Below are 71,431 nucleotides of genomic sequence, written 5' to 3'. Positions count from 1 at the left end.
GCAAGTGATTGGTTCTTCCCAGGTCAGGTGTGTGCTCACCCCTGGTCCAATCAGCTGCGGGCTTCCCCACCCCCACCATCACCACCACCCATCTCTAGAAGTCACATTATCTCACATTATCTTGTGTAGCTTCCAGAGAGCTGTGGGTGGCAAAGGTGCTAAATTGCCAGGCTGGATGTTATCACATAGAGAGAGGAACTATTTATAGGCAGAGTGTACTTGGAATGATTTTATGATGTATTTCAGTTATGAAATTGAAGACCCAAATTTCCTGGTCAAAAAAATCGATTCAAGTTAATAAATATTGTGTTGGGCTCTGAAGACAGACATATATGTCTACAAGATATGCCCACAAATAACCATAATATAAGACAGTCTATGAAAGTTTCTTAAAAGATGTCTTACAAAATCATATGGAAGCACAAAAAAGGATTACATCTCCTGGGGGAGCAGAATGATTTCACCAAGTAAGTGCAATTTGAGATATGTCTTCAAGTATTCATTTAGTGTTTACAGAGAGAGGTGGGAGATCAGGAGGACACACATGAAGTAGTGGGAAAAGAATGAGCAAAAAAATGGGAGTGAAGTTAACTTGTGGCTCTGAGAGGTCAAAAAACTACAGTGTGGCTGAAGAGCAGGGTGCAGGGGGAGGAAAAGAAACCACCAGGAATTGACTGCCTCGGCTGTATGCCAGACATTTCCAGATGCTCCCTCATTCAATCCTTTCAGCAAACCTCGAGACGGCACCTATTGTCCCTATTTCACCAAGTGCACAAAGGCAGAAACCATGCCCTCCATTGTACCATGATGAGGATGAGGTGGTGAGGGTGTCAGAGGGCAGATGGAGGGAGGTCTGCTTACTATGTAACAAGTCCACGCTTGGCATGCCTGGCTGGCTCAGTCGGTAGAGCGTGCGACTTTTGATCTGGGGGGTGTGAGTTCGAGCCTCTCGTTGGGTGTGGCGATTACTTAAAAATAAAATCTTAAAAAAAAAAAAAAACAAAAACCAGTCCACACTTGATTCTGAAGCCACTGGGCAGGAAGTCATGCAAGAATTCTGAGCAAAAAACAGAGACCAGACTGTCAGGAGTAACACATTACAGAAAAATGTTCCTAACTCACAAACTTGAAAACCCATCCTTCTCAGACCTCAAAATGTCCCATCTGTCTGCCAGTCCCTGATGCTCCCTTTTTCCATTCCCTAATGTGGCGAGGATGCCATATTAACAGAATAGTCTCTTTGGGGAGTCACCTGATAAAATAAAAAAGGAGATAGTAAAACAAAACAAAATTCTGAGCAAAGAACAGCATGATCAGATCTGAATTATAGAAAAATAATGCCGGTGGTAATGTGAGGATTAAATAGAGTATTTTTCTTTCTCCTTCATTCATTTCATTAAAAATATATATTGAAGGCGTGCCTGGGTGGCTCAGTCGGTTAAGCCTCCGATTCTTGGTTTTGGCTCAGGTCGTGATCTCAGAGGCCATGATATCAGGGTTGTGAGGCTGAGCCCTGTGCTCAGCATGGAGTCTGCTTGAAATTCTCTCTCTCCCTCTCGCCCCTTCCCCTCCCCCACTCATGTGTACTCTCTCTGTCCCTCTCTCTCTAAAATATATATATATGAAACTTACTGTGGGCCAAGATCTTTTACCAGACCTTAGGAAAAACTGTTACACATGCCAGACACAGTCCCAAATCTCATGAAGTTTATAGTCTCTCTTTGTGTGTGTGTGCATATAATACAGAGCTTTATATACACTTTTCTCTATTTTATAATACACACACGTACATATACATGACAAGAGTAAACTTTTACATTTTAACTTCTTTTAGCTCACAAAAATTGTAAGATGATATTCTTCTTTTAAAAAATTATCTATATATTCTAGATATTAATCCCTTATCAGGTACATAATTTGCAAGGATTTTCTCTCATTCTGTGAGTTGCCATTTTGTTCTGTTAATAGGGTCTTTTGATGCACAAAAGTATTAATTTTCATAAAGTCAAATCAGTCTTTTTTCCTTCTTTTGCCTGTGCTCTGGTGTCATATCCAAGAAATCACTGCCAAATCCAATGTCATGGAGATATTCCCCTATTTCTTTGGTAAGAGTTTTATAGTTTTAGGTCTTATATTTAGGTCTTTGATCCATTTGAGTTAATTTTTGTGTATGATGTAAAGTGTCCATCTTCATTCTTTTGCATGTGGATATAATTTTCCCAGCACCATTTGTGGAAAAGACTATCTTTTCCTCACTGCATGGTCTTGGCACCCTTTTAAAAATCATTTGAGGGTGCCTAGGTGGCTCAGTCGGTTAAGTGTCTGCCTTTGGCTCGGGTCATGATCCCAGGGTCCTGGCATCGAGTCCTGCATCAGGCTCCCTGCTCAGTGGGGAGCCTGCTTCTCCTTCACCCTCTGCCACTCGTGCTCATTCTCTCTCTCAAAAATAAATAAATAATCTTTCAAAATCATTTGAAAATCATATAATTGAGGGTTTATTTCTGGGCTATTTTCTTTCATTGATCTATATGTCTGTCCTATGCCAATACCACACTGTTTTGATTACTATGGCTTTGTAGTAGGTTTTGAAATCAGGAAGTATAAGTCCTCCAAATTTTTCAAGGTTGTTTTGGCTATTTGGGATCCCTTGAGATTCCATATGAATTTTAGGAATTCTATTTTTCTGTTAAAAAAAAGCCATTGAGATTTTGATAGCAATTACATTTGAATCTGTAAATTACTTCGGGTAGTATTTATATAGCATTTTGAATACATGAAATGCCACTGAATTGTATACTTTAAAATGGTTAATTGTATGTTATGTGAATTTCAGGTCCATTAAAAAAAAAAAAAAGATTGGGCAATTATACCTGAAAAGCAAGTATGGGGGTGGCAAAAGGCAGCTGGAAAGGCAAGGAGGAACGCTGGGATTGAGGAACTCTAATGCAGAATACTTTAGGGTAGGTGAAGATCTCTGGAGTTGAGCAGTAAAAATGCTGGGAGGCTAGGATGCTCCGAAGGTATCTACAAAGACACTGTTCACAGGGAGATTCAAGACTGCAGTTTCAGGATACATGCGAGGCCGGGAATGGTGGTCATCGTGGGAATGCGGTAGAAATAGATGGGATTACAGGGGAATTTTACTATTACAGTATCTTTTTAAAAAGAAAGAATAATGAAAATTGTCTTGAAGTTGTAATATAGTAACTTTAATTTAGGAAAAAGAAGATAATGAACTAGATGCCTTTTTTTTTAAATTATCATGGGAGTGGCAGGAAGGTGTTACATGATACAGGCATGAGTAGGGAGTGGGCCTGCCAGCTGGATTAATCTCTTATTTATTTTCAGAGTAATGGTCTGGCAATAGTCCTGAGGAGCTGAGAAAAGGCCAACTCTGCTTCCCGACCCTGAAGTATATGAGGTTTAGTAAAGCAAACACACCTCGATTCAAAACTGAGGCAGGGGAAGCTATGTTCTTATAAGATAATCAGGTTTCAGTTAAGGCAAGCAATGGGAGACAGTTCTAGGGAGGTGGAAGGGTTTGTTCGCCATGAAATGGGGGTCCAAAGGAAGCAGCAGAAGGGCATGAGAAAGAAAGGAGCAGCAGGGGAATGGGTGTAGGAAGGCACGGGGCAGTCTGAGGTCCAGTGTACAAGATAAGATGGATGACTGGAGGCATTTACATTTTAGGCACTTATATAGTATGCAAATAGGGTGGTTCAGTGAGGAATAGCAGCCATAAGGGCCCAGAGAGACCTGTGATGTCGAGTTCAGTAACAGTGGAACAGGCCTCCTGGGATCCGAACAAGATGTTCAACTTGAGCTGGGACACTGGATGGGAGAATCTGGGTAGACCATAAAATAACAGTACAAAATCACAGAAGTAGACAGTAGTGGATTACTTTAGGGCCCTTGAGCAAACCAGACTAAAGCTGAAGGTTTAGGCTGGGATTAGAATGTTATCTCCCAAGGGTGGGGCTGGGTTCTGGAGAGATTTATAAGCCAGCAGAGGAGTCAAGACATGATTTATAAGAAACAGAGTTTCATTACAGGCTTTTGCCAGTGGAAGGACAGATGAAAGGAGCATTTAAGGAAGATCAGTGTGAGAAATACCCATGCAGAGTGAATAAGGGCTGGAAAAATTGGACTTGCTACATACTTTTCTATCTAAACATGACAAGTGGTACAGGATTAGACTAGGAAGGAGAGGATAATTTCAAAATAAAAACAAGCAGCACTTGTTTTATATATGGATGAGGTGATGAAAAGGAAGGATTAACGTTTACAATACTTTGAACCTGGCTGATTAAGAGAAAAAAGGAATCGGATCAGTTGATGGGGAAGGAGTAGATAGTGATGAATTTAGTTTGGGACCTAGATTTGTTTGAATCTTATAGCTAAATGAGACTTTTACATCTGGCCATGTGTGACGACTATGACAGAAGAAGAAATCTTGAGTTCGAGATGACACAGGACATCCTAGAAAAGATGTCCTAGGGGCTCCTGGCTGGCTCAGCTGGTATAGCAGGCGACTCTTGATCTCAGGGTCATGAGTTCGAGCCCCACATTGGGTGTAGAAAGGACTTAAATAAATAAAACTTAAAAAAAAAAATGTCCTAAAGGCAGCTGGCCATTTATAGCTGCACGTTAGTGACAGAACAAAACTAGTGATACCAGTTTTTGAGTCATGAATAGTCTTATCAAATGATTCTGTAAGAATGGATGAATTATCCAAGAGAGAGGACACAGAGTGAGGAGAGAAGAGAGAGGACATAGAAGACAGCAGAGATTGAATCAAGAGGTAGAAAAGAGACAGGAATTGGGACTTTGCTATTGGATAGCTCTAGGAACTTGACTGCTGACTTCCTCTGGGTCTTAGGCTGCAGCCTTATCAAGGGTTGGGGCGTAGCAGGGAGGGTCTGCTTCCAAGCTCACTCTGCCGGCCTCTGATCTCTGCTGGCTGTTGGCTGGAGTCATCAGGATGATACTGTGTGGGCCTCTCGGTAAGGGCACTTACAACATGGCAGCTGGCTTCTCTCTGGGCGAGTGAGTGAGGGAAAGAAGGTGCTTCAGATGAAGTCCCAGTCTTCTTAGAACCTAATCTCAGAAGTAACATCTCCCTTTTGCCAAATTCTGTTCATTAGAAAAAAGTCAATATGGGGCACCTGGGTGGCTTCAGTGGGTTAAGCGTCTGCCGTCAGCTCAGGTCATGATCCCGGGGTCCTGGGATAGGGTCCCACATCGGGCTCTCTGTTCAGTGGGGAGCCTGTTTCTCCCTCTCCCTCTGCCCCTCCCTCTGCTCATACTTGCTCTCTCTGTCTCTCTCTCTCTCTCAAATAAATAAAATCTTAAAAAAAAAAAAGAAAGAAACAAGTCAATAAGTACAGCCCACATTTGAGGGGAAAGGATTACACAAGGGTATGAACAAGAGACGGAAGGATTACTGGGGGCCATTTTAGCAGGTAACACTTACATTCACAGATGCTCATACTCATTTATTTTGTAGCCAGTTCTCCTAAATTGGGCAAGTCAATAAATATTGCATCCACTGAGCTGCATACAGACACAGCTGGGGCACAAAGAAGGCAAAAACTTTTTTTTACTCAGAGGGAAAAGTCATAAAAATTTCCAGAGAGGAAAATTATGCTTGCACTCATTCCTAATTAAAGAATAAACAGTAGTTTATCAGGAGACAAGATGGCCAAGTTAAAAGCTTAATGATTAGGGGCGCCTGGGTGGTTCAGTTGGTTGTGTCCAACTCTTGATTTTGGCTCAGGTCATAATCTCAGGGTCCTGGGAATGAAACCCCACATCGGGATCCCCACTCAGGGGGATGTCTGTTTCTCTCCCTCTCCCTCTCCCTTTGCTTCTCTCCCCAACCGCCCCAGCCCCCACCCCTGGAGCTTGTTCGCTCCCTAAAATAATAAATAAATAAACCTTCAAAAAAAACCTTAATGATTATAATTTGGACTGTGGAGTTGTTTTTTTTCCTAAGATTTGTTTATTTGAGAGAGAAAAGGGTGCACGTGAGCAGGAGGAGGGGCAGAGAGAGCGGCAGAAAGAATCTTAAGCAGGCTCCCCACCGAGGCTGGAACCTGCCGCAGGGATCGATCCCACAACTCTGAGATCACAACCTAAGCCAAAATCAAGAGTCAGATGCTCAGGCGCCTGGGTGGCTCGGTTGGTTAAGTGACTGCCTTTGGCTCAGGTCATGATCTTGGAGTCCCTGGACTGATTCCCGCATCGGGCTCCCTGCTCAGCAGAGTCTGCTTCTCCCTCTGACCCTCCCCCCTCTCATGTGCTCTCTCTCTCTCAAATAAATAAATAAAATCTTAAAAAAAAAAAAGAGTTGTTGGCTTAACTGACTGAGCCACCCAAAAAAGAGATGCTCAGATGCTCAACCGACTGAGCCACCCCTAGACTATGGAGTTCTTATGTACTGACTTTAAAGCTGGAAATATGGCAAGCATGAAGAAAGTATTTCATAATTTGAAAAATCCCCATCTTATTAAAATATGAAATATTGATTCATAGAATTTTATCATGATTTCAAATATATCTTCAGAAATCCTAAAAGCTTAACTTAGTCTACCATTTTTAGAAATCAGTGCTCCTAAGTTTCATCTCTTTTCTAAAAATATTTTTAGGAGTACACTAACTAAAAACTTGCATGAAATTGTTCAGAAATTTAAGATTACAATTCAGATGTACCTAAGAAAAACATAAAGGCTCCTATCTCAAGGCTATTGCTCTATTACAACAAAGTTGATACTCTAGTTTTGTTTTTCATTGTTAATTTTATTAATTCCATGAGCTTTGTATGCCTCCATACTTGACCCCACATTCTAGCACCTTCTTGCTTTCTTCACCTACAAATTTAGTATTCTGGATGCTGGTTTAAGAGTATGGCTGAACTTGAAATAAGCTCATTTGGCAATTTCCCAAAGTGACACACATGACAGAACATGCAGTGGGTTTTCCAAGGGCTTTTCTCCTCAGAACTAGGGCTGTCACTATAGAATCAGTTGCCCTGTGTTCTTCCCCACAAGTCTGCATTAATCTCTGGGGCTGTCTGATTACCCAGGCTTTGGCCCAATCTGATTTGTCTCCCCCAGATCCAAGCAACCAGAGGGGCAGATGAAGCATTGATGGGAGGCCCTAAGCAATGCCAGCTCATCGTTTTGGAAGAATACTGATTTTGCTTCTCTGACCATTGTTCTCTAACAAATAAAAGGTTTAGTTCATCATTTCACTGTGGTATTAGCTAGACAGTGTTGGATCCCAGTGCTTGAAAGTCATGTAACTCTGCCGCCCGAGGGTCTGATGCCTGGGAAGTAGGAGGCATGCCACAACACACACCCTCTGCATTAGATCGGCTCCCACTCAAGAGCTGCTGCTGATATTTGATTTAGGAGTCAATATGCTGTTAAGAACCATTGTTTTGTGTACAAAGAACAATGACTGGCTTTTTTTTTTTTTAAGCATTCTCGATGTTGTACTAGTATAGTGTTCCTCATTTTCTATTCATTCACTTTCTTTGAATAGCAAACACTCTTTTCTTGGTAACTAGGTATACAAATATAATACGAAACACCCCCGTTTTAGTTTGACAGTTCATTCCCACTTTTGTGACTACAACTTAAAATTTATTTTAAAAATACTATTCTTCTTCTCAAAGTAGACACATTTTCTTTATTCTTTCTTTCTTTCTTTCTTTCTCTCTCTCCTTCCTTCCTTCCTTCCTTCTTTCTTTCTTTCTTTCTTCTATTGTAGGCTATTGATGTCCCTGGGAAGAGGAGGACTCAGTAAAATGGTCAATCGCAGATAAAAAGCATCCTAACTTTCATATAAGCAAGAATGATAAACAAAACTTCTTTATATGTTAATATACAACCGTCATATTTAAAGTTAAAATAATGTCAAATTCTGTTTTTAAAAAAGTAGTATATAATGAACAGCAATGAGTATGTTTCACCTCTATATTGTTGTTAGGGAAGGAAAGTGTTTAAGAGGTCCCTCGGGTCCAACATCCTCCCAGGGCAGAAACCTCCTCTGTACCTCTGAGCAAACCCAGTGGCAAAATAGCTTTCTGCTCTGTGAGACATCCAATGGCATTATCCGTTATTACCTTGTTGGGAAGTAACTAGAGGTCTATGTGAAAGGTACCGTGCTGAGTGTTCTGTAAGATTTTAAAAAAGAATCAAAATCCTTGCCCTAAAGAAGCTTAATACCTTGTACACCAAGTTCAGACAATAGTACATAAGTAACGTAAGACAAAGAAGTAAAAGGGGCATAGTAAGGCCCAAACCAAACCTTGTGGGAGCTCAGGGCAAGGGATAAGATGCAAATCTAGGCGAGGGAAACCACTGGTCCTAGCTCTGCCATCTGGACTGACACCATAGTTTCTCCCATCCATCCATCTACAGAGCCTGACATATTCTATAGATGTGGTCAAAGAAGCAATATGGGTGAGGGGCTTGAAGCTGGATCTTGGGCATTAGACATCTTTGGATACAAATCTGGACCTTCTCTTTTCAACTGGGTGACCTTGAGCAAGCTGCTTATCCTCACCGTACTTTTCTCTTTTGTACAATGGGCACAGTAAGACCTACCTGATAGGCTTATTGAAAGATTAAATAATTAATACAAAGGGCTTTAGAATAGTGACTGGAACTTGGTGTGTAAAAAAAATGGCAGCTTTTGTTTGTACTTTTTTTCATTTTCCTTCTGTCTTTTCCTGCCAACCTCTAACATTTTTATCATTCCTAGTAATATGTTGTTTTCTAGACTCCTCACCTTTATGGCTACCTTCCTCCAAGCTATGTGGTTTTCACTCTCCTGTATAATGTACTACCTAGAACTTTACAACAACAAAACTGTTTGCAAGTTGTTGTTTATAAACCCCCAAACAGAAAAGCTACAGTTGGGGTTTAAGCAAAATAGTAAACTAAACTGCTACCTCCCTTCTGACCTGTACTTTTATTAATGCAGCCCCAAATTATTGCATTCAGATTTTTTGGTTTTGTTTTTAGCAGTTCCATGCCTTTGTTGGTTCATGGCAAGCTTGTGGAAGATTACCTTCCCTAGGGGCCACTTAGAGAACTATCAGGCCTCTCTTGTCTTGTCCTCATGTAATTGATTTTTTTGAACTAAATGAATATCTTTTCTTTTTATCTTGTGTAGGCCTGGATTCTTGGTTGTAAGTGACAAAAAGTTAAGCTATTAGGTTAGACAAGAAAGATGGAATTTCTCTGTTTGATATAACTGAAGAGCAAGAAAAATGGGACAACTGGAATGCTGACTTTCCCTTCTTTGTGATGTGACTTGGCTTCATTTTTTTCACATAGATTTCTTTTGGGACCATGGGTACTGGCAACTCCTGGCTCATACTGTCATAATTTGAGCCACAGAAGAAATGATTCCCTTGTCAGTCCTCCTTCCTCTAACCAAGGAAAGAATGGTCTGAATCCAACAGGCACCAATGATTATTAAGCTGTCCCTGACCCCCAGATAGCATGAGAAGCTGTTAATTTTTGGACCAGTTCCTGTGGCTTAGGAGGCCAGGGTGAAGAAGATGGCAGTTACCAGAAGATCTCAAGGTATGGCAGGGGAGAAGTACTTCCAAAGGAATAAGGAATACATTTTTTTTTTAAAGAAATGGAGGTAGCTTAGAATTAAGTGACTGAGCCAAGTAGAGCCAAGACTAAATGAAGGTTTTTAAACTGTTATATAATAGATGATTGAATGGCACAAAAAGATTATTTTTGTGAAAGCAAGTCATCTACATTTCTTCTCCCTATTTTGGTAAAGTGGTAAAGAACTAATCTTTTATTGTATTTTTTGCATGGACTCCTGTCCTTCCAGTTAAAATTAGATAAAGCAAATTTAGATTGATATAAATGTTTACAAGAGCATTTGCAAAATTTCAAATTAAATGACAAAGTAATTTAAAAATTCTTGTCAAATACAATGTAGCCCACAGTTACTGTTATTAACAATCATGTAGGTGCTCACGTGACAGTACCCTGGCTAGGTTATTTATTAAAGAAAATAAAGCAAACCATAATTCAAACTGGACAAGAACAGATTTCAGAGCTCATATTTTCTATGTCCATAACCAAAAAGCTTAGGAATATCTGCCAAGCAGCTTTTTTGAGACAGAGAAATACAAGCCTATCTTACTATATATTACCTAAGCAATGAAACACTTGTTATCAGGCAATGCCTTGCTTTGCTGCCTGCCAAAAAAAAAAAAAGTGAATGTTTGGGGCACCTGTGTGGCTCAGTTGGAACAGCCTGTGCCTCTTGATCTTGGGGTTGTGAGTTCAAGCCTCACACTGGGCGCTGAGATTACTTAAACTTTTTAAAAAATGTGAATGTTTAGCTATTCAAAACCTATATATTTTGCCTATATAAAAATTTGAACTGTGGAAATATGGCTAAAAATTATTAATCTGTCATGTTTCTTCTACTGTATATCAGTTTGAAAATGTTATTTTTACAAAGTATTCTTTAAAAATGCTTGAATTTCAGAGTATTACCATTTCCTATGAAACTTAACATTAAAACTTTAAAAGTCTCAAAAACACCCAAAACAAAATCTATATATTTTAGTTTCCTATATGATAAAGAGTACTCTTAAGAATGTACTTTAGCAATAAAAGTGCTTGTTAAGCTGTATTTAAACATTCCAATTAAACTGGTATTTTTACTCTCGATTAAATTGGACTCTTTACATTTGTCACATTATACATGTGATAACAAGATATTTCTATTATAGGCTGGTGGTTTTAGTATACCTATTGTTTTTGAGTGACTTGTCTTTATCAGCAGTCTAATTCATTCCAACTTTTATATCTATTGGCATGAAAGCAAATGAGTTTGAATCAATTGACCAAGATGATCTAAGTGTGAATGGTACTGTATCACTCAGGGCTCTCCGTTTAATAATAATAATACTTTCCCTGGCACTACCTGTGTTTTTATATATGAGTAACCTGACTTGGCAAAAAAAACAAAACCTCAAACCCCAAACACAATTAAATATGCCGTTCTCATTAGGAAGCTATCATTCTGCTAAAGTTACATACTATGTTGGTTAGTCCACTGAAGTATAATTTTTAAGGTTCTATTGTATTCATTGAATACAATAAATACAATAGTGCTAGCTGCATTATTCTTTAATTTTGAATACACAAACACTAATCATGAGGGCACATAGTTTGAATAATAGGTTGTTGAATAGCTTCATGGTATAAATGATGTTGAATTAGGCTCAGGTCCAGTACCTTCCACTTGAAAGAGTGGTCACTAACCAATGACTTCACTTCAGCTACTCCTCACTCAAATTTCACTTCTGTGCCACCCACTCCACTGAAATTACTCAGTTAAAAGTCACAGATAACTTCTTTTCAGGACCTTATCATTCTCAATGGATCACTACAATAGCTTTCCAAATGTTCTCTCTGCCATACGCTCATAGCCCTTCTTCTTCCCATCCTCACATTCTCCTTTTTCTAAAATTCAGAACACTCCCATGATTGAAACTTTTTTGGGACAAAAATCCAAACTTAACATGAGATTGGAGTTTACCAATGATTTGCCATTTGCCAGAATCAGAACCCCCTTCTCATCCTGTTTGAGTGATGGGACATCTTGATCACTTGTTCCATCTTGAAACACCCTCCTTCTTGCATGGCTTGACACTGTACTATGGTGAATCTCCTTCTACTTCTCTGGCTGGTCCTCTTGGTTTTCTCTGCTAGCTTCTCCTCTTTCTGGCATTTCTCAGGTTCCTTTGCTTATATGCCTTTTCCTGTAGGCCTCAACATTTCCTTAATCATCATGTCCAAAGGAGAGGTTCCCAAATTCATAGCCAAAAGGGCTCCAGATCTCCCTATTTCCAGGGGCCTTTGGACCCTCTTTACATGGATATTATATCAACAGCTTCAACTATGCTCAAAGCAGGCTCATATTCCACCCTCCAAACTGGGTCCTTCTGTTTCTACCTGTGTTCATGATTCCAGAATTCTCCCTGTTGATTAGCTTAACATACCCAAATCATTTAACACCTTCTTATCCCTCTTGACATTCAAGATTACCTTCTACTCTTTCTATGCCTTTTCCCTCCCATCCATTCTGAACCCTTAGTATTCTTAACTTTTGGTCTCCTTTACTTTGTCTTCCAAACTTTCTACCTATTTTCAGGCCAACTGATGCCAGAATAATCTTTTAAAAACATCTTTGAGTATATCGTGTCCCTGCTTAAGTGGTTCCAGAATAAAGTCCAAACTCTGATCACTTCTTGATCTCACGCTAACCTACCTTTTCAATCTCACTAGCAACCAGGTCCCTATGTTGGAGCCAGAAAGCCCACTCAGAGTACTCTAAACTAGTCTATTTTTGTGCCTGCTCTCACTTGTTTCCCTTGCCTATAATATCTGCTCTCAAAATCACTTTTTCCCAATGACTGGAACATCTGCTCTCAAAATTTATCACTACCTTTCCCCAGCAGCCTTTCTCTCACTTAGCTGCAATCATTTCCCCCTCCACTAGGTTCCACGCAGCATATTACTTATTTACCTGTAAAAACAATCTAGTTATTTTGTGTAGTTGTCTTATTTCTTCTGCTGGATCGTAAGCAAGATTTCAAGTAGTATTCATCTCTAGCCTCCTCCTTCCACCAGGGGGTCTAGTAAAGTGCTGTGTTTAGAAATGTTCTGAATCAAAGAGAATTTTTATAGAATGAAGGGGAAAGTCAAGATATAGCAAAATGAAATATGGAAAAACGAAATTAGGAAGAGGCCACAGCTCCCAATTTTTACCTAATACTTTCCTCCAAAAGCCCACATTTCAGCATTGCTACCTTTCCACCCAGGAAGGCTCTTTCTCTTCCTTCCTAATTTATGATTTATTAAATCAACCACAGTGCTGCTCACAAAGTAAGCTGAAGGTGTGGAAGAACGAAAGAAAAAAAAAAGGGTCTTAATCTCATAGATCTTAACTTGGGAGGGATGTGTAAACACATATTTCATTTGTGTCATTGACTCGGAGTCGCAAGGAGTTAGCATGAGAGGACTCAAGGTTTCTGATCACTAATATGAAGACATTCTTAAAAGATGAGAATAAAAGTTAATGTAGGTCGTGCTAGGTTCCCCAGTTAAAAAAAAAAAGTTTGTTACTAAGTAGTAAAATTAAAATGCGAAAACGAGATGGGAGGATTAAAATAATGTGCATTTGTAACATCAGTAATCCTCTCTCCAACACTGGTCCTTCATTAATAAGGACTGGGTGTGACTGCACCAACCCTTTAAATGAGGACACAGAGGCCACATTCCTTAAAAAAAAAAAAAATTCCTACTGCCCACCATATTGTAACATACGAGCATTGGGGATCTTTTCACGCGGTCACGAGGCTCTGTAACCTCACCGGCACTGAGCCCACCCATCCCCGGCAAGAGGAACTCGTTTCCATAAAGGAGCGCGGTATCCCGCGAGTGCTGAAACCTCACTCTGGGAGGGCGGTCCCCAGGCATAGCCTGTGGAACCCTCAAAAAGCGTAGCGCTCACGAGGGGGGTAGCTCCGGCGAAGGCCTTCACAGGCCTCCCTTACAGCCTCTCCAGGCAGTGCACGCGGGCCGCCGCCCCTGGCCCAGCACAACTACTGGCGTCGTGGCCGCCAGAGATCCGGGCCCAACTCCCAAAGCGCGGGGGCCAGCGACAAGCGTGAGCGTAGGCGCCTGGGGGGTGGAGGCGCGGGGCGACGCTGCGCTTCGGCCCAGGCGCGTCCCTTTTCCTTCGACCGCCCCCGTCCGCGCGCCAGGAGCTCTGCGGGCGGAGGAGCTACGGCCCGCGGGAGCGCGGGAAACCACTACCAGGCGGTCGGCACATGCACCCGGGGTCGGCCGTCCTGCCCCGCCCCGCCCCTTTTTGCCCCCTCCCCCCCGCCTCCCCGGTCCTCGGTCCTCGGTCTCACGCCTTTCTCTTCCGCTCCCTCCCTTCGCCCCGGGCTGCAGCCCGGCTCCGCCCCGCTCGCGCGGCAGCCCGGCCGGCTGTGACGTCATTAGACCACGCCCCTTACTATAAATACTGGCGTCGCGGGCGCCGCCTTCCCACACTCTCTGGCTTTTCGCACGGCTGCAGTGTTTCCTTTTTTCCCCTCCTTCTCGCCTCTTCTCCTCCTTTCTCGTTCTTCGGCTCTGCAGTGTGACGAGGCCGAATCCTCTCCCCACCCAGCCCTCGCCATTCTTTTACCTAGGCTGTTCTATTTCTCCCTTCGGCCGCCGCCGCCACTGCTGCACAGCTGGTGTCGGTGCCGCGCTTTTTCCCCCACGTCGTCCCCGCAGCCTATGGCCCAGGCCGCCTTGGGTATTTCTGCTCAAGGTAACCACATCCCTCTTTAAAAATTCCGCCGAAAAAGAGAAGACGCTTTACCCGACTCTTTGGGCCGTTATCTCACGTGAGTACCGATCCGAGGGACACGGGGGCGCGGGGCCGGCCTCGGGGAGCTGCCGGGTGCTTGCCGGCTGGGCCCCGCCGCCCGGCCGGCGGCCCCGCAGCGCCCCGCGGCCGGCTGCCTCGAACATGGCGGACGGCGGTGTGTGTGTGTGGCGGCGGTCGGTCCCTCGGCGGCGGCGCGGCGGGCTGGGGTGGCGGGCGCGCTTCGGGGCCCTCAGGCGGCCGCCTGCGGCTCGACGGAGCAGGAGCCGCCGCGGTTAAAGCGAGGGGGCGTGTGCGTGTGGGGGCGCTCGCGGGGGTCTCCGCCGGGGGTCGGCGTTGTCTCCTGGCGGCGTGCGGCCCCCACCCCTCTCCCGTGGTGCATTGCTGTTTCCGGGGAGGGGGCCGGGCCGTAGCCCTAAGGGGCCTTGGTCCCGCAGCCCCGGCCCGGAGCCCGGTCGCGCCATCGCCTCCGGTATCCCCGCAGGCGGCGCGAAGGGCTGCAACGGCCGGGGCCTTATGAATGGAGCGGGGCGGGCCTGGCGGCGGCCTCCTCTGACAGCTGCCGGAGGAGGACGGGTTCTTGGGGGTGCGGGGAGTGCGGCCCCCCTCTGGTGGAGGAAAGTTGACGCCACTCGGGGCCCGGAGGCAGGGAAGCCCCGGTGTCAGGTAGCGAGGGAGAGGCCTTTGGCCCCTTCTGGAAGCCTCGGGGCTGCCGCTCCGCCCCCTGCGGCGCTCCTGATTGGGCCAAGTCGCCTTCACTCAACCCCAGTCACCTCTTGGAGCCTGAGGATTAGTCACCCTGGCTTCGTTTTCCCGTCCGCGCCACGATTCCTGGGGAGTGAGAGGGAGAACGGTAGGCTTGGGTGGCTTATCAAGTACTATTTTGACTGCCAAAAGGAATGATGTTGACGTTTTTAACTCTTGCCCAAAATATTTCATGAGCGTGTATGTTTCTTGGGCTACACTGCTGACTCGGAAACCTGATGTTCATATTTAACTGGGTTTTGTGATGGCATCTTGGATCTTTCTGTTCCGTGGTGTTTCCACCTTTAAGCCCCTAGCTTGGGTGGGAACCTAAGGACTCTTAGGGGAGAGGGAGGTGCTCTGTGATGGGGAAGAGCTGATGGGACGAACCTGGCAGAACTATGGCTAGTGATTGTCGGGCAAGGTCCTAATCTTTTAATTTTTTACAAATGTGAGTGCAGATCCTGGTCATGAAGACAAAGGAGCCCTGAGGAGTTTACATTTAGTAGGAAAGATAGGCTCCTAATGATTAAATGTGATATAGTAGGTGCAGTAATCAAGTAATCAGTCCTACTCTTTTGCCACTCAGGTTTAATTTATACATTTTCAAACATACAGAGAAGGCGAAAGAATTTGTACCCTCTCCTAGATGCATTTAACGTTTTGCTTTATTTGCCATCCTGCTATCCTTTCATCAATCCATCTCATTGTTCCATGTATTTCAAAGTTGGAGACGCCAGAAACACTTCACCCCTCTTAACTTCAGTTCATAGGAACATAGCATAGTTTAATACTGTTTATTCCTTAAAAAAAAAAAACTTTGGATAAAATTCACGTAACCAAGTGCACAGATTTAAGTCTTAACCATTTTATGAGTTTTGACCAAAAAAAAGAGTTGTGTAATCCAGACCTGTCGAGAATTAGAGCATTGCCCTCACCCCAGAAACTTCTCTTTTGTGCCTTCAAATGCCATCCCCCCCCACTCTCCAGAGGCAACCAGGATTCTGATTTTTTTAAACCATAGATTAGTTCTGTCTACTCTAGAACTTCCACGTAAATGGAATTATACTGTTTAGCATTATTTTGTGTAAAAGGCTTTAACTCAGCAGGTTTTTGATATTCATCCGTGGTACATATATCAGTAGGTGGTTGCTTTTATTCCTCAATGGTAGTCCATTATGTGAATACAAATAAACTTTTCGAATAATTTTAGATTATAGAAAAGTTGCAAAGGTAGTACAGAGCTGCGTACTTCTCACCCAGTTCACATTATTATTAGCATCTTACTATGGTATATTTGTCAAAACTAAAAGTGACTTTGCATTACTGTTAACTGCAGACTTTATTTGAATTTCATCAGTTTTTAATGTCCTTTTTCTGTTCCAGGATAATCCAAGGTACCACATTATGTTCAGTTATTATGTCTTCCCCATTTCTCTCTGATCTGTGACAGTTTCTTAACCTTGTTTGTCATGTCCTCGACAGCCTAGAGAAGAATTGGCCAGACATGCAGTAGAATGTCCCCCAATTTGGCTTGTCCGATGTTTTTCTCATAATTAGGCTGGAGTTTGGGGGTTTTGGAAAGCATACCACATGGCAACTTTCAAAGTAATTGGTAAAGGCAATCGATACGTGTCAGTCAGAGAAATACTGATGATTTGGGGCTACTAGGCTTCAGGATAGTTACTGTAAAAGTAATGGGAGGGTGTGGGTGTGTGTGTGTGAGTGACCTGCTGACCAGTCAAGACTAGTTCTCCCTGTGCTTGTTCACCTAGATATGAGACATTCTCTTCAGTTAAAGAACTAGATTGCAATGTTGTTCATGATCCAGCTGATTTACACATTCCATTCTAAATGAGAATTATCTTTTCCTGTACCTTTTTTCCTCCACATTTTCATTTAATTTCCTTTATGGTTTATTTTAACTGTACAAGTATTCTATTTATCCTGTATGTAAGTGGCCCTCTTATCCTGTGTACCCCTTTTATTTTACTAAGGTGTGCCTTTCATATTTTAGGACCTTTATTTCCTACTAGTACCTTTTTGTTAGGTGGAAATGTTTTAGAGATCATGCTGAAGAACATTTTTGAATATCTGAAGTTTAATATCTTTAACATTTTATATCACTGCTCTTGGATTGCATTAAGCAGAATAGCTGTGTGGATACATGGGGGGGGGGATGAAAGTGTCTCACCCAGGATAATTATCCTATTCCTTAGGATAATGGAGAATAAACTCTCTGTCTCCAGCATGAGTCAGCTTTTAGTTTATTTTTAAAATTATCTTGGTGTGGGAAGAATCAATCTTTGTTTTGTTGGAGTATATCATTTGTAATCTAATGTAAGGTTATAATCACCGTTACATGTTGGTATGGGTTCTTGACTCATCTGAGAGTGTGAGCAGATTCTCCTAGTAAATTGAAAGAACCACAAGGATGCTTCTATCCTGGTGGAGATGAGAGATGCTTTATTTATTTTTTAATTTTTATTTTTTTGAGATGCTTTAGAGATGCCTAGAGTAATTCTGAAATTTCTCTGATTCTTAACATTCTAATTTCTAGTTTCATCATCTTTCTGGTTTCCTCATCACCCTTTCTAGCAAATGCTGTCAGGTTATAGTTCTTTAAAGTAGCAACCACCTAATTATTAGAAGTATAGATACAGCAGTTTAGAAGTGAGAGGTCCATCCAAGTAAACTGTAATAGGTAATAACCATTGCTAAAACTTAACATTTTGTAACATGCTAAGCACTTTTCACATTCGTATGTTGTTCTAGTGATTGTAGACTTAAGTCTAGATAGGTTAAGGTATAAGGAAGAGAGGTGTAAACCTTAAGTTACTTGCCTAATACACAAAGCAGCTATCATGTGTTACTTCACATACATGATGTATCAGCTAAGTAATCTTCTTTTTGTTTTGTAGTAAGATTTTACACTTTTTAAGTAAAGAACTTGGAATTTGGAGAGTAAGAGAAATGTCCTGGGTAGTTCCAGATTACAGATCATGCCAGAACATTATACATCAGGTTGATAAGGGTACTTGGAAATTTTCAGTTTTAGGCCACTTAGAAATTTGGGTTTTTGGAGGATAAATAAAAGTGAAAATGAAATTAGATGAAGGCTGGAAGTTGAATGGGTAGATAAAGCAAGTTGGTAAGAGGATCATGACATCAGGCTCTGAGAATTTTGTACTATAGCAGCTTGGAAATTTTTACTACAGAAAAAAGTGCTTTGGTAAACCCTTTGAAAACATCATTTGTGTAATGTGACTAATGAAACACTCTTTTAAAACTGAAATTTATTCCTACAATTAATCTTTAAGTCAATTTAATCTGCTTGAAGCACAACCTAACTTTTTTTTTTTTAGTTTGGGACTATTTACTACTACTGTTTCATTCTTTAGGGCGAACTTTCTGACCAAGTATACAACTACCCAGAGGGCCTAGGAGAAGTGCTGTATAGAGAGCAGTTCGACTTCAACGCTGAGCCACCTTGGGAACCTAGCTGATGATAGGGGGGTTCCATCTCCTAACTTGTCCATGTAAGTATTTTCACATCTAAGCTGGGGGTCATGTAAGATTGAAGTAAAGGAGCGTTCTTGTTGCTCAGTTTTTTTCAAAACTTGAAAGTGTACTTATCTCTTAAAGCTCTTTTTAAAACCTCTAAAATAAAGGCTTGGCAGTTATGGGTATACTGGATTGTTTTGTATGTATTGTTTACCAATGATTAGATCACTTAATTTGTTTTGAGTACATAAAAAGTATTACTGTACTTAAGTACATACCACAAGCTTAAGTTTTAGGAAATCTTACTAGTCCAGGTTTTAATATAAGTTGGAGAGATTTTTGTATTTTTGTTTTTAATTTAAGGTGTAGGCAGTGGTTTATTCCATCATTCAACTGTTTGACTTGGTGAATTTTTAAATATTTGGGCTTAATCAGAAAAAAGAGACATATTAGAGCAAAAGGTTCTGTTCTTCATTCCATTCACTGGCGCCCATATGTACCCCACAGTATGGGATAGAAGAGGTGAATCTTGTTTTTCTAGCTTGAGCATCTTGCCAGGTATAATGTGATGACTAGAGTTTATAATTGTTTTATGATATGACTTTCTGTGATACTCAGCTGGTGGGGAAAAATTGGTTGTTTTTAGAGGACTTACTGAGATGATATATGTATGTCTCCCAGCATGTCACTTTCTGAACAGATTTTCTTGGATAAATTTTGACTGAACTTAAAACTCTTGTGCAAAATATAATTCTACAATAAACTGTTCTTTGAATTTGTGCTGCTAAATTTGTATAGTTGTTTTTTTTATATATAGGTTTCTTGCTATTGAAATTTAGGTTTTGAGATTTGGATGTTTCTAAGTTGTCCAGAGACGTGGAGGAAATAATTGAAATTTTCAGGAAAGTTTAGGGTATCAATTTGGTGTTTCTATAGTCTGATGTTAGATTCTATCAAATAAAAATGTATGTTCTATCTAATTAAAGTAAGTTAAAGCAGACCTTTTCACGTTTGCAAGACTAAAGAGAGGTAAAAAAAACAATTTAAATAATAGGATTTCTTGAAAGTTCTACTGACAGAAACCTGACTGGAGGATTTCTCATACTGGCTTTCTCCTAGCTATGTGAGTTTAAGCAAACTGCTTATTTTTTAAATCATAGCTATAACTAGAACAGTTCCTTTAGCCCTAAACTGATAACGATGATTTTTCATTTTTGAGTGTATTAAGCACCCCTCGTTAATGTAGTGTGGGTTTTGGGATTATAGCATCATCTGTAACAGAAATGCAGAATCTCAGCCCCACTCAAACGTGACTCAAGCTGCATTTTAACCAGGTAGCTTGTATACATAGTTAAAGAGAAGCACTGTTGCTGCCATCTCAGTACCAAGTCCGTTATCTCTTGATTTTTGTTAGTCCTCTGTTCTATTTCCAATATATCTGATATTTCCCCCTCATTGGCTTGGACATTTAACTTTTCTGGGGTGGGGTCTCGTTGACATCACAGTCACGAATAGATTCTAAAGTGGAAATTCAAGAACAAGCTTCATGATTTAAGGAAGATCATATTAAAAAGACACGTTTTTAATTGAAATCTCTTTAATGTAAATATAACTGCATTATATTTAATATTTCTAGTGATGTTTCCTCTTAAACTTGCATCAGTGAATTGATAGATTGATAAATGATTCTGCCAAATCTGGGAAAGTAGTTTTTATTTAAAATTAACGTAGTACTGGGAAAGTTCATAGTTTATTCCTCTTTTGGGGTTGGATGAGCACAGGTGAAATATCCTAAAGATACTTGTCCTGGCAGCCAGAGTAACTGATTTATTATGTCCAGGTACAATGTATATTATTCTGTTGAACAAAACTTCAGTACTAGAAGCTAGGTCCACAATCCTTTATGCATATAATTCTAAAGTCTAAAATTTACTTAAAATTTTATAGCCTTCTTGAAGAAACCTAAACTGATTTGGAAACAAAACCTTGAGCTGATGCTATTTTTATCTTATCCCATTTAGTGCCAGTATTCCTAAATTTTGTTGCAGTGTTAGCTTGGCCTCCTGGAGAATGTTATATAAAGTATGTGCACTATAGTACCATTCTAAAATCTGAGAGATTTTAAATTCAGAAAAGATCTGACTCCAAAGGTTCTTGACTAGAATTAGTAGAAATGGCAAGTGAAAGTTCTACATTCCAGAAATGTCCTTAGATATCAGTAGGAGTTGGTTATACTGAACATTAAAATCCTGTGGAGCAACAATACTGTTTGGAAAACCGGAAATCCTTAAAAGGGCTTATTAACACACTGGTCTTTGTGGAAAATACTTGGCATTGCAAAGCATATAGCTGTGTGAAGTCTTATTTGAACAGTGTAGTACTCCACTAGTTCTGTACAAGTGGTCTGAGCTCTAGGATTTCCCTTCAGATAAAATCAGGTAACTATCTGAATTTTGAGATAGTTTATTAAGTATTTGGAAACGTGGCCGGTTGCTTACATAAGAATTTTTCTTTGAAAACTTTTCTTTGGAATATGTGTATGGTGTAATTTATGAGTACTATATTTAACACTTGTTTTAACACTAGTAGTATCTGAGATTAATGAAGGTCCTGTAATTGTGGAAAAGCTTTTGAATGCCTTTAAAAGAGTTCCTTATGGCTTTATGCTGGTGTGGTCCCCCCCCCCCCCAGTGGGCTGATTCTCAAGTTATTTTAGCTATCACTGTTTTCTAATAAATTAATTAGCCTAATGGAAAAATTTTAAATAGTCCTTTCCAAAAAACTAAATTCTCTTCTTTTTTAAGATTTTATTTATTTGACAGAGAGCTAGCGAGAACAGGAACACAAGCGGGGGGGGGAGTGGGAGAGGGAGAAGCAGGCTTCCCGCGGAGCAGGGACCCCGATGTGGGGCTCGATCCCAAGATCCTGGGATCATGGCCTGAGCCGAAGGCAGATGCTTAATCATTGAGCCACCTAGGTGCCCCCTAAATTCTCTTCTAACCAACTAGTTTTATTAGCAGACCTGGTGATGAAGTCAGATTGGGTTAATAATTACCATATACTTTTTAATGTATCTAAATCTAGAAATAGGTTTCAATTAATGGAGTGGTTTAAATGGGCTCTTAAAATTTGTCTAAAATATTTTATGTGGTTGTCATTAGTTGACCATGTTCATGTAGGAACTTCATAAGAATCATCATTTTAAATACTCCTGTTTTGTCACACCTGCCCTAACTAAATTGGAATTATTTTAACTAGGGAAAAAATGTTCTGTATGAATTTACTAGTATTGTTTTCTTATGTTTTGCTGTTGTCAGTGGTCAGGTTTTTGATTTACTATGGAGAAAAATTAGTTTGGATAATTTACAGAGTTTGTGCATACAAATTCAACAGAACATTAATGGTTGTTGGTGCTCTTTGACAAAAACAAAACAAAACAATAAAACTGCTATCCTTGAAATACACGTTTTTAAAGTATGTGTATCCCCTGGCATATGTAAAATAGTATTTGATGGTTCCTCACTGCTGGTGTAAATTAGCAGGAAAGTATTCTGTACAAGCACAAGGTGAAGATTTGTTAATGAATAAAACAGTGTTTGGGGAGCATGGCTTTTTTTCTTCGGGCAAATTTAGAATCTTTTCTGGGAGGGCCAAAAAGATTGGAAAGCAATATAGACCAATTTTTAGAGGGGATGAAATGGTTCTTGCATTTATTATAAAAGACAGTTGAGCCAGGAGGATTAATAAGGGCTACCAAGTTTTGTGTTCCGTTACACTCCCCTTGCGTAGTCTTATTTTCAGTTTTTGAGACCCCCTCTCCCCCTGAAATTTTGAGACACTTAATTCCAATTAGGAGTGAATGAGGTATTTGTACCTTGTAAACTATAAAATCTAGGTAAATAGAAGGCTGTTCTACGCTGGCCATTGTTCAGAGAAGCCTAAGGAGGCTGTTGCAAGTGAAGTGCTCTCACATTGGTAAGGCTTAGGAAACTGGTATTTTTTTTGTCCTTCACCTCCATTCCAGGGTCATCCTTGCACACCTAAGCAATTTGTCACAAGCTAACTGAAGCAGAGATTTAGCCATCCTTTTCTCTATTCCAGTGAATAATTTGAAGAACGTTATGGCATGAATAGAAAATATTTGTACAGCGTACTGAGTTACAAGGATTAGACTGATGTTCAGCCTGCCTGGGCCATACTCAGCCACCATGAGGTCTTAAATGCCTGTAACTAATTGACTTGGAGAAGGACCCAAGATAATAAATTATTTTCAAATGCTCCTCTCTGAACTTTTTGCCTTTTCTTCATTATCTTATGTAAACACACGTTTTGAACCTCTCTTCTAAATGGAGTTTGTTATTTTTTGTTGCCCCTACAGTCTAACTTTGTAAACTTGTGAATTGATCTTTATTACCTTGAACAAAGTTATTTGGAGGTGGGGCGGTTTTTAATCTGTGTGTGTGGACCTGATCCTTAAAAATTTAAAATTTTTTAGGAAAATAGCATCCTCTAAGCACTGCTGTGTTCAGTACAGTAGCCACTAGCCAGGCGGCTATTTAAATTTTTAAAGTTAAAACTAAATAAAATTTAAAATTCACTTCTCAGTTGCATGAGTCACATTGTGAGTGCTGGGGAGCTATATGTGGCTAATGGCTATTGTTTTGGGCAGTGATAAAATTTCAGTTATCACAGAAAATTCTTGGACAGCATTGCTGTAAGGTATTGTTACAATGAATATGAGTAGCCGTAGTAATCTTATAACATTGATTAGTAAGAATCATAAGAAATTCCATGTTCTCTTCTTTCTCCTTATATTTAATTAAAAAACTTCTTGTAGGGGCTTTTCAGTTTTACATTTTGGCCGAATTCTTTTTTTTTTTTGGCTAGAACTCCCTACTATGATTTATGTGCCTATGCAGACAATATTAGGTTTATGTTGAATGTATGACTTTTCATCTATTTCTTGCTTTTTGCTGTAAGGCTCCTCTTGTGCCCAGTTTATTAGGAGCTCCTAAATAAGTATTGTATCATCTTATCTAAGTTCAATATGGTCAACGTGTTCTATTTGGCATGACCAAAAGTAGGAAGGGTTTTTTTTTGTTTTTTTTTTAGAGCGGGGACACAAGCAGGGGGAGTGGAAGAGGGAGAAGCAGGCTTCCCGCTGAGCGAGCAGGGAGCCTGATGAGGGGCTGGATCCCAGGACCCTGGGATCATGATCTGAGCCAAAGGCAGATGCTTTAACGACTGAGCCACCCAGGCACCCCAGGAAGGGGTCTTAGTATGTTCAACATGGGCACTGTAACAAAAACGATCCCCAGATAATTCTCAAAATGAGGTATTTGTTATCCTAAATTCATGAAGAGCTCTCACAAGTAAAAAAAAACAAAAAACAAAAAAAAGAAAAAGCCAAAAAAAAGGGAAAAAAGGAAAAATGAGCAAAAGAGTTGAAGACCATTTTTCACTAAAAACCTAGCAGTTAGCCCTGGACCAGTGCTACCTAAACTGCCAGTCAGCAAGCTAGGCTCTTGTACCACAATGTAAAGTAGTGTACTGCTTGGTTCTTAACTTCTGGATCAGCTAGTTTGCAGGCCATAGTTTGAATGGCACTGCCTCTTAGGTGCATAAATAATAGAAGTTACATCATAAATAATATTATAAGTAATGTGGGAAGTAACCCATGGATCCAGGTCAGATAAATAAATGGTATATCTACACCGAATACTACACAGCAATGAAAATTAATGGACCCTGGTCATACCTATGTGCATGGGTGAATGAAGCCTATAAAGTTGAACAAAAGATGTCAGTCATGGTAGAAAAATAACGGGGATGCTATTTATAGTTTAGAACCAGTAAAGCCAATGTTTTAGGGACATAAAGAATAATAAAACTATTACTAAATAACAAGGAAATGATGACTAGAAAAGCATGAACATGCTTATTCTAGGGGACATGCAACCACTGCCACCTAGGAAAGATGTATAGGGTTTCTAAGGTATTCTATTTCTTAACCTTGTATTTGCTGCAATTATTGTATTGCACGTGTGTTTAATCTTTCTAATTGGAGAGGTGACAGTGAGATCTGCCCTATAAGGTAATAAATAGTAATTGGTTTGAATAGTAATTTGTTTAAAGAGTTATTCCCTATACTACACCAGGAAAGCTCAGAAAGCTAAAGCTTAAGATTAATACAGCTATAGATTTCCTGTTCATGTTGTATTACAGTAGTTATCTTTAATGTTACTGCATCTTAATTTCCAAAAGGGATTTAAGTATTTTTACTTGTGTGAGGTACATACACTTCTTCCAGAAAAAACTAGCCTTCACATCAAATAGTCAAGACAGATTTTAAAGGGAGCCTAATCTTTTTTTTTTTAAAGATTTTATTTATTTATTTGAGAGAGAGAGAATGAGAGAGAGCACGAGAGGGAAGAGGGTCAGAGGGAGAAGCAGACTTCCTGCTGAGCAGGGAGCCTGATGTGGGACTAGATCCCGGGACTCCAGGATCATGACCTGAGCCGAAGGCAGTCGCTTAACCAACTGAGCCACCCAGGCGCCCCGGGAGCCTAATCTTGTCAGTTTCACATGTAAAAGTATATTGGTATTAAAATCCTATGTTTTGTTTTCTCATTAAGATGTATTTTTAGAATCTTGAGACATTTCATGGGGCAGCCTATTGGGCTCATTTTCTTTAGGGTTTTTTCCCCACCCAGTTGTATCTCCTATTCTTGCTCTTGTCTTTTAAAATAATTCTTCAGCAGTAAACCTTTAATGTTCTTCCTCTACGGTTAATCAGGGTTTTCTTTTTCTTTTTTTTAACGTCATCACCTGAAAAGTAACTTTAAGGGTGTTTATTGCCATTAGTGGCTTTCCACTTACTGTTGATGAAGCCAGCTCTGTCCTGATTATCCTAAGTACTCAGTGTAGGTTGTTGTTGTTATCCATCACTTATTTTTAGTCCGGTATGGCAAAAATCCATATGGTCTTAACGGTCATCGCACAATTTATTGGACTTCCTACCATTTCCAGTATGTAGCTTCCTGTCACTGTTTCTGGTGGTTCAAACCATCAGACCTCACATCTATAATGGCAAAGTCATCTTTGAGAATCCTCTTCTAATGTTCTTTTGCCCAGTTATTCCTAAAGGTGTTCCATGTGGTAAGTAACATTTCTGTCAGAGGTAGAATGCAGAGGTGATTTCGACAGCATTGTGTCTATTGTTAAAGCTATGAGCTGAGTTTTAAGTCCTCAAATCATATGTTAAAAAACAAAACAAAAAAAAGTGCTCTTAGGCTTCTTTACAGTAGTGGTTGTAATTTCAAAATATCTGAAGTTCTCATTCTTTAATGAGTAAACGTCCTTTTAGAAAAGTGGTTGATATATTAAGGTTGGGTTTCCTGCTTACATGTATCTGAAACAGTACTCTCAACCTTTCAGCTCTCCCTGTTCTACTTCCAGGGAGGTCTTCACTTCAGAAATCCAAGACTCATATTCATCCAGCTTGGTGTCAAGTGGGCTGTTGCTGCCAGAATTATCTTGTGATTATTTGAGAGATGTATCAGTTTCTTCTGAAGTACAATCAACTATAGAAGCCTTTGTAGCAGGTGTGTAACAAGGCAAGTGCCCAGCTGCTGCAGCAACTACTCTTGGAGCTACCCTGTCAGTGAACATGAGGACTCAGCGGCCTCATGGAAGGCTCCAGGGAGCAGGGTGCAGTTCTTTGGAGCCTTATGTTTCTTTGGCAGCTCTTCATTTAAAAAAAAAAAAAAAAAAAATGTGTTCTCAGCACCAATATGAAGGTGTAAATAAGGAATGTTAAACACTTTTCTTCCAGCTACAATATCTAAGAGGAAATCACTTACAAAAGTAGTATTGTTATTACAGCAATTGTATTAGTGTGAAGTAAGCTGAGCTTGCTTACACCATACATTGGTAAGGTGTTTGGTTGTGAACATGGCGTAAAGGCTTGTAAGTAGAGAATACTTCCTACTATCTGTTGATAAAAAACTTCAGAGCTTTTTTGAAAAGTGAATTTGCTCCATTTGGAAATCTAAGATTTACACAGTAGATTTTTCTGAAGTTTATTGTAAAAATTCAATGTCTAGCAACACCAGAGTATACTACATAGTGGATCATAATGTGTTAGAGCCAGTAAATCAGTCCCATTTCTGATTTATAAGCCATAAAAAATGGTGCAGTGTCTGTTGGAAATTAATACCAAGAATTGGAACATTGGGATAAAGTTTGGCATTGCCTGGGTTTGAGTGGCTTAATGGAGAGGTGTCTGGAAATTCCCTGTGGTATTTAAAATTGAGGTGGATTAACTTGGTAGATCTGGTATACAATATAAACTCTGCTTACCCACAACACATACACACTTATTTTCATTCTGGTTCCATAGGACATGCTGTATATTTCCTAGATTTTTGGTTTAACATCACCAAGTAACTTTAAATGCTTCTTGGAAAACTAGCAAAATAATACTTTAGTGCTTTGAGGCAGAAAATGTAGAACATAAATCTTTTTGAGATAGTGGAGCTTTAAAATATTTTTGCTAACATGTTAAAATTAGGCAAAGGCTCCTGGAGGTATGATTATTAACTACTTTTTAGGACTCTTTCAGCGAGATTGGGGTATAATATTGGGGGTAGGAGAGAAACAATCAGCCTACCCATAACCACCTACTTCAGCCTTTTCAGTTGTTGGAAATCTTGGGCTTCCAAGTGATATTCCATTTGAACAAAGGGTTTGTTGGCTCAGAAAGTGTTAGGAAATTTCTCTCCTGAAGATCTTTGTTTTGCAGATTCTTTAGAGGTATTAGTTTTTCCTGGGCATAACTTTTAGTTTTTAGCAGTAACTGACAGTTGAGCTTTGCACTTATATGTGGGTTACTTTGTATCCTGTTTTGGGGCACCTTTTAAGAATGTGAATGATGGGACCATCTTTTTCAACACTTTGGAGTTCATTGCTGTCTCAAGCTAATCCTAAGCTTAACTCCCCATTCTTAAGAGTTGTGAACTCCTTTGTCCACCTGTTGTGAGCACCTATTCTGAGCTAGGAATTATGGGAACATCAAAACTTCAGGGATCATCCAAAAAGATAAACTGAGATAGAGCTCACTTATGTCCACTATCTTTTATTCGTGTTGGTTTAACAATTGCACTGCTCAGTATAATTAAGGAAATCAAATAATGTTACATGTACTACATCTGTTTTAGTGGTTTGGGTGTGTTATAGTCTCTTCATTGTTTTTGTTACGTACTGCCAGTAGAGCAAATGAATTTTATTTTTCCATCAGAGTCCTTATGTGAGTCAAGTAGGGATTGTGGTGAACCAAACTATGGTTCTTTTTGAAGTGAGAGTTGCATTTTAATGATAAAACCATTTCACAAGCATTCTGCGCTTAAAGCAGGATGCACTTTCCAATATGTTTATTCATGTTATTCATTGTTTGTCAGCTGTTTTAGTTTGGTCCTGGGTTATCCTTTAAAATTATTTCACCTCTACAAAAGTCTGATCTATAGTGACAGAGCTCAGTGGTTAGCCGAAGTGGATTTGGGGATTTACTGCAAAAGGGACATGAGGGAACTTAAGCTCATAGAAGGGGTTATGCAGGTGTATACATTTGTCATAATGGGTGTGCATTGTTTCATGTAAACTGTTGATAAAATGGATTAAAAAAGGAAAAATAATTTCAAAGATTTTATTTGTCAGAGAGAGAGCACACAATGCAGGAGCCTCATGCGGACTCAGTCCCAGGACCCTGGGATCATGACCTGAGCCAAAGGCAGACGCTTAACCAACTGAGCCACCCAGGTGTCCCAGGAAAAAATGTCATATTTGGGGTTTACCTGAGAATTAGACAAAAGATACAGAAGGAACAGCAAAGTTAAAATCTAGAAAATAGTATTACAAAGGCTAAAAGGCTATGAGTAGGCTTAATAGGATGTTTTCATACCATATGTAAATTTAGTTTATTAGAACTATGAGAATTTATAAATCTGAGAAATGGTTACTTGATCGTGGAAATTCGATAAAGCTCTGTCAGACTGAGAGTTACTGTTGGGTTTCTAAAAGGAATTCTCTTTTTTTCTAAGGGTGAGGGTGCTCAGGAGACAAATTTTTTTCCTTTTAAAAAATTTGATCGTCACCATCTCTAGGGCTAACTGTTCTGTGCCTCAGTGTCTTCACCTCTAAAATGGGGGTAATACCGTTATTATGGTTTTAAGGGTTGAGAAAATTAATATGTATAAAGTATTTAAAACAGTGCCTGGTACGTTGCCCTAAAAAATGCTGTTAAGAATGTGGGCATTCAGCAGGTAAGTAAGACTGGATCTGATGTTTTTAAGTATTGAGGATCCTGATGCTAGAGGAAAACTTCCCTTTTCTGTAAGGACTGCAGCTATAGGAAATTGAGGTACATATTGTTGTGACTTTAGACTTTTTGGCAGCAGTTGCCTTGGAGGTCCATGATTGATAACCTAAGGTTCCCAGTTAAATACATAGAGACTTAGCAGTCTCATGAACTGAAATGTTAGGCTTAAGATCTTAAGTATTTTTCATTATTAATAGAATAAATGAAAGGGGTTGACCACAAAGATTTGTGATGCTAAACTTAACTGAAAGTTTCAACTGTACTTTCTTACACCTACCTTTGAATTGATTTTTTTTAAATAACCTTTATCTTTTCTTTTTCCCTTAGTGCACAGTTGAATATCCGCCTAAATTGTTAAAGGTTGTTTAAAATAAATATGTATCCCCAGGCCTAGAATGTCTGCTTTCTGGGCACAGGCTTACATCAGTCCTTATATAACAACCTTTAGAGAATGTCCAGGCTGCAGTTTTCACTTTACTGCCTAAGTATTAAGTCTCACTTAGATAGGCCTAAGTTAACTCCTTTCATAAAATATCCTCAACTTTTCTGTTTCTGCTGTTGCTTGAAAGATTTGGTGAGCTAAACTGAATGTAGTTGACTTCTTGGAAATGAAGTTGTGTTTTAACGTTAAGAAAAAGTGAGTATTGGTTGTATATCATGGAATTTAATATTATGACTTAATGGAATTTGTTTTGATGCATTCAGAAAGCTGACCCTTTGAGAACCATTGAAATGGAGTATACCTTTAAGATGAGGGCCATCACCGAAGGTGAACACGAGCACATAGAGTAGCATTGGAGGGAGGGAAAGGGAGAATCAAGAACACAGGAAAGGCTGTGCAAGTTTTAAAATAGATGGTCAAGAGCTGGTCTGTGCGCATTAATGTGGCAACCAGAAATCAGTACCAGACAATGAGTATCCTGTCTGGAGGACTTGTTTTGCTAATGGACTTTTTATTTATGTTAAAAAGAAATCCTTGCGTAAAGTAACCTTTAAGGACCAATGAATTCGGCAAAGAAGATAAATAGTATATGCTACCCAGAGGAGAATGGGTGTTCTGGGGGAGGGGAAAGATTTCTTCTATAGGAGAGAGATTGGATTAGCCTGCCTTTTTAGAGTTCTTAGTAAATGGCTTAGGATGTACCAAGTGCCTAGCTTGTACCTAGTTTTATTTTTATTTTTTATTATTATTTTTTTAAAGATTTTATTTATTTGAGAGAGAGAAAGAGCATGAGCGGGGGGAGGGTCAGAGGGAGAAGCAGACTCCCCACGGAGCAGGGAGCCCGATGTGGGACTCCATCCCAGGACTCCAGGATCATGACCTGAGCCGAAGGCAGTTGGCTCAACCAACTGAGCCACCCAGGCGTCCTAGCTTGTACCTAGTTTTAAATTATGCTGGCATTTTTGTGTTTCTGGCAGTTGACAACTTAATTTTAGCTCTATTCTGAAGCAACACTTAAGTATTTGTTTTTTAAGATTTTATTTATTTATTTTACAGCCACAGCGGGAGAGGGAACACAAGCGGGGGAGTGGGAGAGGGAGAAGCAGGCGTGATGCGGGGATCAATCCTGGGACCCTGGCATCATGACTTGAACCAAAGGCAGATGCTTAAAGACTGAGCCACCCAGGTGCCCCTTAAACAAGTATTTTTTATTCATATGCTATACTTTTTTTTTTTCCAGCAGCCTTTTGAGGAAGTAGTTAATATAATTAACTGAAGTTTAGAGAAATTGAGCTAGGATCACATAGCTATTAAATGATAGAGCCACAACCACATGAGTCTTTCTGATTTCTAGTCCAATAAGGGTTTCAGCTTACTTCATAAGAAACTTTAACATTGCTAACCTGATGTAGCCGGTACCATTTTCAGATTGAGGTGAGACCTAGGCAGTCTATCAAAGCTACAGATGGTCCGTTAAAGTCACTCTCCACCCCCACCCATTTCTTTTATTTCACTTTGCGCTTACTGTAGAATTTAGAAGACATATCTGCAGTTACCTGCTAGCACGCCATGGGATATGGCTGGTAGTGTATTGAAGCTTAGACCAGTATTTTAATTTCTTGGCTGCAGATAGGTATTTCACTAGTTTTCTTAGAATGAATTTTTACTGAAAATTGTGTTATGAAAAAAAGCAAGATGAATAATACACACTGGGTCTACAACTCTGTAAATAAGGTGGTCATATTGACTGGTAATAAACTGCACATGTGTGGATTATCTTAAATTGTCATATTGAGCTCAATTTTTAAATGTATAAAATATAGTCACTTTAAAATGGGCACTAAAAGATATTGAATGATCCCAGTGTATCTGCAAGTGTTAAGTGAGCACAGATTCCTCACTAAATTAGGCACTTAGCACACTTTCATTGACAACTCCTACACTAAGGTTAACTAGTGAAATAATACAGACTTTGAAAAAACTTCTATTTTGACAGTTTGTTGCATATTCTAAGGACCCAGACATAAGGCTTGGTGGCCCGTCTCTTGTTTTTCCTGGTTTATGACTTTCGGCTTTGTGGAATACGGCTGAGATGAAAGGATTTCTTGACGATGCAAACTACTCCGTTGGCCTGTTGGATGAAGGAACAAACCTTGGAAATGTTATTGATAACTATGTTTATGAACATACCCTGGTAAGTGTGCCATATCACAATTCTCAGATACAGTGTTTATAAATTTCTGAATTCTAAAACATTGCTCTGTTTCCAAGATGTTAGTCTGATAAAAGTACTTTCTTCAGATGTTACCTTTTCCAGGTTGTCTTCATTTGATGCCCCCACTTCCCTTGAGTAGTGATGAAGTTTTCTTTCTAGCCCACATTAAAACAAATGCTTCCTAACAGCTCTTTCACTGCTGTGCATTTTAGCACTCAGCTCTTGTGTGTTCTGTTTTCTTGATATGTTGCTGTCCTCCTAGTCACTACATGGCTTTTTACTAATTTTTCTCAACTATATGCTTGAGTAGATTGTAATTTTTGTTTCAGTTAATCTTGGTTGTATATTGGCTGAGAAGTTGATAAGTTACACAGAATGCTTACTCTCTATTGCACCAAGTGTCAGCTTCTACAGACTCATATTCACTGCTATGTAAGATTATTTTTGTTTTGTACTTAGTGATAGAATTAACTTTATTGCCTTACTGATAAAATTTGTTTCTTTTTTGGAGCTGATTCCCCATATTCCTCAAATTTGTTGAAAAATTGTTTTCATGTTATTGGTGTTCACTAATAGGATACCAAAAAACTTCTCTTGACCTTTACTGATGTGCTCAAATCTCCCCACAACTCAGCAAAATCCCTTTCTCTCTCTTCTGCCATCAAAATTTGGGGGGGGGGAGTGACACTTGTCATGCTGTTCAGTCTATTGTCTAACCAAGCCATTCTACAGTTAATTCTCTCCTGTCACTAGGGAACCTCCTAGTGGAAGTATGCTGACCTTTCTCTTCTCTAATTTTTGTAACATTCTTTGTAGGTCAGATAATGATCTTTGAAATATTCCTTTCATTCATTCTTGTCCTACAATCTTGAATTATCCCACATTCAGTAACATTCAGTGAGGGTTAGTCTGAAACCGTATTCTCTCCTAGCAGTGTCATCTAATTATATGGCTCAAGAGTGATTACAACTGAACATCTTGTGGGTTGTTTTGTTTTTAAATCCCAGTTCTCTTGCTGGTAGCCATAGTTGCCTTGTTTTTTTTTTGTTTTTTGTGTGTTTCTTCTTTTTTGGGGGGTTAAAAATAAATTTTCTGTCTCTAGAACATTAGGGATGGCATATCTTGAAAGGATGGAGTAACTTGAGTATAACTGTCCCATATCTGCCATGCAAAAACCGTAATTTCCAATCATGTCTATTTCCTGGTCAGTATGTTCCAATAATGTACATTTTCAGGTGTGTATTAAAGAACTGAAAGCAGTAATACTGTCTTCGTGGCTTTTCAAACAATATTTAGATGTGTATTATAAATATTTTTTTTTTTTAAAGATATTTATTTGATAGCAACAGAGGGAACACAAGTGAGGGGGGGCGGGCAGTGTGAGAGGGAGAAGCAGGCTTCCCACTGAACAGGGAGCCCAATGCAGGGCTCCATCCCAGGATCCTGGGATCATGACCTGAGCCGAAGGCAGACGCTTAAGGACTGAGCCACCCAGGAGCCCCTATAAATAAGATTATTGTCTGCCGTCCAACCTTACTGCTTTGCCTGACATGTTATAGTCCTTTTACCCCTAGGGTAGCTATGTTAAAATCATTTTATAGATCTCCCAGATCCCTAATTAAAATCTGTTTTTAGTTTTGAGGGAAGAATATCCTTACTCAGGTTTATCTCACATTTAGTGTGCTAGTGTATTTTTTAAATATAATTTTGTCATCTCTTTGTCATCTCTACTAACTTTGTCTCCTTAAACATCGGTTCCTAATGTTGCTTTGTTGTTTTACCATCCTGTTGTTAGGTGCAATTTATAATGGAGATATGTAGCTTATTTTGTTAACATTCCTGATTCTACTCACTGTAATAGGAAATTAGATCCTGACCTATCAAAGTGAATATACTTTAAACAGCATAGGAAAGCATGGAATGAAACAGGTGGTCTCCTCCTCCTCTACTCCCCCAAATGGAGGCAATTATGAAGTAGAAAGTCCCTATAATTGATAATTTTTTAAAAAGCAAAGTAGAGAATATTTTATATGCCAGCTTAGCGCAGTAAGAAGTCAAGTTTAAAAAGAAAAAGATGTTTGGATTCTCCTGTGTTTGCTGAATCTAGCTTATTACTCTTAAGCCTTAAATGTAGTAGTGTATGTAAATGTATATATCGGCTCATTTGTAGAGGAAAAAAGGAGTTCTTTACTACTTACGGTACTCTTATTTTCAATAGTTCTTTGATTTTTTTTTTCCATGATCATAACAGACGGGGAAAAATGCATTTTTTGTGGGAGATCTTGGAAAGATTGTGAAGAAACACAGTCAGTGGCAGAACATAGTGGCTCAGATAAAGCCATTCTACACAGTAAAGTGCAACTCTGCTCCAGCTGTACTTGAGATTTTGGCAGCTCTTGGAACTGGATTTGCTTGCTCTAGTAAAGTAAGTATTTTTCATTATTTTGTCACTGAACTGCAGCGTTTTAGAACTTTAACTTTTGGTTACAGTAGTTAGAAAAATTGCAAGAAGTCTCAGTTTTGGATGTTTTTAAACTCTTGTGTAAATTTGCCGCCTAATGGAAATTTACAGACTTTTCAGGTGTACCAGTGAAAGGAAAGTTTCAGTGAGAAGAGACTTTAAAAAGCTTTTTTTTTTTTTATCTTTAATCAGGAACTTTTTATTTGTTCCTCATTCTTAGGTTAGAGCTAGCTAGACCATTAACTTCCAATGAGAGCAAAATAATTCTAAACCATGAGATTTCTCTGATGGTAGTTACGTTTTTGAAGGATTTTAACACAGGTAGTGTAAAGTATAAAGTAGTAATTAAATGAAAAGTAATAGAAATGTTGCTTTTTAGATGACACTATTTAAAATGTGTTTTTATAGACTGAAATGGCTTTAGTGCAAGAATTGGGCGTATCTCCAGAAAACATCATTTATATAAGTCCTTGCAAGCAAGTGTCTCAAATAAAGTATGCAGCAAAGATTGGAGTGAACATCATGACTTGTGACAATGAAGTTGAATTGAAGAAAATCGCACGTAATCACCCAAATGCTAAGTAAGTGTAAAACTAAGTATTATGGCTTAGGGTTTGGGTTTGTCTTTGGCTTGGGAAAAGTACATTTATGTAGAGCAGTGGTGTGTATTATAATTATTTTTTTTAACTTATTTAAAATTCCTATATGGAAAATGCTAATAGCATTTTATTGGCTGCCCACTTCTGATCCTTCTTGTAGAGATGGGATGAGATAAGGACAGTTTGGAATATGAATTTATATTCTTTAATTCAAGGAAGAAAATGTGGTTGTTGTAATAATAAAATGAGGGCCACAGCTGTATTTTCATAATCACATCAACCCCTACTAGTTATTTATCATGTTGGGGACAGGATGTTTGTTGGTCAGCTTCTTTTCCTAGTTGGCTGAGGATTTAATCTGCCTTTGGCTGTAGTTCCTAAGTGTTTGTCCTTAGTGACATTGTCTTAGGAACCTCGTCTGTAGATTAGAGGGGTTTCTTTTTTTAAGACCCACTCTTCTCTTTGAATAGGAAGTTTAACATATTTTTTTTTACTTGTACGTGCATGTATCACAAGATTTTTTTTAATTAAAAAGTTTACTTTTTAAAAGCAAAAAGCAAATTTCGTGAACTGGTATGTCAAGAACACTTTGGGATCTACTAAAATTGTATTAGTACAAAATTGCTTTTTAATGGGTTATTACATGTATTCCTGAAAATGTGTATCATATCCATATTTTCCTTGTACATTTATAATTTTCTTACTGACTTTGATGGTATTCTTAGGTGTCCTGACAGGATTGAGTACCCTGAAAACCTTTGTTTGGATAAAGGCCTTTTGGGGGAAATTTTAGTGAACCACTTGTTTCTAGAAAAATCTTTCTGTTACTGTGATCTTCTGAAGATAAGCCGTGATTTGGGATTACTGTGTTAATTGTAAAGTGGATGGTACATTCTTAATAGAGCTCATTCTACCCATAGGAAGAATAATTTGCTTTTATGAGACTTAACCCCTTTTGATCAGCAGTCATTCATCAGGACTTCCTTGGGAAAACAGTCTTACAAAACAGCATTTGCATATTTGTGGGTTTTAGCAGTTTGTAATTACTTGAGTATCTCCTGAGACCGTCTCAATCATTTGTCTTGGTTGTCATGATTTGGAAGAAAATACCAAGTAGATTTGAATCAGTATCTAAAAGGCTACTGTTTAGACACATAAAATAACTCGAAGCTTGCCAATTTTTTTAATAAGATGGAAGAGATTAATAGGAATTTTCAGAATAAGTGGTAGAAGATTAGCTGGAACAATTTAGGAAACTTGAAACATGTAAAAGCCCTGATATTTTTCACTGAAAGACAATGATGGCATTGCTATTCAATTTAGTCTCTCTAGGTGGTTTTATGGACTGATGGACTTCATTTGAAAGTAATGTCGTCTTTCATTGCAGAGCCCAACTGACTCTTGCTGCTACAACAGAGTCTTAACTTCCTGCATTTTCCAAATTCCCATCCTTGTAAGCTTCATGCTTTAGGCCCTAATGGCTAGTTTTTTCTCTATACAGGATTGTTTTTCATTAGGTTCACTTGATTCAACCGTCGCTGGATTTGGGAGCAATGGCAACATAATCAACATACTTCCTACAATCTTCAGGCTTCACATGTGCTGATGATGATGTAAACCAACTCTGCCCCAATCATCTTCCCCTTCTCTTAGGGTCTTACTACATATTGCAACAGAAGATAATATTGGAAGCGAAGAGGGTAACATGAAGTTTGGCACTACCCTGAAGAACTGTAGGCATCTCTTGGAATGTGCTAAGGAACTTGATGTCCAAATTATTGGGGTTAAGTGAGTATTTTGTTTTAAGCTTCCATCTTGTGATAAATCTTTGTCTTTCTGAGGATAGATTATTTAACACTTCATTTGCATGAAGTCTGATAGATTGAATTTTCAGTTTAATATTTATTTTTTTAGTCTAGGAAAAACAAGTATGTTTTATCCTTCATATAATTTTGTACATATACCTCCCCCTTCCCTAATTAAAAGATAAAATAGTAAATAAAAATTCATTTAGGTTAGTAATGTAAAACCGCTCCTTTTAAATTGAAGGGAGAGGTTATACTAGAATTCTAAAGAATACCAAAATAATATTCATCTGAGTTGTCATTTTGTTTTTTTTCACCCCATCTTTAAATTTTTTTCCTTCTCTTTTTAATCCCTTGGGCACACCAGTACGACGCTGTGTTACTTTCTTGATTTTTATGTGTGCAGAAATGGATACCCAAATTCAGTGATTTGACCATAATCTCAGAACTGATCTGAGTCAGATCTGGAGCACAAAGCTCCACAGTTTTTGAGATGCCAGTCCATTACTAATCTTATTACAGTACAAGATCTTGCTTTTTAAATATAAAGATGGATAAAGAACCACCACTGTTAAGTTTAATTCTGTCTTAGGTGAAAAATATTGACATATATTTGAGAGTTCTCATATTTCTATTTTTTAAAGTTAATATACAGTAAAATTGACTTTTGGGTTTATACTTTATGTGAATTTAATAAATTTGTGTAACCACTGCCACGATCAGGATACAGAACCATATTTCAATTAAATTTTAAGTATTCTGTTCTGAATTTCTGATAAGTATCTCTTAAGTAATACTAACAAGTGTTAGTAATACTCAGCTGAATTAATGTTCGTTTTTATTTCACAGTAGACATTTTTATATTTCATCAGATAAAACTATCCATTCAAATTAAAGATTTCATGACCCAATTTTATTGCTGGTGCTTGTTACTTTACTATGTATACATAAAAGCATGCCCTTATCTGATAGTTATAAAGCCTGTCTGATAACTCATTGTTAAAAATTCTTTATAAAGTTACAGTATTACTCAAACATTGTCTTTTCTGAAAGGCTGGTTATTAGAACTTGGATAATTAGAGGCTTGTGCTTCCAATTCTTTAAATATTTGCTAAGGTTACTGTGTCAATATGGTGAATGAGAACTGAAAAGAATTACGGGAAGGGCCTCTGAAATGTACTGATGCTTTAAATTTGTTACTCTTTCTTCCAGATTTCATGTTTCAAGTGCTTGCAAAGAATCTCAAGTATATGTACATGCTCTGTCTGATGCTCGATGTGTGTTTGACATGGCTGTAAGTTTTTTTCCTTAAATTATTTTGATATTTTAAGCCAGGATCTTATTTTTCCTTTTTTCTTCATCTCTTCTCAAAGATTTTATTCATTTGAGAGTGAAAGTGCGTGCACCCAAGTGCGCATGCCCTAGAGCAGGGGGTGGAGCAAGAGGGAGAGGGATGAGCAGACTCCCAAGCAGCAAGAGTTCTATACAGTCAGCATTTTTTTAAGTGGGTAAAGGGATGAAATAGTAATTTACTTGCATATGTCTATAATACAGTGCAGACATCATCAGGAAGACGGTATATACACAACACTGAATAAATCTATTTCTGTTGGTAGAGACCCAGAACCATTGCCATACTAAGGATTAGAACAGATATTAGTTGGGAAGGGGTTTTTGAAATGTCCTTGTAGTCATAGCAGTTTGGATAAGCATTTAAAGTATTTTTTTTCCATCTCTAGGGAGAATTTGGCTTCACAATGAACATGTTAGATATTGGTGGAGGCTTCACAGGAACTGAATTTCAGTTGGAAGAGGTAAACTTTGTTCAGTGGATGGATATACTGGAATAATCTCATTTCTTTGCTACTTAAGTGGTAGATATAGACAAGGGTTTAACAATGGCAGGAAATAAACCCTGTAACAAACATCTGCTTAGAATTTGATTCTAAGAAGATGAAGAGGCAATGAGAAGACCTAGCTAACTTTGAAAAGCTTAATAAAATTCTATGAACTCTATAGCATAACTTAAAAAAGTTTGTATTCAGTTTCTGCTCTAATGGAGTACTTGATAGTACAAATAAATTTATAATTTGGACAGTTTAAGCTGTTTTATCCGATACACATTACTAATCTTCCTGCTCTGCCTTCCATCCCTCATTCTGTAATATCTGGAAACTGATTTGATGTTTTGCTCCTTCATTGCTATTGTTAAGGAGTATAGAAACATGACTTTAAACAGTCACCAGTAGCTATTTGCTATTGGGATTATGAAATTTTTAAAATTAATGCCATTCTGATAATATAAACTTTGATGTCTCAAAAGTCTGCTTAATTGCTTGAAGATAACTGGTAAATAAACTTTCTGGTCTGTAATTGGAACTACTTTGGTTTTAAATTTTCTAGGAAACCTATCAATCTCTTAATGTGACTTATCTAGTTCAATATTGAAATCATAATGTGGCATTTAAAATTCATAGGTTAATCATGTTATCAGCCCTTTGTTGGATGTCTACTTTCCTGAAGGATCTGGCATTAAGATAATCTCAGAACCTGGAAGCTACTATGTGTCTTCTGCATTTACACTTGCAGTTAATATCATTGCAAAGAAAGTTGTTGATAATGATAAATTTTCCTCTGGAGGTAAGTTACAAAGTTTATAATTTTGTTTCTGTTCGATAAATTCATCTTCAAACTAATAGCAATTATCTGATACTAGTCGAGTGTAAAATACTGTAGGACATGGACATTTATGGATTATGAGGTTGTGGGTGATCTTTAGCCAGCTGTAAGCAGCTGGGGAGCATTTTAAAATGCCCTCTGAAGTTGCCATAAGACTTCTGAAATCTAACTCTTGGTTCTGATGTTTAGATATGCATATTTTATTTATTATTATCATTTTTTTGGAGACACCCCAAGCCCATGTGAGGTTAGGGTAGGGCAGAGGGGGAGAGAGAGTTTTAAGCAGACTCCCTACCCAGTACAGAGCCTGAGATAGGGCTCGATCTCATGACCCTGAGATCATGATCTCAGCCAAAATCAGGAGTCAGTTGCTTAACCGACTGAGGCACCCAGGTGTCCCTAGTTATTCTTAGATAAACTTCCCCCAGATGATTGATTGTCCTATCTTGTTAAGAACCAGTGTTTTATTGTAATGTCTCTTGTCCTATTCCTCTTAGTCAGATGAGTCACTGGGAGGATTTACTTTATACTTTTTTAGAGAACAACGGCCAACAGAGTCAATCTGTCTCTAGTCAAACCAACAAAAAGGCACTAGACAATCTGTCTTGCTGACAAAACCACTTTAAAAAACGTAGAAAGTACTGTTCTACATTAAGAAGACTTTATTCCTATAGTTTTTTTTTTCCTTAAGTTAGAAGAATAAGGGTTTTTTTTCTTTTGAGTTTTTAAAATCTCTCAAAGTTGAAGAGCTGCAAGAATAATACAAGGAACTTCCCATTCTGATCACTTGGTTAAGATGGTGTCAGGTGGGTTTCTTCATTATAAAGCGGAAAGATAATTTGTAAATAACGTTTTTCTTTTCATACTTTCACCCCATTAGTTTTAACATCAGTGAATTTCTGACTCCATTATTCAGTCCAAGGATAGCTTTCCCTATTTATAATAGTTTAGACTCCTAGATACTTACTGGATAGATTATATAATCGATTATTTTTATTTACTTTCCAAAATTGGGGTCCTTTTGACATGCCCCCATCATTCCCTGAGTGGTTCTTTATTTCATGGTACATCAAGATGTTGGTTCTTTACCTGCCTCAGTCCTAGAATTGGCTATTTCTCCAAGGAGAGTGGTATTTTAAAAACCAAGAAAGGAGTGAGTATTGGTTGTGCTCACTACTACTGACGCATCATTTCATCTAGGCTTTCTCACTGAACAGAACCAGGAAATGGGTGTGTGCATATATATACATAGTACACATAACTATATATCATCAAAAGTTGCGCATGCAGTATACCACATGGTGCATTCTGTTTTTCCTTACGTATTGTAACTCTTCCCAGCAGTGAGAAACCTAGCTCCCATTATCCTATACCTACACACATTTGCTTAAGTCTGGAATATGCAGATGTTTCCTGAATAGCTAACTCACACCACCGTAAATAACCAAACCACTTAACCTGTAGTTCGGTATCTGTTGAGGGTTGGTTTTTGACATAAGATTTTACTCCCTGTATAAAAATTTAAGTGATAATTTGATAAATTAGTGAAAGCATATACTGACATCCCTATAAAAACATAAATTTCGTATCAGAATTTTTTCTTCCCAGGTTTGTTCCTTTGCCAGACAGTCATTACTGTGATGGCTTTTGCACCATTGAGTAGTTTGGGCTGCCTTCGAACTTCATATAAATGGAATCATCTAGCATGTATTTTAGGACAGCTCAGTATAGGGGCGCCTGGGTGGCTCAGTTGTTGAGTGTCTGCCTTTGGCTCAGGTCATGATCCCAGGGTCTTGGGATCGAGCCCTGCATCGGGCTCCCTGCTCCGTGGGAAGCCTGCTTCTCCCTCTCTCACTCCCCCTGCTTGTGTTTCTCTCTCTCTGTGTCTGTCTCTCTCAAATAAATAAAAATCTTAAAAAAAAAAAAAAAACTCAGTATAATGTCTGATTGAACTACTTTGTTTCATGTTTATTGCTAATATTCCACTGTGAATAGACAATTTATCCATTATCTTTGCTGATGAATATTTGGTTGTTTCCAGTTCTGGGCTATTACAAATAAAACATAACATTCTTGTTTAAGTCTTGTGGACATTTTTCATTTCATTGGGGAAATGACTAAGAATAGAATTGCTGGGTCACAGTAGATGTTTTTAAAGATTTCAAAGTGGTATTTTACTCTCCCACTGGTGGTTTATATGTGCAAGTTCTGATCCCCCACTTCTATTGATTTTTTTGTATTGTCATTTTTTAATTTTATCCATTCAGTAGGTGTGTGGTGGTGGAAGCTCATTGTACTTTTAATTTGTATTTACCTGGTTACTTCTGTAGAGCACTTTTTTCATGTGTTCATTGGTCATCTTCCTTTGTGAAGTATGTTTTCAGTTTTTTAGGCTGTTTAAGGTATGATAGTATATATTAGGTTTTTTCAAGTTAATTTAAATATTTGGGGAAATGTGAAAACTGAGTATATTCTATAAATATTCAGTCTGCTATGCCTTACATAGTTTTAACTGTATTAGACATTTTAGTGTAAATTCATCCTCATTTTTTCTGCTTTATTTCAGTAGAAAAAACCGGAAGTGATGAACCAGCCTTCATGTATTACATGAATGATGGTGTTTATGGTTCTTTTGCAAGTAAACTGTCTGAGGACTTAAATACCATTCCAGAGGTTCACAAGGCAAGTTGTATTACAAATAATAGAACTGCTTATTTGGCAGTTTATTAACTGACTTTTTTTTTTTTTTAAGGTGCATCCCAATTTTTAGAGGAATACTTTAGGAGGGGAATATTGCCCTTTTTTGAGGATTTGCCTTTCTTAGATGGAGTTAAGAAGCATCATTGCCCTTCTAGGCCTGCCTTTTATAGGCATATTGAATCTGATCTAATGAAAAATCCACCCTCAGATTCAATACCTGTATGAACATGAGTAAAAACTTAATTTAAAAAGTTTCTTTTTCCCTGACAGAAATACAAGGAAGATGAGCCTCTGTTTACAAGCAGCCTTTGGGGTCCGTCCTGTGATGAGCTTGATCAAATTGTGGAAAGCTGTCTTCTTCCTGAGCTGAATGTGGGAGATTGGCTTATCTTTGATAACATGGGAGCAGATTCTCTCCATGAACCATCTGCTTTTAATGATTTTCAGAGGCCAGCTATTTACTACATGATGTCATTTAGTGATTGGTAAGGTACTGTTTTCATTTTAAAGCTGATTGGATATTTGAGGTGACATTAAATGTTGGCTAATAATTTTAATTCTGTAACAAATGCCTAACTTACAAGTAATAGCAAAATGCTCCTCTGTTCAGGGTTATTGGAAGACTCGTTCCTTTATGATCTGATTTCATTGTCTACTTGTTATGTGTTAGTGTGGTCTTTGTGCTTAAACTTAGAATTACGGTTTTGTGTTTGGTTTTTTGAAAGGTATGAGATGCAAGATGCTGGAATTACTTCAGACACAATGATGAAGAACTTCTTCTTTGTGCCTTCTTGCATTCAGCTGAGCCAAGAAGATAGCTTTTCCTCTGAAGCTTAAACAGGCATCAATGCTTCTTTAGATCTGAAGTTGCAGGTTAAGCTTGTCTGGTCTACATTCCAGTGTGAAACAAATTCAAACAATCTTACTCTGTTAATTCTATTGGAAACAAAATCTATTAGTAATAGCTATTTGGGACCAGACAAAATCAGCTTTCATCTATAATTCATTGGGGGGTAATTGGGAGATTTAGATAATGTATCCAGATTTAAACTTACCAGTTTGTCCTACCCCTTAAGCATTTAAAATAAAATATGCAACAAAATGGATGACTTAGTGGAGATGGAAGCCCATTAATTGGGTTCCCCATTAAATCGTTTACATACAAGTACACAGTTTTTATACTAAGGATTCATGTTGAAAAGTCTTGTAAAGTTAAATGTCTTTCACCCAGATATATCAAATGTCAGTGGAAGACCAGTGTGACTTCATTAGATACGTTTAGTGTATTTAGAATGTGTAAATTTGTGCTTTGAACTGTAGTTTAATAAATGTAAAATTGCATCATAGTATTTGTTGTATTTGACCTAATGTAACCCTTGTATGATTGCAATAAAATTTTGTGTAGATTTTACTGTTTTTTCAGGCTAAAACTTTGGGAAAGGGGGCTAGCTAGCAAAGGTAGTTTTGAAATAGATGTGTATATGGACTGTTTTGAAGGTTTTGTTTTTTTTTTCCTTTATAGCCCATTTAAGTTTAGTTTGGCTCAGTACATTTTTTTCAGTTATTTAAATAGTAATTTAAGTAAAATGTTTGGTAAATCATTGTGAAGTTCAGATTCATTATGGAGAGTTGATGTGCAGTAAGCATGATGTTTAACAATTTTAACACCAAAAATGTTAATTCTGCATAAACCAATTGTAATAATAGGTGTTTCTGTATAGATAGAATGCATAGAATACCTTAGTAAATCTTTGAATCACAAATCTTTCGGCTGAAATGGAAGATTCTATTAAATACTTTGAATAAACCTGGGGTGGGGGAGGGAAATAAAATCGCAGAAAACTCTGCAGCGCACTAAAACTTAAAGAAGGGCTACATCTATATCCAGAAACCTGATGCTCTTTTGCACGGAATACTATTTAAATTCAGAGTTGTAAGGGGGTAGGGTGAAGCACACCTGTTCTCAATTTCTTAATTGCAAAGATTTCAGACTTTAGTAGGAGTTTGTTTTTAGTTACACTTAGTTTCTTGTTATTTCCCATTTGTTCAGCTTAGTAATTTTAATTCTTTTCATACTAAAATTTTGTGACTGGGGGAAGGGAGTTAGCATTACTAACCTGACAGTTGTTGCCAGGAGTTTGCTTTGTTCACTGCTAGTATATTAGTAATCCTAGATCTCAGAATCACAGTAGTAATAAACAACAGGGGTCATTTTTTCCTAACTTACTCTATGTTCAGATGTGGAATTTCTGTCTCCCAAGAGGAAATGTGACTTCACTTTGGTGCCAATGGACAGAAAATTCTACCTGTGCTACATAGGAGAAGTTTGGAATGCACTTAATAGCTGGTTTTTACACCTTGATTTCAAGGTGGAAAGAAATTGATCATGAATCTCTAATAAATTTCAATCTAAACCAGTAGGTGCTTAATATTTTTGATTTGATTGATGCCCATTTGAATTTCATGGGTTCTAATAATTAAATTTAAGACCCCAGTCCATTGTCATCTATGATTACCCTTGGACTTTACCAAGGTATAATACGGGGTTTTATGCAAAATTCCAAGCTACATGCAACTTTTTTTTAACCGTAATAAAGAGGAGGAATTATTCCCAGTCTTCTTTACATGTTGTGCTTTGTGGTCCAGAAATGGCAGACCTTTTAGAAGATGGTACAACTTTGAGTCCTTGGCTTGACATACATCTCTGAGCTTCATGGCATGTCAACTTTGCCATATTCATAGGAGAGTTCTATGTATAACGGCTCAGAGTTGCAAATTTCACATGTGAATGAGATGGTAACTTTAAGAAATGTCTGTATTGTATTTGAAGACTGTTTGCCATAAATCTGAAGTTTGAACTTATGTATTTCAATTTGGTATGCTAAAAAGTACTGAATTAATGTAACAATCCTTTTTTTTTAATGATATTGTAATCTCAGTTCAGAATTTAACTGAAAATATAAAACCCAAATGATTTCTATATAGTAAATTGAACTGTAAAGGTAATTTGTGTGTGATTCTGAATACACAAGATAAAATGTTTTTATTCCTCCTTATGTTTTACTTTGGCTTCTATCCTGAAAGTTAATTGTGCATATCAACTTTGTATATATTTTAACTTACAAGCATTCTTTCAGAATCTTTATTATAAAGTAGCAAATCTGATAAAATGATGCTGGGCATTACATATGAAAGATTTTGATAAAGTTCAATACATGTAAGCACTAAGATGTTTCCAGGGCCATGTCTTCTAGACCCATTAATTGGCCAGCCTCTTAAATTTTAAGCTTAGACTTAAATAAAATTGATTTATATAAGTTAATAAAATTGATTTATATAAGTTAAGGTAGGTATTCCAAGTAATTGTGGGCACTGTAACATTCAATGCAAATATTGTAGTTAAGAAGCCACTCACTGTTAAATCTTTTTTGTCCCTTGTTGGGGACTTTGTATTTTCTCACTGTAGATACTAGCAACTTGACCAACAGTATAGTAAGAATACTTGCTTACTTGGCTTCAGAGTATAAGATCAGAAAAGAATTAGTAGCCTTCCACATTCAAGTTGTGAATAAATTCTCCAAATACTTCAATTCCTGTCTTGTCCATCCTGAAGGCAGAATAAAAGAATGGTGTATTTGCAGATTCAGGCTTTCATAATGGGAATAAACCTAGCCTAGGAATAAGAAACGAAAAGCGGTTCTGGTCTTTACTGCCACTGCTGGAGGCTAATCTATACCTACTTAAAATAATAAGCTACCAACTTTAAGATGGTTGTATTTCATAACAAGTTATGATTTTTGGACTTTTTTACTCTGCTGGGACTGCAATCAGATTTGAGTAAGGGTGGTGTGGATTTGATTTTTTTTTTTTTTTTCCTCCTAGCTCTTTGTTGCTAATTCAGGACAGGAGAAAGTATTGAAATAGGAAAGCATTTTAAGTTTTAAAGAAATTCTGGTAATGTATGATCATCTATTTGGGCAAGTTAAAGTTAATCTGAAAAGTAGCAGTGCCTGCTCTTAAATGTTAACGGGAAATTTCTTTTTCCTTTGCTTACTACAAATTGTACATACTATTGTAGATCTTAATCATAGTTCAGATCTTCACCGAGAACAGAGAACACAAAACAGCTCCAGGCTCCAGGCACTCTGTCCAGTGTTACACAGTTGAAGAATTTACTTTTATCTGTTGGAAACTGAGACTGGGCAAACTTCTTAAAAATGACAGTGAATAGAAATTTAACATGCTCATTTTGTGTATGTTATAACTCCTGAATTCTTTGACCTAACTTCAGCTTCAAAAGCAATTCCATTGTTGAGTGGTCTTTCAAATCCTGGTTCTACCATAATACTGCTTATGCCTGTCAAAACCCTGTGCAGTTGATGGCCTAGTTTGAGAAGTTTGCCACTGGATCAATTACAGAAAGTTTGAAAAGTTAAGAATCTGCAGTTGACAGATGAAGTGATCATGCATTGCCCCCCTCCCCATGTTGTGCAAGAGTGCAAAAGAAAATCTTGGAGTAAACTAGTAGGCTATTACTCATTAAATTTAGGCCCAGGTAAATTAAAGCTTTTCCTAAATAATAGTGCCAGACTCTGGTGTGTGCCTGTGCCTAAAACTTTGCCACCACTCAGTTTTTAGCAGCAGTATGTAAAAGCGGGGATACTTGACTAAAGGTTGGGAATTTTCCCTGGATTTCATTGATTTCCTCCCATCTATTCTGTCTTAAATTGTTTTCTGGGGGGTTTTCTCCACTCCGTATTCCAAGTCTGTTTTTCACTGCTGCGAATTTCCAAGCTAAGGGTGCAGTATCTTTTATCTCAGAATGTCCCTCAGCATTAATTCTTCATGACTTAAACCTACCCTCTTAAGATACTTCCCTTACTCTTCTCGACAGAAAGGAAGCAAGAGTATTTTCCAGGTTTGAATTTTCTCCTTTTCTAATTCTACAAGGATGTAACAACTTGCTGGGGTGAGAGGAGCACTTTATTGGTTCCCCAAAAAGCATCATTTAAAAATGGATGAGTGTTCCCTTCATGTTGCCTGGATAAGAACTGGGTTTAGAGTTAGACCGAAGGGGGGAGGGCATTGGAGTGTAAAGCTGGATGAGAGAAGTTCACATTGAGGAAAACATTCCCAAGTAGGATGATGCTCTGTCCCCTCCCTTTTATGTACAGTCAGTGTTGCTATAATTTGACCTGCTTCCCTAAAAAGGGTAACACTCTGAAGTTGCACCACAGGTTGTTGGAAAATGTTGGGTTCAGAGCACAACACTGTGAGTGCAACATTATTATATGAATAGTAACATTAAAACTTCAGTACAGTTTTACACTTAGTTAAATACACAAGTGGAACAAACCATAGCACTTGGAGAAAGACCCAAGGTTTGTGGAATTGAGAGGGTTGCAGACTTGTGAAGTGATGGAAGAAGGGTTATCTGAAATTAGAAAGTTCTAACACCAGTTGTGGATGGGTGTGACTCCTAACGGTGAACTGAGGTGGCTGGTAGGTGTTTGAGGAATGTGCATTTTTGTATAATCCTAAGCTTGATTCACCTGGGTGTTGCATTCTGCTTTCACTAATGTTTCTAGAAGACAAAAATACTAAGTACCATGAAGTTCATGTTTTGTTAGCAGTGGTCCCTAATAAAACCAATCACCTTGGAACAAAGCAGTCTCAAAACGTTGTAGAGCTTACATCACTCCGTCAGGAGGGAGTAGAATTGAAAAAAGTACCAATAAAGGATTTCATATCAAGCCTTCACCATCAGCAACCCCACTTTCCAATGACAGCAATTTGGTGGCAGTTGAGCAAATTAAACAGGACACAGACATTGGAAATAAAGCCCAGCCTTAAGCCATGCAGTCAAGGACTAACATCTCCACACACGGCACTGCTGTGTGACACACAAATGAGAAGCTGTAAGTGTCCTAGAGATTTTTCTCCTCTAATTTCCTTGTTTTGCGTTTGAAGAAATAAACAACCAGATAGGTTAAGGAATTTGCCCAAGATTTTACGGCTAGAGCAGGTCAGAGCAGGGATTCCAGCACAACACTTGCTAAACCTGTGTCATTGTCTTAGCTTGGGTTTCTTGGACACAGCCACATGCAGAATGTTGGCTGGAAGTGCTCAGCCCTGCAGAAGACCTTGGAGGAGGATCCCAGTGCTCAGTCCTTAAAAAGGCTATACTATGTCGGTTTGGTTTGGTTGATTGATTTTTAGGGCTATATTTAATGTCTAAGGTCAGAACCATAGTTTCTGCCAAGATGTGTATTCGTTGCTAGGTCTGCGGTAACAGTACCACAAACTGGGGGGCTTCAACAACAGTTTATGGTCTCAGTTCTAGAGGCTAGAATTCCAAGATCAAGGCATTCTAAGGGTTAGTGACTTGTGAGGGCCGTGAGGGAAGGGTCTTTTCCTTCTCTCCTTGCCTTGTAGATGGCCATTCTCACGTACACATGGTGTTCTCCCTGTATATATGTCTGTGCCCAAATTTCCCCTTTTATAAGGACACCAGTTATAGTGGATTAGGCTCCACCCTAATGACCTTATGTTAGTTTTAATTACATCTGCAATGACCCTATTTCCAAATAAGGTCGTATTCTGAGGTACTGAGCATTAGGACTTCAGTATGAAATTTGGTGGGACAAAGCGCAAACCAACAGGTATGCTGCCATTCAGAATGGGGCAATATCTGGACCTTGGACCCCTGGCCTGACTGCCTTGGTGGTCCCTGCCTGTCCACTCCTTCCCTCTCAGTGGCTGCTCCTTTCTTCTGCACCCTCCCTTTCTTTGCTTATTAAATGTTCCAGTTTTCCTTCTTTTATCTTTATCTTCCTTTTTTCCTATAGAGAAATCTTGTTTTTTTCCTATTATGAAATTATTTTGTTATAAAAATTGCAGTAATACAGAAAAGTATAAAGAAGACCGTTTTTAAAACTCAACCTGAAAACTCTCCATAACTGCTTTTAATATTCGGTAACACTGCCTTCTAGACACCTCTGTTTTCATTCCAACATTCCAACCCCCTTTCTCCTCCCTTGGAAAAGCATAACTTCATTAACACGAGTGCCCAGCATTTTACTTCTGCCACTTCCAATCATTTTTTTCTCACCTAGAGCAGGGAACTGCTTTCAAGTATTACAGGTGGGCTATGACTTGGAGAAGAAAATCCAGGGAGACAGTCTGAAGTCAGTCCACCCCTCAGGTGAGTCCTCGGGGACACTGGCACAGTGATTCAGGAGCCTGGAAATGGTAGATTCAAATTGTACCAAAGGTGTGTGGCTACTTTGCAACTCTCCAAATGGTTCTCTAGGGGAGAGTGAAGCCCGGGGTTCAGACCTCCATCGCGTAGCCCAGAGGGCAACTGAGGGCATGAAAGCATGTCTAAGAACTAGTTCCTTAAGAGTGTCCCCTTTTTGTTCTCAGCATGTTAAACCTTCCTCTCCGCATAACTCTGTTCCCAGACCAGCAGCTCAGAAGGCCCTCACCCATTTCCTTGTACCTCACTCACCATTCCCAGCTTTAGCCTGCTGACCCACATTGCATGACCCAGAGTATACACAGCATCAAACCTACCCAGACACCCATGTGAGGGCAAAGGGCACACTACAAATCATGCCTGGTTCTAGAGACTTGCCAGTTTGGGGGTACCTGGGTGGCTTAGTTGGTTGAGCGACCGACTCGATTTCGGCTCAGGTCATGATGTCTCCCCAGGTCCGGCTCTGCACTGGGTGTGGAGCCTGCTTAGGATTCTTTATCTCCCTTTTCCTCTGCCCCTCCCTGCCCCTCTAAAAAAAAAAAAAAAAAGACTTGTCAGTTTGACTTCCTGTCTGTCTGTCTGTCTCGTTTTAAAAGATTTTCTTTATTCATGAGAGACAGGAGGGAGGGGGGCGGAGGCAGAGGGAGAAGCAGGTTCCCCACAGAGCAGGGAGCCCGATTCGAGACTCGGACCTTGGGATCATGATCCAAGCTAAAGGCAGATGCATAACCGACTGAGCCACCCAGGCGCCTTGACTTCCTGTCTCTTAACTGGACTATTTCAATAGTTTCTAGCTGGTCTCTTTGCTACCAGGAACCCCTCTCAGGCCACCATCCTTGTGGCTGCAAAGTGAGCTTCTGAAACTGTTCTGATTGAATGATTAATCTACTTTACAATCTCCCTTCGCAGTTCTGTTTGGGATCTGTGCTTTCTAGGCAGGCCTCGGTTGGCCTTAGGCACGATCTTGCTACCCCTCCCGTGAGATCTCTCAGCACCTTTCACGTAGCTTGATTCTTTCACGGCAATGCCTGAGGGAGGGTTAAACTTTATCATTTATTCATTTGATTGTTCACTCATTCTCCAAGTATCTTTTGATATTTAGAGGCCAGGCACTATTTTAACAGTAGGACAATAAACAAAATAGCCCTAAATCCCTGCCCAAATGGCACTTCCATTCCAGGGAGCCAACTAGACTTTCAACTGACTTCTAGATAATGTCTGAGAGACAAACCAGCTCCCTCTTGATCTTTAGATCTGGCATATTAAGTGGTCTGAGCCTCATATCGCTCATCCAGGATGCTGCGCTGGGCAGAAGTAAACAACTGTGTCATGTCCACACAACCCCAATCACCTAGCAAGCAACTGCAGGTGATTCTGTGTCACCCAGCAACCCCCCTCCCCCCACCCAGCTCTCTCTGCTGGCAAATTCCTCTTCCATCCTGTGACCCTGAAGCTTGGAGCCATGCTTTTCCCACTCTGGCTTTGGCTGATGCCTGACTCAGAGCTCATGAAGCCTCAGTAGAGCCTAGTGATTAAGAACATGGACTTGTGGCGCCTGGGTGGCTCAGTTGGTTAAGCGACTGCCTTCGGCTCAGGTCATGATCCTGGAGTCCCGGGATCGAGTCCCACATCGGGCTCCCTGCTCGGCAGGGAGTCTGCTTCTCCCTCTGACCCTCTTCCCTCTTGTGCTCTCTATCTCTCATTCTCTCTCTCTCAAATAAATAAATAAAATCTTAAAAAAAACAACAACATGGACTTGGGACATCCTACTTCCATCCTAAGTCCACACATCCAAGCTGTGTGACCTTGGATGAATCACCTAACCTCTCTGAGCCTCAGTCACCTCTTCCATAAAAAGTGCATATTAGTTATTTATTGCTGTATAGAAAATTGCCCCAAGCCTCTGAGCTTTATTTGCTCACCTACAGAAATTGGATTGTAAGAATGCAGTGAATTTTACATTTAGTGCTTAGAAAATTGTCCAGTATATAGGAAACGTTCAATACGTGATAGCCTTTATCGTCTCGCAGGTTCCTGCTCACTGGATTTTAGCTTGCTGCATCCTGGGGCTCTGAACCCTTTCACTCCTGATGACTCCTGGGTAAGATGTTTAGGAAGCTAATGGAGATCCTGTGTGAAGTAACTGATGACTCCACTTTTTCCAAAAATTTGGAAAAATAAATTTCCTATAAGATAGAAACTAGATAAGGAAAATGGCAATAAATTGGGGGGGGGGGGCTTTAAAAATTAGATAAAACGTAGGTGAGGTTAGTACAAAAGTGATCATTATAATGTCCTGTTAAAGATTGACCCCCATTTTAGCGCTGAGGCTCCTAGCGGCCAGGTTAAAGGGAAACACGTCTTTAAAAAATTTCACAAAATTTGGGGCGCCTGGGTGGCTCAGTTGGTTAAGCGACTGCCTTCGGCTCAGGTCATGATCCTGGAGTCCCAGGATCGAGTCCCGCATCGGGCTCCCTGCTCAGCAGGGAGTCTGCTTCTCCCTCTGACCCTCCCCCCTCTCATGCGCGCGCGCTCTCTCTCTCTCAAATAAATAAAATCTTAAAAAAATTTTCACAAAATTCAAAGCATCTATAGGTTATGAGTGAGACTTTCTTGGCTTCCTTTTTACTGCGCGGAGCACCGCCCCAGGGGTAATTAAGCTCAGAAATTCTCTCTGACCAGGGTACAGGCGGCCCCGCTCTTCGTGCGGAAAAACTCAGGTATCTCACGCTGTGCGCGGCTGCTTCAAAAGAGTTCCGGGGGTGGGCGGCAGTGACAGGTATCCCCACTAGGTGGCGCCCGTGGATTACCTTTATGCTTAGAGCCTTGGAAGTTACCGCAAACGGTCTCCGGGTGCCCTAGCTGATTTCACTTAGTATTAAATTCTTAGGTTCTGTCATGTTTCTGAACCTCACAAGCGCCCGCGCCTCCCTGTCCTTTGCATTGCTACAGTGGTTTTGAAGTGGGGAGGAGCTAGGAGGAAGAGGGGATCCCTGCCTCACTTGCCCCGCGCTCTCCCATACACCCACTCCTAGGAGTAACAAGTCCCACACAAACTACAGGTTTCCAGGGGCCGCGACAACTTCTGGAGCCCTGAGCGCAATGTGAACCGCTGTTCCCCGGGCGTGAGACAAGGTAAGGAAAGGCTAAAAGAACAGAATATTCAAGAGATGTGTGGTGGTTACACTTTGAGGGTGACTTTTTCCAGGTGGGGTTTGAACTTCTTCAAGCTGGAATGTCAGGCTCACCAAGGACATGCCTATGGCCACACAAAGCCAAGTTTACTTAGCTGGATGCACCTGAGGAACTCCCACACCAGGCAAGCCTTCAGAGCCTGTGGATCTGAGAGGGGTGAGGATGGGGCTTTGAAGGGTCAGGTGGTTGAGGCACTCACACAGCCGGGAGCAATTAGGCCTGGTTGGTGGGGAGAAGGGATTTTTGCTGCTCGGTTCCGGCTCAAAGAAGGGACCTTTTATCTGTGGGGGAAAGGTCCCTGTGTGGCTGCAGTTTTGCTAGATGCTTGGGTTTGTTTTTGTGATTTAAACACGAAGATCTTGAAGGCAGTCACTGAATTGGTTGCTCGGGATGCCTTGTTTCAGTAGCTCCTGAGGACAGGGCTGCATCTTTTTTCTGTCCCCAGAGCCTGGCACAGAACAGATGCTCTTTGTTGGAACTCACAAACATCCCCTCCTTCCTCTGCTTCTGGTTCTCTTCCTGGGCTTGTCCTGAGATGGGTGAGCCAAAGGGAGCCGACATTCGTTCACTTGCACGTTGATGAAGCACCTACTGCAGGCCCTGGGCCAGGGGCTGGCAACACCGTTATAGGCAGCCCAGACATGACAGTCCCCTGAGGGGACAGGCGTGGGTCGGGTCAGCAGATACAGCTAAGACTACGAGAGTCTTTCTGGCGCCTGGTGGCTCAGTCCATTAAGCGTCTGCCTTCGGCTCAGGTCATGGTCCCAGGGTCCTGGGTTCGAGCCCCGCATCGGGCTCCCTGCTCCTCAGGGAGTTGGCTTCTCCCTCTGCTCCTCCTCCCACTCATTCTCTCAATCTCTCTCTCAAATAAATTCTTAAAACACACACACACACACAAAACACGAGAGTGACAGCTGTGGAGGAGAAGCACAGGGTGCTAAAGGGCCTAAGATGAAGGAAGAAGGCCAGCGTGCCCTGGAACATGGCGACTCACGATGCAAGCACCATGCAGGGCAGAGCCAGACCAGGCAGAGCTCTGCAGGCCTCTTCATGGATTTCCATTTTTTATCCTAGGAGAAATGGGGAAGATGTAGGTATAGCTTGCGTAACTGGGGGCATGACGGGTTTGATGCCTGACATGGGTCACAACAGAAGAGGAACCAGGTTTTGAGGGGAGGTGTGTGAGTGTGGTCCTGGACATGTTGCATTTGAGGTAAATTTGGGGTGGGAATCAAGTGGGGATGTCAGTAGGAGGTTGGATATTCAGTCTGGAGCTCGGAGAGAGACCCAGCACAAAGGCTACACATATGAAAGTCTTGGCTCCCATACCCTTCTTGAGAAGTTATGGTAGTGTCCTTTTTGTCATGGTAGTGCTCTGGGGGTGGGGGCGTTTCTGGGGAGTTTGGCTCCTCTCTTTCAGATTCCCCCGGTGGAGTCCACGGGGTCAAGCTGGATCCTGGAAGAAGATGCAACCACCAAGTGCTAATGTCTATTGGTTTGAAGGTGGCAGCTGGGAGTAGGGAAGGAGGCGTGACCACATCCGAAAGTCTAACCCAACCAAATCCCACCCCTTCACACCCCACACTCCACATTCAATCACATCTAATCAGTTGGCACTTCAATTACCCGGAGTTACTGTGCACACCAAGTGTGCAAGAGAAAAGCAAATGGAAAAGCACAAGCTCATAGCAGAGACTCATGTCATCATACCCTCGGGTGTTACCAGAGGTTAATGCAAGTCCACAGTCTCTACAAATTCAAACTTCAAAATGCTCTGGAAACCCAAAGTTTTGAGTTTAGTTTGGTGAAAACTCCTTCGGCCTCAAAAGTTGACTACGCTGACCTGCAGCTGTTTACAGTGTTTGTTTGTCCTACTTGGTGTGAAGAGCCACACACTTTGCTGCAGGAATCTGGTGTGTTTCATTGCAGGGTGTTGTCCAGACTCTGAGTGTGGGGCGTACCTTGTATGTGTACGGTGAATAATTCTGAATCCCAAACACATCTGCCTTCAGATTCTAGCTAAGGGGGCTAGTGGACCCTTTATCATCAATCTCTTAGATACATCTATGGAGTCAGTGGATCATAAAAGAAAATTAAGTGAGAACAGTGATGATCCTGACAGTGTGTAAAGCATGATCCCATGTAGACAGAAACAGAGGGTTTCTGAGCATCTAGAATACTGCCAGTGTTCTAGACACAGCAGTGAATAAAATAAGGCCTCTGTGTTCATGAAGCTGACAATATTGTATTTTTTATTTAAAAAATATTTTTTAAAAGATTTTATTTATTTGACAGAGACACAGCGAAAGAGGGAACACAAGCAGGGGGAGTGGGAGAGGGAGAAGCAGGCTTCCTGCGGAGCAAGGAGCCGGATGCGGGGGACCCTGGCATCATAACCTGAGCCGAAAGCAGACACTTAACCATCTGAGCCACCCAGGCGCCCCTATTTTTTAAAAAAAAAATTTAAAAGATTTTTATTTATTTGACAGAGAGAGAGAGCATAAGCAGGGGGAGCAGTAGAGGGAGAGGGAGAAGCAGACTCCCCGCTGAGCAGGGAGCCGGATGCAGGATGCAGGATGCAGGATGCGGGGCTCGGGCTCATCCCAGGACCCTGGGATCATGACCTGAGCAAAAGGCAGACGCTTAACCATCTGAGCCACCCAGGCGCCCTGTATTTTTTATTCCATAAAGAATGCACACATAGAGATTTGCCGATATGAAGCACTGAAAGGGTAGACGCTAAAACTCTAACAGTGTTCGTTTCTGGATACAGGCACTATGAGTTATTTCTTTTCCTCCACATTTCCACATTTGCCTGCAATGTCCAGGACTCAGTTTTGAATTCTTTTTTTTTTTCTTTGAAAAAGAATGATGGACTTTAAGTTACCAGTAGTTTCTACTGCCCAGACCCGAGCAGCCCTCTGCCTCCCGAGGCTACTCGTCGCCGTAGGTGCAGGTGGGGTCCGCGTGCAGTTACGAGGCCGCACCAGGAGAGGGCGCAGCGCCCGCGGGGCTCGGGGCGGGGCCGCGGCGGCGCTTTTCTCCCCAGCAACACCGGCCCGCGCGCCGCTCGAGAAGCGCGGCCTCGCGGCTTCCCCGGCGGGGCCTCCCCCGCTCCGCCCCCCGCCCGCTGCGGCCTCGCCCGCGCCTCGCCCTGTGGGCCGGGGCCGACTGGGGCGCGGCGGGCGGGGTCCGGCCCCTGCAGTCGCGCCCCGCGCCGCGCGGGATGGGGGGTGGGGGTGGGCCAAGCGCACGGCCCCGCCCGGCCGGGCCGCCTCCCCTCCCCCTTCCCCCTCCCGCCCCCGCCCCGCCCTCCCCCGGCCCCCGCCTCTCGGCGGGGTCGGCCGGGCAGCGGCTGACTCGCACTTTGGAGCCGAATAGGGAGACGTGACCGGCGAGACGCGGGCAGCGCCGGGAACAGGCGCGTGGGCGGGAGGGGGAGGCCGGGTTTCTGGGCACCTGGCGGCCGGGCGGGGTGGGGAGGGCAGCGGCCGCCCCCTCTCCCGGCGGCGGGTTCCCAGGGGAGGGGGGGGGAAGGGAAATGGGCTCCTCCCAGGCGCTCCGGCTCCCCTACCCCCGCCCCCCCGGGCTCTGGCTCGGGCGTGTGCGCGCGCACCGAGACGGTGCCGCCTGTTCGCCCCGCCGCGGCCCGGGCCACCCTGCAGCCGGGAGGGCCTGGCCTGGGAGTGCGGCCGGGTTAGGGCTCCCGTCCGCAGTAGGTGGTCGGGCGTGCCTCTGCGACGCGACGGGGGTAGGGAACTTAGGGAGTCCGATCCAGACACAGTTTCCCAGAGATACTGCTGTCCAGCCTCAAGTTTCCTAATCCGTAAAACGTAGCTTCCACACCGGGAATCTCGTGACGCTACAAGAGAGGTGCCGGGAGAATCCCAAAAGAGAATTGTCCATGCCTAAATCCAAGAAAGGGCCGTCTCGTGGCGCCTCGCCCTCTGCTGTATTTCTCGAGACCTTGGGCAGTCTCTAGCTTGCCCTAATTTTGGCCGGAAAAGACCTTCCAGTAAACCCTGGTTACCTTCATAGTTTCCTCGAACATGATGGGGATTTAAAGGAAGAAGAGTGCGCAGCATTTCAAGGACACTTTCCCCTTGGATTTAATGCCCAAACCCTAGGATTAAGTGTGGCTTCTCCAGGGCTCTGGTCGCAAGGCTTAAAATAAAAAAAACCCACGAAATCCTGGGATGTTACAGTCAAAAGGCAGGAGGGATTGCCCCACTACTTTTAACTGCTTGTCTTTCAGATTGCAGCCCCCTCCCTGCCTCTTGAGGTGGCTGCTTCACCAAGTTATTGAATGTCTCTCAGCCTCAGTTTTCTCAGCTGTCAAATGGGAACAACGCTGCTTGGTGGTGACAGGGTCAGGTGCTCAGGACGAATCTCCAACTTTCACAGACTCTCACGAGTCCTTTAAGGCAACATTGTCATTTGTCAGGAAATTCTTCCTATAGTTCTAAATCCTCCCCAGGCTCAAGGCTATATTTCTGCTGCTCAGTCAGTCCCAGGGAAGGTTGGCTGGGTACCCTTTTGTTAATCCACATCATTTCCCTTGCAGCAGGGAGGCCACTGCCCGGTTCGTCAGCCTGACCTTCCTCACACAGGGCCTCAGATATGGCTTCAAGGTCTTCCCCAAAGCCGTGGGTTAGGGAGGTGGGGGTGGACAGACAGGGAGTTGTGAAGCCCATATTTGGAGATTTTCCCTAAATTTGTGAAAGGAGTTACTAGCAAAACAGGAGGAAGAGAATGTTTACTGAAAACTGTCCCCGCGCTGAGGTGACTTATCTGAAAACCCTCACAGGGGCAGGAATCTTCACCTCCATTTTGCCGGTAAGAGAGGACCTGTAGGCCAGGTCCCCAATCTGTGCATAGCTGGGCCCTCCTCCACTTCTGAGGGCCAGCGTTGCAGGAGATGGTGCCACCTCCACTGAGGCCCCCTACCAGGCTTGTGGAGTCGATAGGAAACGCCTGCAGTTCCCGCTGATTCCTGTTCTCCTGCCGGTGGGGCTCAGGGTGGCCATCACCGGCTTGGAAGGCCAGTTGGCTCTTTGGAAACAAACAGAAGCCTCACCCTCCCTTCCTGTTGGAAACTTTGGCCTCTGCTACAGAGTGGATGCCTGGGAAACACATTTCAGCTCCAGCCTCAGGGAGTCCAACTGCTCCTGGAGATCTGCCAAAGCCGTTCTCAGGGTTTTTGGAGTTGGGAAGTCTGAAGGCCAGGAGGCCCCACTCTGAGTGTGGGCCTGACCTGGACGCACTCAGTGGTGACATCTGCACCAGTGCTTCTCATCCCTGGCCGCCCAGTGAAAGAATGCTAAAGCCTGGGTCCACCCCAGACCCATGAAGTCAAATTTCAGGGAGGGGGCCCATGCATCAACATTTTTGTTTTCTAAAGCACCCCCAGGTAATTCTACCGTGCTGGTGGGGTTGAGAAACCCTGAGGGAGATCAGTACAAATACCTAATGATCAAAGGACAGACGAGGAAAGTGTTTGAAATCGGAACAAAAGAGGATTTGCATTAGACACCAACTAATAAAAGCCATCCAAGGCAGGGAGGCTCCAGCAGCTGTGACTGAGCAGGACTACGGAATTCTTGGAAGGAATCCATCTGTCTGGGAACTGGCATGACGCAGTGCCCTGGGGGCACAGGGTGGAACCCTGTGGCTCCAGGTCCCTCTGGGCCACTGTGCCTGCTTCTGAGATCCACATCTATCTGCTAGGCCAAGCTGCTGATGCTCTTGTGAGCCTCTTGTGATGCTCTTCCGGTCCAACTAGATTGCTTGCCGTTCCCAGAACTCACCCCACTCTTTCCCGCCTCTAGGTTTTGGTTCCAGGCATTTGTTTCTGTCTGGAATGTCCTTTCCCCATCTGTTGAAGTCATTCCTCTTCAAGGTCCCTACCTTAATGCCAGCTCCACTAGGAAGCCTTGTTACCCCTGTCCCCCCAGTTCTGCTCAAGGTGTGCCCACAGTTGCTTCCCTGGCCAGCTTGTATCTGCAGGGTGAAGACCAATAGACTCCTTTGTGCCTCTTCCTCCCCCACCTGTCATTGGGGATGGGGAGCACCTTGCATAGAAGTCTTTCTTGAATGCTACAGAATTTGTCCCAGTTCCAGGACAGGGTGGACAGTCACCCAAAGAAATTCTCTCTGCTCATGCGCTTTCCTGAGGCTCTCTGGTCCCTCTGTTCCATTTCCTGAGAGCACAGGGCCTTGTGGTTAGCCAGCAGGGACAGGAAAGCGCCGGGGCCAGGCCTTGACCCAGCACGTGGTGGCTACGGCACCAGGGTAGGTGCCCCTGGAGAGGGGCGGGGTACAAAGAGGGAGACCGGGAATGCAGGCGTCCAGGCCCTGGAAGCTGGTGCGGTCTCTTCCCAGACACACCGAAAGTCTTAAAGGGAGGGGGAAGAGCGCCGCGACCTCGGGCGCCACCGAGGCCAGTGCTGGTGTCTCTCCCGATAGCTGAGTGTGTGGGCGTGTGCGACACGGGGTGGGGGAGCCTCCCGCGGCCCTCACCCCCCCCCATACGCCGGCGGGGGCCCCGTGAGGCACAGCAAGACCGCGGAAGGGGGGCGGGTAGGCCCCAGACGCGGCGCGCCGGCTGCCGGCTGCCGGGGGGCGAGGGCTGGTCCCTTCTCTGTCGCCTGCCACCGGCCCCGCGCTTCAGATGACCCCGGCAACTGCCAGCCGGCTCCAGCGCCCCCTCCGCGGCCGCCTTCTTGGGGTTTTCCGGCTCCGCGCGCCCGGGCCTCTCCCCTCCCCCCAACCCCCCCCCAGCCCCCCGCCCCGCCGACCGCGCCGCCCCGCCCCCCAGGGCCACGCGGCGGGCTTTCTGATGAGTCAGCGGGAGCCCGGGAGCCTCCGGCCGCCCCGGGCATCTGCTCCGGTGACGCACTGTGACTCACGGGCGCCCAGGCCGCCGCAGCCGCCGAGCGCGCCGCACAGCCCCCTGCCGCGGCCCGGCGGCCCCCGGGCTCTGCCCCGCGCCCTGCGCCTTCCTCCCCCCAGCGCTCCCGCCCCCTCTCCCCTTGGCCCCGCTCCAGGCTGACATCAGACGCTGGCCGCCCGGCCACCCTCTGAGTCAACAGTTTCCGAAGCGGAGCCTGCTGCCAGGGGCGGAGAAAGCGCTGCCTCCGGGGGGAGGCGGAGGGGGGCCGGCCCCGGTCTGGCAGCCGCGGGAGGGCGGAGGTGGGTGGGGACGGGCGCAGCTTTTTACAAGAAGTCACGGGGGGTAGGGGCGAAAGAGGGTGAAAACCACCCTGCGGTCCTGCCGCGGCGGGGAGGAAACCTGCCGCCCCAGAGCCACGTGCTGAAGCCGGCGCTGGGTGGGTGGCTGGCCCCGCCCCGGAGTGGCTTGGGGAAGGGGGGGGCTTGCTGGGAAAGGCTGCAGGCCAACTTCCCGGGGGAGGAAGAGAACCCCGGGTGGACACCCTCGGCCCTGGGGCACCAGGGAACAAGGGTGTCTGGAGTAGGAGGTCCAGTTCCCTTCGATGGGAGCAGCTCTGGCCTAGCCGGAAGAAATGTACTGGCCTAACCTAACTTCCTCCCCTGACCCTGGTGGGATGGGGTAGAGGCTGGAGACTCCCCCACACTTCACACCCTTCAAAGAGGATGTATGTCCCAGGGTTTCCAGAACCTCAGTAAATAGAGGGTGGGTGGCGGTTTAGTGAAGGGGGTGGTGGTAGGAAGATGGAAGGAAGCTGTATAAAGAGGAGAGGATTTTAAGAACATGTGAAGAACAGCACTGGATTCCTTGCGAAGGTGAGTTTCTTACTGCCTGAGAATTTAGGCCGAAGCCTTCCGAAGACAGAAGATGGGCTAACTTGCAGGCAGTAATGAGACACGTGGTGAAGGAGTCTGGGCTTCTTCCTCGGATAACAAGGCTGGAGGGGCTCAGGGCGGTATGGTCCTCCACTGAGGCTGTGTTCAGGAACAATTTGAGATGCTGCATCCTGTGGTTCTAGGATGCTCAAGGAGGGCAAAAGCACCCTTTAAAAAGCAGTCACCTGCAGTGGCCTAAGAGGCACCGGTAAGCTGCTTTAACCCCGATAGGTTTCCCCTGCCCATGGCCGACAGGAAGGAAGACAGAGGAGCCAGGACAGAAAGGCAGCGGAGCTCCACAGGCGCTTGGGTTTCTTCCATCCCCACTCCATCCCGCCTCACCCCACCGTCCTGGGCCCTGTGTGGTGGTCCTTCCAGGAAGCTGGTGGGCAGCATCAGCAGGAGTTATCCTGGGAGCTAAGGCCAGGTGCCGGAGGGGGGCTGTGGATGCCAGGATGAGCAAGACACAACTGTCCTTGGTGGGCCTCCAGCTGGATTTCATTCTCGGGCTCTTTCCGGGATTTAACTTGCTGTTCTTTCCAAAGCCACAGCTCAACAAGTGATGCCAACCCGGGGGGGGGGGGGTGTCCATGTCTCATCTTGCAGGCAGAAGTAGCACAACAGCTGGGTGAACAAAACCCGCCCGGATCTGTCCAGAGCTGTTTGTCAGCACAGCCTCGACAAGGACCCTGTGAGCTGCTTCTTGCCCCATATGACCCTTGTTCCAACTCACATAGAGCAGGAGCTCCTGGCCCCCTTCTCCTTGGGCAGCCTTTTCCCCAGTGTGCGGGTGGGCGGCTCATTTCTGCCAATCCAGTCCAACTCAAAATAGCACTGAACCAGACTTCTGGGAAAGCTCTGTGCTACAGGCCTCTGTAGAAAAGAGTTAAAAATGACAGCTCTGGGGAAATCAAGGGGTGTAATTTGCTGAGATGGGTCAAGATGCAGAGACCTGTGACATCAGAGGGCAGAAATAGTGGCCAGGGATTGGTATGGAAAGTGTTAGTGGTGGAAGGTCCTGGGCCCTGTGTGGTTGCCCTTTGGGGAAGCTGGTGGGCTGGACCAGTGGAGATTATCGTGGGAGCTAAGGCCAGGTGCAGGAGGGGGGCGGTGACCGGATATTTAAGCCACAAACGCTGCCACACCCAACTTCCACATTTTTTTTTTCCAGGCTGAGAGCTCCCTTGGTAGGGGTTACCTCCTCCAGCATTTCACATTCTGATTTCTCATGGTTCTGGTTTGGACCCAGTTCAGTTGCCATCTTCTCTGGGAAGCTCCTTTCTCCTGCCCCACGTTCTGAGTGCCCCTGGCTCATGCATCCAGGTAACTCTTACTTTGCTTTGTTTGGCCTCAGAGGTTTTGCTGAACTCAACTTCCCCCGCCACCCAGACAGAGGCCCACTGGGAGGCCCAGAGTTTCATCTTTGCCGCTGCCCCTTGATGGAACTCCTGAGGAAATGAATTAGCTGTGAACTTTGCCCTCCTCTGCCCAATGCTTGGCCTCATAGGCTTTCTTTGTGTCTGACTGGTCTTCCTTCTTGCTGTGTCTGCTTCCATGAGAGCCTCATCTCGGGTTTTGACCCAGCCTGCTCTTTGCTTGATGGTTTAGCCCAGCCTCTGGGCCCCTGGTTCATCATCGTCATTGATTCCAGCGGCCATTCAGCAGAAGTCTTTGCTCCTTCTCTTAGCAATTGGAACGAAGGCAGAGGGTCAATGGAATTTAAGTGCAACTCACTAAAGCTAGCCCATTGTGTGTACATCCATACTCAAGAATACAGATGGACTTCATTAAAGCTAACATGTCATGTTACATTCATACAAAATACATTCATAATACATACAAAATACATTCATACAAAAAATATTAGGGGCTGTTTCCCCCTTTGCTCTTTTTTTTTTCCCTTGAGGGGCTAAGTCTCTTCACAAAACTTTTTCAAAGACCATTAAATGTAAGCTTCCTCATATGCCTTAGAGGGCTTACTTTTTTCTTTTTTCAACTTCTGGGGAAAAAATACATTGAAAGTGAGGTATAAAATCAAGAGATGAATTAGCAGAGATTAGACTATTTTCAGGGGTCATGTAACAAAATTCTATATTACTGCAGATACCAGAAAATTTGGCATGAAACTGAGCTAAATTAGGAATATCTGCCTCCAAAAGTTTGGCATAACTCCTCAAAACATCTGGCATCCCCCGGTAGCATTTATCACTCCACTGAGAATTGAACCTCCTCTAAGTCATTCTTGGCCACATTATAGAGCAGAGGACAGTCCAGGACACTGTTAGAAAATCTTGGCCTCTACCTCTGGCTCTGCCATGGCTGAGCTCTGCTACCTTGGGCCACCTGCTGATCTGCCTGAGCCTTGGTTTTACTTACCTGTAAAATAGAGATCATTCCATCCACATCTTAGGGCCCGTGTGAGGACCCGAAGAAGTAAGAGACACTCAGTAAAGGCTTCTTAAGAAAGAGTAGCTTCAAGTGTTTCAGACTTTCTAACTGTAGAGGTAAACACTTCCTGATATAATTTTCTTCCTGTGTATAATTTTCTCCATTTGGGATTCTTTAGATCCAGGTTCTGTCCAGGGTCAAGCAGGTCAACTTGAGAGAGAAATGAGCTCTTTTTCAGAACCCACTGGAGAAAAGACCAACATTTCTAGGAGAAGTAAAGAATGTAATAGCAGTACAATCTACCAACCAATCATGGGTTAAGGGTCTGAGAGAAACCTGATTATGAACCAGTCTGAGGCCTATCAGTGACAAAAATGACCTTTGCCCAGACACTAGGCATGTCTGAGCCACTGAACAAGGTTTTAATCCAGGAGGTGTTGAAAGAGCCTAATAAATACTTATTCCATTGAGTAAAATCCAAGAGTTTGAAGAAAAATGTGAAGTTTGTTTTCTGTGCCCCTCTACCATGTGAGATGTGACTGAGGGAAATTGGTAAACCAGACCCTCTAATAGATGCTCTGATGTATGATGGGCCCCAGAGTCCCATGCTGGGCCCTAGACTATTGTTCCGGTGCACAGAAGCAGGAAATGCTCCCAGGAAGGACAGATTAACTGGCTGCACTGGACACCCTTCAGAAAGGGAACAAGAACTGTCCTTTGCACCTTGGCCATTTCTGCCCCAGCTGACACCAATCCAGGGAATATATATATATATATGTTCATTTCCTAGGAATGCATAACCAAGCACCACAGAAATTTATTTGCTTAGAGTTCTGGAGGCTAGAGATCCGAAATCAAGGTGTCAGCAGGGTCATACTCTCTCTGAGACTCTGGGTAGAAGCCTTCCTTGTCGCTTCCTAGCTTCAGGTGGCATTCCTTGGCATGCAGCTGCATCATTCCAATCTCTGCCTCTGTGAGCACATGATGTTCTCCCTGTGTGTCTGTGTCTTCACATGGCATTGTCCTCTTAATAAGGACATCCATCATATTGGACAAAGGCCCACCCTAACTACCTCCTCTTAACTTGATTACACCTGCAAAGACTGTTTCCAAATAAGGTCACAGGTACGGTGGATTAGGACTCCACAGTATCTTTTTAGGGAAAATAATTCAACCCATAGCATAAGGTAAGAATGATATCTTTGCTGTCAGGCTGCCGCACAGGCCGAGGGGGTGGTCAACCCGGGGGCATTCTTCTCTACGCCTGGGAGGGGGCAAATTGGAACAGCAAGTTGGCAGTCTCTTTATCAGAAGACTTAAAAACATTCATAGCCTTTAATCCAGTGACCCACTTCTAGGAATCCAGCTATTGAAGTCAGCGAAAATGTTGATAAAACTTTATGTGTAGAGATATCCAACTCAATATTGTTTCTAATACTTAATTATCAGGAACAACTTCAACACCTAACACTTAGGGATGGTTATTAAGATAAGTCACATCCACATGAGGGGGATATTATATAGCCTTAGAAATGATATATTCAGAAAAGAAATAGTAATATGGGGGAAGTGAAGTAACATGATGTATTCAGTATGTTGTCAGCTTTATAAAAATTATACAGAGAAGAAAAACACAACATAATGTTAATAGTCCCACCCCTTACGGAGGGATTATGAGTGACTGTTATTGTTTTATTATGGCATTATATATGTTCTCTGCAATAGCTTTTTTTATTTATTTGAGATTTTATTTATTTATTTAAGAGAGAAAGAGAGAGAGTGAGCCCAAGCAGGAGGGAGACGGAGAAGCAGGCTTCCCGCCGAGCAGGGAGCCCAACGTGGGGCTCAATCCCAGGACCCTGAGATTATGACCTGAGCTGAATGGAGATGCTTAACCGACTGAGCCATCCAGGTGCCCCTCTGCAATAGCTTTATAACCAAAGAGAAAAAAAATTATGTTATTTAAAAAATAGATATATAAATAGTTTCCTGGAATATACATTCCAGGAAAGTTCTGGCTGGGAGAAGAGCAGCAGCTGCTGGGTGTCCAGCTGATTTCTACGCTTATAAGCCACAGCCATAACCCCTCTGGAATTCTTCAACATGTAGTTGGGTGGCTACTTGCATCAGAATTACCCATGATGCTTATTTGAAAATGCAGAATTCTAGGCGTGGCTGGGTGGCTCAGTCATTAAGCGTCTGCCTTAGGCTCAGGTCACAATCCCAGGGTCCTGGGATCAAGCCCCGCATCGGGCTCCCTGCTCAGTGGGGAGCCTGCTTCTCCCTCTCCCACTCCCCCTGCTTGTGTTCCTGCTCTCGTCATCTCGCTCTCTGTCAAATAAATAAATAAGTAAATCTTAAAAAAAATAAATGCACAATTCTAGGCCCCACCCAGACCTACTAAATCAGGATGTCTGGGCGCAGGGCCCAGGAATTGGCATTCTCACAGGCTCTGCACGTTTGAGCTGAATTCCGCGCCCCCCCCCCCCCCGCCCGCCTTAGAGGCCGTGGACAACCCGCTCATCAGTAATCCAATGTGGTTTGTCACACCAGTCAGTTACGCCCTCTCGGCCTACTGCGCTTTGAAGAATCAAGGCGAATGAACAGAGGAGTTGTTTGTTTGTTTGTTTGTTTGTTTTTGTTTGTTTATAGAGTCCACTCTTGGTTGTCCCGAAGACGGGAAGCTGTAAAACACAATATTCAAAAGAATAGAAAAATTCACATTATTTGTATTTTATTTTGGAATCCAGTAGCAGCAGATTGTGTTTCTTAAATTATGCTAGGCTAATAATTAAAATGAATTAACATTCCCAGACTGTGCCCTAATTTGGAATTAGGAAGGGTGTAGCTTAAGGAGGACAGCAACCCACAATGAAAGGTTTGCCCCATTAAAAAGCGGTTAATCTGTGTGCAGTTAGTTGAGAATCATAATTACAGACCTGATTGCTTTTAACTCACAACCTTGAGGCTTTCTTTATTGCTGGTTTGCTGGAGCGGTATTGGAGGATGGTAGAAAGTTCTCCACTTTAAGGTGTGTCTTTGCTTGGGGCAGGGGTTGGCCAAGAGGGCCCTTCAGCCCTGCGGTGCCGTAACTTGTCAAGACCAGGGGAGTCATAGCATGCTCGGCGAGGGCCCCACCACTGTGCCACTAGCCTTCTCATCAGGTGAAATTCAACACCTCAAAGAGGCAATAATTCAAGGTATTAGTCCACACTTGTTGCTTCCAGAGTTGGTCATCGCCTCTTAAGAGAAAAGATGAGCCATCTCAGCAATGAACTATCTGCCTACAGCTGGGAGTCATCGGAAAAAAAAAAACCAAGAACAGCAACTCTGAGAAACTCTACATCAAACCTCCTGGAAGGGTTCCTGTTCCCTTTCTGCGCCTTCACTCAGATGGCTTCAGGATGCCCTCCTCACGCTGCCCTCCACTCAGCGCCCCTGTTGGTGGGGTTGGGGGGGGGCAAAAGGAGATAGACTGCAGAGGGGCCGAGCGCCGGGCCCCGAAATAACACCTTCCATCTGCACTTGGTCACGATCACCGGCACCCAGGATCTCCCGGCAGCGGAGCATGGCACCTGGCTGGGTAGGGCTGTCCCTGGAAGGGTCAGCAGGTGGGACCCGGGCTCCAAGGGGTGCAGAGCCGGAGGGCAGGCCTGCTCCTTCTCCCTGTGCGCCCCGCTTTCCTGCAGCACGTGGAAGAGGCAGAGGCAGGCGGCCGAAAGGGTTAGGACCCATCAAGGAGAAAAAAAAAAAATGTAAAAGGAAGCCCTGTATCTTTCACACAACATGTAATTAACTCCCTGCAGAAGATGCCATGGATTCATAATGGGAGCCGACAGCGGGGGAGGAAGGCTCTGACAAGCATGAGATTTCTTGTGGTTTTTTTTTAATTTAATTTTTTAAAGGAACATGAACAGTTGCCCTTGTAATCGTGGACCTGCAGTGATGGTGTCTCCCCAGCAGCAAACCAGATGATGCCGTATCTCACTCCTATCCAGGCAGGATGAACAGGCTTTCTCCTCCACCCCAACGGCTGGCTGTTTCTTGTCCCTGGCTCCCCAGGGTGGGCCTGTCAGCAGCCCCTGTCTGTCAGCCTGCCCCAGCATGAGGGCAGCAATCCTTGGAGTCACCCTGGCCTCTAGCCAGGGGCTCCCAGGGTCGCGCTTCTGGCAAAGCCCAGGCCTCCTCCCGAGTGTTCTGCCCTCAGTAAGGTGGTGGCTGCACTCTGGGAGGAAGGGAGGCCCAGCTGGAGAGGAAAGGTGGGGAGCTCCGAGGTGGGGCCGGGTGGCTGCAGGTGGGCAGGGCCTGGAAGTTGGCCAGAACAAACCGGGGCCAATCCTCTCCCAGGCACAAAGGGCTCTCTGGGAGGGACACGCCCAGCCCCTATGCAATCGGGGAGGCTCACGTTTCTTACCACAGGGAGGCCCATTCCCAGACAGGCCTGGGTGTGGCCTGTAGGCTGAACCCTGCCGGGCCCTGTGGACTTCTGGTGACCCATCTGGGTGACTTTAGTCCTCATTATGATCTGGTCTGCAAATGAAGATGGAGAGAGGCCTGAGCAGGCCCCTTAACGTCACAGAACACGGGGCAGTCGCCTCTTCTCCCTCTGGGAAAGGGCCTTCCTAGGTCGGCCTCCCCGCACCCCACCACTTTTTCTCATACAGATACACTCCTGTGCACTCATACGCTCATACACTAGAGAGGTCTCCAGTCAGACTTAGGCTTGTCAGCTATGCTGTGCAGATCTTTGCCCCCATCCCCAAGCTATTGTCATAGAGGAATTAGCCTAGGTCCAAAGAAATCAGAAGAAATCAGGCTAGGAAATGTGCAACAAGAACCACTGTACTGGCCGCAGGCATAATTATCATTTTTCTTCAGAACTCAGAGTCTCTCCCCGCCACTAAGTACCTTCTCATTATGACCCTGCTATGCATGAAAAAAAGAAAAGAAGGAGGGATGGGAGGGAGGGAGGAAGGAAGGAAGGGCGGGAAGGAAGAAGGAAGGAAACTTTGGGGTAAGCAAAATAGCTTGGAAGACATATTGAAAGGGTCCGTGCCGATGTATGTTTTAGCTGAGCTTGAGGTTTACCTTGGTGGCTGCACCATGCCATGGAAAGGCATGGGTCAGGAAGCCACTTACAGCCTCCATGGGCCTTGTGGGTTTTAAAACTGAAAGTGTTCAAGTAGGATTTCTAAGGTCTCTTCAGTAAAGCCCCAAGGCCATGCGACCACCCACCGGACCCTCCTGCCCACACGGCTTGAGACCCCGTTGTATCAGGGGGCTCTGCAGACATCTGGCAGGCGTGTTCCCTCCCCAACCACAGCTGAGCTGGATGGTAATGGATAAGAGCGCCATCTATGACTGGAGGACCTTTCTCTGTCCTGTATGCCCTGCGCTGTCAACTGTGAAGAAGACATTTATTGAACATAGATTTCTTTGGTACCATCTATGTGCTGGTAAATAAAACAGATGAAATTGACTGTTCCCAGGAGTTTCCACTTGACAACAGAAGCATTGGAACTTCCCCTCTGTGTTCATTTTCTAGGGCTGCTGTACCACAAACTGGGGGGCTTAAACAACAGAAGTGTATTTTCCCACAGTTCTGGAAGCTAGAAATCTGAGATCAAGGTCTTGGCAGGGTGGTTCCTCCTGGAGGTTCACTGGCTGTCTTTGGCCTTCCTTGGCTTACAGATGCAGCACTCCACCTTCACCAGGCATTCTCCCTGTGTGCATGTTTCTGGGTCCAAATTCCCCCCTTTTCATAAGGACATCAGTCATATTGGATTAGAGCACACCCTAATGATCTGATTAACTTGATTATCTCTGAAAAGATTCCGTCTCCAAAAAAGGTCACATTCTGAGGTACTGAGGGTTAGGATTCTAACATACCTTTGGGGGGGGTGGCCATAATTCAGTTTATAACACCCTCTATGGAAAAGCATAGGAAAGCATGGAGGAGAGTCATCTGCCCTTGAGGTGCCTGAAGTCTCCCGCTTCCTCAAGGTCTCATGTGAAGACATCTGATTGGTGGAGCCTGTCTCCACTGCAAGGGAGGCTGGGAGATCAAGTTTCTGCCTTCTACCTGGGGGAGGCATGGCCCTCTACTGTGGGATTTTCCCCAAACACAGGTAGAGCATTCAAAGGACTCATACAAAGGTGGCCACAAAGCACAACAGAAATCTACCACGAAGGTGCTCTCAGGTTTTCTCCAAGGGGACACAGAACCGAGAATGAAGACCGCGGCTTTCCTTTCGTATGCCTTCCCTTCAGTGCCTAGCGTTGTGTGCGCACCACTCACCCTGTTGATGGCTATGGAGGACACCTGGCAAATCTCGATAATGGCCAGTAATATCGAGTGAACATTCACTACGTGCCAGGCATTTTTCTAAGCTCTTTATATGCGTTGCTTCATTTAATCCTTATGACAGCTTTATGAGATAGGGATCATGATTAGCCCCTTTTCGCAGATGAGGAAACTGAGGCACAGAGTGATTAAGTGATCTAACCCGGAAGGTGGGGAAGCTGGGATTTGAACCCAGCAATTTCAGCCGGAGACCGGGAGCTTAACCGCAGTGCTTCCTAACAGGGGGCAGGAGATGAGAGGTCGGAGAAATGCCTCCCCAGCCAGCACTCCGGGAAGGCAGGTATGTGCCGTGAACTTGACAGAACTACCCCTGAGTGGCACGTATATTGTCTCTCACACGCTCTGAGTCAGGCTGGGTGTGACGTTGGTGTGAGGCACACTGACGAAGTCCTCGGGAATCCTGGGAGGGAGGCATGGGAAGAGGCGGGAGCGGGCAGGAGGAGGGAACGTGTGCTGCTGGAGGCCTGCGGGTTCAACCCGGGAGGCTCTGCCTGGTGCGGCTGAGGAAGGCCTGCGTCACAGGCCTGGCTTCTGAGCTTCTGCACTCAGCGGGGCTGGGCAGCTGGAAGCTGGGTTCCCCTGCCAGCATAGGGAGGGACCAAGCTGGTCCCCTGCCAGGGTGCTGCCCAGAGAGGGCCAGCATATTTCCAAGAATTCTTCCCCAGTGACCTAGAGCTGGACCTCGGAGGGGCCCAGTGGCTGCCAGGTCAGGCCCTCCAAGCTGAGGTGCGTTGGAACACCTCACGTGTGGCAAATGTGGCTCAGGTAGCTGCCACGTGCCCAGAGGCTGAGACCAGGGAGCTCTGTGCCTGTCCTGGAGGGGCCCTTGCCACTCCTTACTGCTGTGATCGCAGACACTGGAACATTGCTATTTCGATGACCTTTTTGCAGAAGGAGGCAAAAATAGAAGGGATACATTCTTATATCCCCAAGCATGCCCGACGGGAGACTCCCCTGTGGCCCTGGCCAATTGGATTGGGCCTTGGATCTCACATACTCCAAGTCCAGAGCACAGTTTCAAGAACGTGCATGTACCAGGAGTGTTTGCCATTCACCAGTGAGCACCCCTTCGAGAAAGCTGGGACCCACCTGGTAGCTTCCCTTTCCAAAGGGAAACAGGGTACACGGTGGCTGGGCTTTTCTTAAAAAGAACTGAAGAGGGGCACCTGGTTGGCACAATGGGTTAACATCCGACTTTTGGTCTCAGCTCAGGTCGTGGTCTCAGGGTTGTGAGATTGAGCCCCGCCTTGGGCTCTGCGCTCAGTGTGGAGTCTGCTTGGGTTTCTCTCTCTCTCTCTCCCTCTGCCCACATCCCCCCCCCCACCCTTACTCTCCCTCTCTCAAATAAGTAAATAAATCTTAAAAAAAAAACAGAAGAAAGGTAAAAGAATATTTTCCTTCAAAAGCACTGATATTAAGGTAAGAACAATGTGGTTTCTTATACACTAGTAGGGCATTTCCAAAACACATATGGGTAACAAAAATAAGAAGAAAAGCAAGGGAAAAGAAATTATCCACTGGAGGTTTTTATTACAATAAATGACTACAAAATATGTAGTTAATAAAAAGTTCAGTTTAAGAAATGTTTGCAAACATCAGTAGAGTTCCAGAGTTTTAAAACCAGATTAATATTTGTAATAACATGAAAAACACTCATGCCTTGCATGTACCCTACTGTCCAGTTGTCTCCCCACAGATAAGATGCAGAGAAGAAGGACATTCTTAGAATTTAAAGAATGAGGTGGGGCCAGGGTTACAAGATAAAATACAAGATGGCCTATTAAACTGGAAAGCCAGATAAAACAACAAGTATTTTGTTAGGAGAAGTATGTTCCAAATATCACATGGCACATATCTATACTACAATAATTATTCGTTGTTTCTCTGAAATTCAAATTTAACTATTCACTGTGTATTTTTATTTGCTCCACCTGGCAACCTCGGGTAGGGCCTCATAGGGGAAGTGAGAAGGGGGAGTCGTGGAAGAGAGGCTGGTAGGACTCTGCCAGGTCACGGGGACTCCAGAGCAGCCAGGCCTCTAGCTCCAGGGCGGCCACGGAGGGGCCCTGGGAAAAAGCTCTGGGCCTCTTCTCGGAGCTCTGTGTCCCTGGAGGGAAGAGGCAGGGCCCAACAGCTGCAGAAGGAAGCCTTGAAGTCAACCTGAAAACTCTCCTGGCTTCTCTGGGTAGCTGCCAGTGGAGAAGACAGATTCAGGGTGGCAACATGGGGAATGTGTAAGTGCAGCAGGCTGGCTTGAGGGGTCACCCTGACCCCCAGGGGTATGGACACACAGCCCCATGCCTCAGCTGACCCTGTAAACTGCCTAGCCTGCCCTGACATCCCCTTCAGGTCTGGCTGTGTTGCCCCGCCTCACACTGAATTCCCCCACATTCTCTGGGGCTGAGGTCACTGAATATCCCCAGGCCTTTCCTGCAAGGT

At 42.8% G+C, this 71,431-nt stretch overlaps 1 protein-coding gene and 1 long non-coding RNA gene across 9 annotated transcripts; both read left to right on the top strand.

Annotated features, from left to right (window-relative positions):
• The first annotated feature begins 14,103 nt into the window (after nt 1-14,103).
• Nucleotides 14,104-45,019, top strand: AZIN1 (antizyme inhibitor 1). Of its 5 annotated transcripts, none has more exons than XM_025870941.2 (13): nt 14,105-14,458; nt 18,585-18,722; nt 26,146-26,291; nt 31,501-31,698; nt 33,971-34,144; nt 34,589-34,761; nt 36,433-36,567; nt 37,797-37,878; nt 38,324-38,398; nt 39,062-39,224; nt 41,830-41,945; nt 42,234-42,448; nt 42,689-45,019. In XM_025870941.2, the coding sequence occupies exons 4-13, from the start codon at nt 31,597-31,599 to the stop codon at nt 42,798-42,800; spliced, it is 1,347 nt and encodes a 448-aa protein (XP_025726726.1). In that variant the 5' UTR covers nt 14,105-14,458; nt 18,585-18,722; nt 26,146-26,291; nt 31,501-31,596; the 3' UTR covers nt 42,801-45,019. The 5 variants fall into 5 exon arrangements, with proteins under 5 accessions (XP_025726728.1, XP_025726726.1, XP_073749164.1 ...); XM_073893063.1 differs by having other exon boundaries at nt 26,146-26,303; XM_025870942.2 differs by having other exon boundaries at nt 26,125-26,291.
• Nucleotides 45,020-59,653: 14,634 nt separating this feature from the next.
• LOC112823295 (uncharacterized) lies at nt 59,654-69,914 on the top strand. Of its 4 annotated transcripts, none has more exons than XR_012378288.1 (4): nt 59,654-60,180; nt 60,847-60,931; nt 61,412-61,563; nt 65,919-69,914. It is a non-coding gene; the product is annotated as an uncharacterized lncRNA (long non-coding RNA). The 4 variants fall into 4 exon arrangements; XR_012378287.1 differs by having other exon boundaries at nt 65,856-69,914; XR_003207987.2 differs by having other exon boundaries at nt 65,681-69,914.
• The last annotated feature ends 1,517 nt before the right edge of the window (nt 69,915-71,431 follow it).

This window comes from Callorhinus ursinus, unplaced genomic scaffold, assembly GCF_003265705.2.
Source record: "Callorhinus ursinus isolate GAN/ISIS: 27379988/994484 unplaced genomic scaffold, GSC_fseal_2.0 scaffold5, whole genome shotgun sequence".
Taxonomy (NCBI): Eukaryota; Metazoa; Chordata; class Mammalia; order Carnivora; family Otariidae; genus Callorhinus; species Callorhinus ursinus.
The sequence above is the reverse complement of the archived record's forward strand: the minus strand, read 5'-3'. Positions and strand labels throughout refer to the sequence as shown.

Excerpts from the sequence above, each read along its gene's own strand:
- AZIN1 (XM_025870940.2), top strand. The coding sequence starts at position 31,597 with ATGAAAGGATTTCTTGACGATGCAAACTACTCCGTTGGCCTGTTGGAT. Across the intron at positions 31,699-33,970 it reads ATGTTTATGAACATACCCTG|ACGGGGAAAAATGCATTTTT; the intron begins GTAAGTGTGCCA and ends TGATCATAACAG. Across the intron at positions 39,225-41,829 it reads TGATAAATTTTCCTCTGGAG|TAGAAAAAACCGGAAGTGAT; the intron begins GTAAGTTACAAA and ends GCTTTATTTCAG.